The sequence below is a fragment of the Cebus imitator genome, unplaced genomic scaffold, assembly GCF_001604975.1.
Source record: "Cebus imitator isolate Cc_AM_T3 unplaced genomic scaffold, Cebus_imitator-1.0 Scaffold253, whole genome shotgun sequence".
NCBI lineage: Eukaryota > Metazoa > Chordata > Mammalia > Primates > Cebidae > Cebus > Cebus imitator.
In genome coordinates, this window is record NW_016107568.1 from 1,440,578 (window position 1) to 1,512,151 (window position 71,574).

At 43.7% G+C, this 71,574-nt stretch overlaps 3 protein-coding genes across 14 annotated transcripts in view; 1 reads left to right on the forward strand and 2 right to left on the reverse strand.

Moving 5' to 3' along the window:
- Positions 1–5,685: 5,685 nt before the first annotated feature.
- On the forward strand, positions 5,686–8,600 carry MPEG1 (macrophage expressed 1). Its single transcript, XM_017498892.2, has one exon. It carries the CDS (start codon positions 5,923–5,925, stop codon positions 8,071–8,073), a length of 2,151 nt encoding a protein of 716 aa, XP_017354381.1. The 5' UTR covers positions 5,686–5,922; the 3' UTR covers positions 8,074–8,600.
- Positions 8,601–13,387: 4,787 nt separating this feature from the next.
- Positions 13,388–48,659, reverse strand: DTX4 (deltex E3 ubiquitin ligase 4). 4 transcript variants are annotated; one of them, XM_037727999.1, is made up of 9 exons: positions 48,521–48,659; positions 37,340–38,063; positions 30,728–30,789; positions 30,202–30,363; positions 28,368–28,429; positions 26,928–27,080; positions 23,847–24,008; positions 19,174–19,263; positions 13,388–14,197 (listed from the first exon to the last, which is right to left on the reverse strand). In XM_037727999.1, the coding sequence occupies exons 2-9, from the start codon at positions 37,954–37,956 to the stop codon at positions 13,964–13,966; spliced, it is 1,542 nt and encodes a 513-aa protein (XP_037583927.1). In that variant the 5' UTR covers positions 37,957–38,063; positions 48,521–48,659; the 3' UTR covers positions 13,388–13,963. The 4 variants fall into 4 exon arrangements, with proteins under 4 accessions (XP_037583927.1, XP_017354382.1, XP_037583926.1 ...); XM_017498893.2 differs by lacking the exon at positions 48,521–48,659 and adding an exon at positions 47,385–47,929; XM_037727998.1 differs by lacking the exon at positions 48,521–48,659 and adding an exon at positions 44,251–44,272.
- Positions 48,660–70,031: 21,372 nt separating this feature from the next.
- Positions 70,032–71,574, reverse strand: part of FAM111A (FAM111 trypsin like peptidase A) — a 10,742-nt gene continuing 9,199 nt past the window's right edge. For all 9 annotated transcript variants that reach the window (XM_037728008.1, XM_017498902.2, XM_017498898.2 and 6 more), the window contains one exon: positions 70,032–71,574. This exon is cut by the window's right edge and continues 1,408 nt beyond it. In XM_037728008.1, coding sequence (XP_037583936.1) covers positions 71,231–71,574 — 344 coding nt within the window. In that variant the 3' untranslated portion in view covers positions 70,032–71,230.

Consider the following 71,574-nt stretch of genomic DNA (forward strand, 5'->3'; position numbering starts at 1 on the left):
TCATCTGAATATCCCAGGGTAAAAGAAGAAAAGATTGAACATGAGACTGGTTTTATGTTACTGAATAATGAAACAAATTTAGAGATATGAAGTTTGACAGCAGTTAACCCAGAAAGACCAAATGCAACTCCATCACTGCTTTTATTCAAATCTTCCCTAAGAAAAAGTTACGTGACAGGGAAGAAGTGGAGACTGAGAAATGAGGACATAAGAGAAATTCCACTGTGTTTCCAGTCCTGTGTGTGCAAAGCTCTTCATGCTAAATGGTTTTCAGCTGAAGGATAATGCAAGAAACACTTTTTATGTTAGGCGATGTCATTTGGAAGCCTGAAGGCAGATGGGCAGGGGAAATGAGCTGGTCCTAATGCTTAATCCTTGTAGAGCTTAGCTTGGAGGCCAGATGGAGAGGGAACAATGGCTCTGAGGGCTCACTCTGTCTCCTAGACTCTTCAAATGACCAATAACAGATGCTCAAGGAGTATTTATGTAATGGATTGATAAATTAGGCTTTCTCTTGAATGTCTTGGAAAACTATATTGAGAGTGATGTTGAGGCAACCTCAGGGCTCACTGGAAGTCAACAGTATGAGTGCTTGGTGATATCTGACATGATATGGAATAGGGGTATGGAAGCCTACAGGCTAAAAAGGCTAAGCTTTTGCCATATCAGGGTGTCCTTCTTATTTCTTTTCTTTTCTTTTTCTTTCTTTCTCTTTCTTTCTTTCTTTATTCTTTCTTTCTCTCTTTCTTTCTTTCTCTTTCTTTTTCTTCCTTCCTTCCTTCCTTCCTTCCTTCCTTCCTTCCTTCCTTCCTTTCTTTCTTTCTTTCCTTCTTTCTTTCTTTCTTTCTTTCTTTCTTTCTTTCTTTCTTTCTTTCTTTCTTTCTTTCTTTTTTTGTCTTTCTTTTTTTAGAGACAGTGTCTCACTATGTTTGACAGGCTGGCCTTGAACTCCTGGACTCAAGGGATCTTTCTGCTTCAGCTTCTTGAATAGCTTGGACTACAGGCTCACACCATCAAACCAGCTGCTCTTGAGTCCAGTGGAAGTACCACCTCGTATCACTGACATGTGTCCTCCAAATCTAAATTTACAAATGGCAAAGCGAAAAAAAAAAAAAGAGCAGAAAGCGAATAACTGATGAGAAAATGGATCAAAGGAAGTAGAAGAGAGAGGAAGAAAAAGAGTGATAGAGAACAGAAATGAAATAGCTTAGACCATCAAATTCTGGCCTAGCTTTTAATGGAAATATGCAGAATTTCACATGGGCCTTCCGTTTTCTCCAGATTAAAAGGAGTCATGGAATCACCATGTTCTTAGTTTTGTGGTCAGTACCCAAACGATCCTGGTGGAAAGAACAGCCTCTGAGGGGAAGAAGCTGGCAAGCAACTCCTAAAATGTCACGTTAGATATCAACTGTTCAGAAAGGAAAACACTGCCACTTTGTTCATTTATACCTTCCAGATTTTCCTTAACAAAGTTTATTCCAAAGTCTATAAATCCATAGTTCTCTGATCCTCTTAGTGATTATTTGACTATCAGTTTTCACACTGGTCCCCAAGATTCCTGCTGAAAGGGAATTGTCTTAGCAAATGTAACTGGATTTTCCTCCCCAATTCAGACCACAGGTGAAATGCAGAAGTAGGAAACACCTGGGCTAGTTCCAAGCCCACACAGGACTGAACCTCAGACATGAATCATGGTTTGGCTCTGAATGAAATTGTGTCAGAAGGTTGCACGGGATCAAACTGAGAAAGAAAGCAGATGTGGGACTTCCTTCTTGCCTCTTTTTGGAGGAAGTGAAATCGCCCTTCAGCAATGCAGATGCAAAGTTTTTGTGGACAAGATGCCTCTTTCTTTTAGAGATGAAAGTTCAGTGTTAGTCCACAGGCCATTACTCCTCAAGTGTGGCCATCTGGGGAGGTTATGTGACTGCATATGCATTCTAGTACAAGAAAAAGCAGCGGAAATTGCTGGTGAACAGATAAACAAGAAAAGGTGTAGGTAAAACCCACTGGTCACCACTTCCTCATATGTAACTGTTATGAACAGTTCTGCTTCTGGTATGCTAAATTAAGTTAAGCCAAATTTCTCATCATTTTCACTTCTCCTTTCACTATCTCCCAGTGAATTGGAAAGAGAATTTCCTTGAGCACAGCAGTCACAGAATCCATGGGCTTTGGGTCATTTCAGGCATATAAAAATTTTAGATATAATTTTTTTGTTCTTTTTGACAGTCTTACTCTGCTCCCCAGGCTGGAGTGCAGTGGCATGATCTCAGCTCACTGCAACCTCTGCCTCTTAGGCTCAAGCAATTCCCCTGCCTCGGCCTCCTGAGTAGCTGGGATTACAGGTGTGTGTCACCACCACAACTGGCTAATTTTTTGTATTTTTAGTAGAGATGTGATTTCTCCATGTTGGCCAGGCTGGTCTTGAGCTCCTGGCCTCAAGTGATCCATCTACCTTGGACTCCCAAAGTGCTGGGATTACAGGCACGAGCCACCACACCTGCCCTGTTTCTTTGGTTTTTTAAATTGGTGTGCATTGGTTATTTTCCTGAGCACAGAAGTAATGATTACCCAATACTCATCACTGTTGGCACTTAGTAGGTTCTGAATACAAATTTCTCAGGTTAATAAATACATGCTCATTGTTGAAAACTCAAAAAACACAGAGAAGAGGAAGAAATTAATTTAGAAAAATGTCCCAACCGGATGTAATTACTGTCTATGTATTGGCATACATCCCTCTAGTTATGCACATAGTTGGGGTCATGCTGAATGTTTCGCATTCTGTTTTTCATAACATTCTTGTCAGAGGCATTTGAGCCAGAGCAACTGTATCTTGAATAGGGGCTGGGTAAAAGAAGGCTGAGACTTGCTCAGCTTTATTCCCAGTAGGTTGGGTATTCTAAGTCACAGGATGACATAGGAGGTTGGTATAAGACACAGGTCATAAAGATCTTGCTGATAAAACAGCATGCAGTAAAGAAGGCAGCCAAAACCCACCAAACCCAAGATGGCGACAAGACTGACCTCTGGTCATCTTCATTGTTCATTATAGTCTAATTATAGTGCATTAGCATGCTAAGAGATATTTCCACCAATGCCTTGACTGCCCATGTCCAGAAGTTACCCTCTATAGTTTTAAAAGGGGAGGAACCCTCATTTCTGAGAATTGCCCAACTCTTTCCCAAGAAACTCATGAATAATCCACCCCTGGTTTACCATATGATCAAGAAATAACACGAAGTATCCTTAGTCAAGCAGCACATGCTTCTGCTCTGCCTGTGGAGTAGCCATTCTTTTGTTTTTTTTTACTTCTCTAATAAACTTGCTTTCACTTTACTCAATGGACTTACCCTGAATTCCTTCTTTCACAAAGTTCAAGAACTCTCTCTTGGGGTCTGGATTGGGAATTCTTTCCAGTAACATTATGGCATAAGAATTTCTCATGTTATTAAAATTGTTTGAAGTAATTGTGATGACTGTAAAATATTTTGTCTTATGGATATAATGTAATTGCTCTTTCATCTATTTTCCTTTTTTTTTTCCTATGATAAAAAGAAGACAAAGGCTGTAGAAGAAATAAAAAACACAGTGAATGGTCATCTGGAGACATAGGAAAACCTGAATATAGAATTGTCTGTATTAACCTTGCTTGTATTCTCATTTCAGGAGAGTGAGCTCTCAACAGGATGTACTAAAGGGAAAGCAGAGGGTAACAAATTGTCAGCTTGTCTCCAAAGCAGTATAAGTGAGAGAGTATTCTAATTTTGACGAACCATCTCAGAAATAGTTTGAAGAGAAGTATGTAGATATTTCAACAGACTTATTGGAAGTACTCAAGGGCATTCAACTCTCATTTTTCTAATTCTGTGATCATGCTGCTGAGGTATAAATTTATAACTAACTGATTTATAAATTAACTAGAACACCCTGTGCAAAGGTTTGATTCTCTATCAAAATATAGACTGGATATTAGTTTATAAATTAATTCCTCTTGGGTGGCTGCTGTCAGTTCCCAGAAGCATGATAAATGTGGCACAAACAGACCCAGAATGTCCAGGTGTGGTGGTGCATGCCTGCAGTCCCAGATTCTTGAGAGGCTGAAGTGGAAGGATTGCTTGAGTGCAGGAGTTCTGGGCTGTAGTGTGCTGTCCAATCTGGTGTCCACACTAAGTTCAGCATCACTATGGTGACCTCCTTGGAGCAGACCACCAGGTTGCCTAAGGAGGAATAAAAGGACCCAGGTTGGAAATGGAGCAGGTCAAAACTCCCATGCTGTTCAGTAGTGGGACCACAGGTGTGAATAGCTACTGCACCCCAGCCTAGGCAATAAGCAAGGCCCTGTTTCGGAAAAAGAAATAGATTCAGAATACAGTATTTCTAGATTTACAGAACACCATCATGGTTTTGATAATAACTGGTAAAGCCCAGCCTGGGAAGCTAGGCAACTAGCCTCATTCTTTCTAAAAATATGTCTTAGCTGCATCAATGACCAATAGAGGAATTCAGTTCCTTGGAAGCTTCTTTCCAGAATGCATACAGGTAATGATGTAGTGATACCTGTGAATTGCAATGTGACTTTTTCCGTCTCAGCACTGTATCTGGTTCATGGTATGATTTGGGGGATGTTAAGGATGACATTAGGAGCTTCATTAACTCCTCTGGATTCTCTGGTTACCACTAAGTATACTAAGACACAGCCTAATTGTCCCAAAGAATTAACAGAGCTGAGATTCAATCAATCTTGGCACCAGATCAACGGGCCAGGAAACATTGTTTTAAATTATGGGGTCTAATAGAGCTGGCATTGGTACTTGAAAAGAAATTCATGTAATTATATTTTTCTATGATATAGCAAATGAATTGTTGCTTTAAAAAAAATATTGGGTAATGAAGACCCACATTCTTTTTTATGCAACTGATTACACACTAGCAATGGAATGAAAAATTAAAGGTATAACAGGAAGAACTTCATGCAAAATGCACACACACAGAGCATATATAAATGTGTGAACACATACACATATGTTCCTTGGCCCCTGTCTGCCATTGATAAAATCTAGATTATAGTGTGGCTTTGTCTTGAATGTTTCTATCTGAATAAAAACAACACAGTACAGGGATTCCTTGCCCTCACTCAGAATGCTTAGGACAATGCAAATTGGGGTTTCCCAGTATATTGCATCAAATTCTCTTCAGGCCCCATCAGCTCTGCTCCAGACAATGCTATCCCCAAGGACAGAACTGTTATGACTCATAACAATGAACCCCATGGGACAAGTGTCCAAGAGTTTCACTCCTTTCTTTCTGGAAACAGCTTCCACTCTCAGGCAAATAGGAAACCCAGAACTGGCCTTGACTGACAGCTTGCATGGGTATGGTGGAGGCAGGGTGTTTCAGTAAGGGTGATGTGGTCATTTGCCTCTGCATTTCCAGTAAAAGGAAACTGGTGGTATTGGAAGCCCAAGAGAGAGCAGTCAGGGAAAATGTGAAACATCAAGTCCAAGAGAGTGAGCAAAAAGCAAAGCCAAACTTTCTAGTGGAGGAAGCAGTAGGGTGTGGGGTCACGTTTTTGGTTTTTTTTTTCTGTTTTTTTTTTTTTTTTTTTAAGTGCCCACCCCTGCAGCAGAGTAACCAGCCTGGGCTGGGGGAAAATTAGAATAGTTAACTGTTAGGCATGTAGGGCTGTGTTTGGATGTTTAATATGGCATAAATTCTTCAAAGTCCTGATGGTCTTTAATATTCCAACCAACTCTCGTTTCCCATTTTGCAATTAAATTAGCTTAAAGAGGAACTTGTAGCTTTCAGAGAACTGTTGAATTTTCTGCTTCATTGCCTACTTTTTTTTTCCCCATTTAGTTTGCCTGAAGCTTGTTGGCGGCTGTGTAGGGCTGGTGTGTGGCTGGGGCTGTGTGAGCCATGAACAGCTTCAGGGCTGCCATCCTCTTCTGTGCAGTGGCAGCATGGGCTAAATCAGGCAAGCCTCCAGGAGAGACAGATAAAGTTGGAGTTCAAAAATGCAAGAATGCCTTGAAACTACCTGTCCTGGAAGTCCTACCTGGAGGGGGTTGGGACAATCTGAGGAATGTGGACATGGGACGGGTGATGGACTTGACTTACACCAACTGCAGGACAACTGAGGATGGACAGTATATTATCCCTGATGAAATCTTCACCATTCCCCAGAAACAGAGCAACCTGGAGATGAACTCAGAAATCCTGGAATCATGGACAAATTACCAGAGCAGCACATCCTACTCCATCAACACAGAACTCTCTCTTTTTTCCAAAGTCAATGGCAAGTTCTCCACCGAGTTCCAAAGAATGAAGACCCTTCAAGTGAAGGACAAGGCTGTTACTACCCGAGTTCAGGTGAGAAACCTGATTTACACAGTCAAAATCAACCCAGCCTTAGAGCTAACCTGGGGTTTTAGGAAGGAGCTCCTGGACATCTCTGACCGTCTAGAGAACAACCAGACAAGGATGGCCACCTACTTGGCAGAACTTTTGGTTCTCAACTATGGCACCCATGTCATCACCAGTGTGGATGCTGGGGCTGCTCTTATTCAGGAGGACCACATCAGGGCCTCCTTTCTCCGAGACAGCCAGAGCAGTCATAGTGCCGTGACCGCATCTGCTGGAGTTGCCTTCCAAAACATTGTGAACTTCAAATTTGAAGAGGACTATACCTCACAGAATGTCCTCACCAAGAGCTACCTCTCAAACAGAACCAACTCCAGGGTGCAGAGCATCGGAGGGGTTCCTTTTTACCCAGGCATCACCCTCCAGGCTTGGCAGCAGGGCATCGCCAACCACCTGGTGGCCATCGACCGCACTGGACTGCCTCTGCATTTCTTCATCAACCCCAACATGCTGCCTGACTTGCCAGGCCCCCTGGTGAAGAAGGTGTCACAAACAGTGGAAACTGCTATTAAGCGCTATTATGCGTTCAACACTTACCCTGGCTGCACAGATCTCAATTCTCCCAACTTCAATTTTCAGGCCAACACAGATGATGGCTCCTGCGAAGGAAAAATGAGCAATTTCTCTTTTGGTGGGGTTTATCAGGAATGCACTCAGCTCTCAGGGAATGGGAATGTCCTCCTCTGCCAAAAGTTGGAGCAGAAGAATCCACTCACTGGTGCTTTCTCCTGCCCCTCTGGCTACTCCCCAGTGCACCTGCTATCCCAGATCCACGAAGAGGGTTACAACCACCTGGAGTGTCGTAAGAAGTGCACCTTCCTCGTCTTCTGCAAGACAGTGTGTGAAGATGTGTTCCAGGTGGCAAAGGCTGAATTTAGGGCTTTTTGGTGTGCAGCTAGTAGCCAAGTACCGGAAAACTCAGGAATGCTTTTTGGGGGCCTCTTCAGTAGCAAGAGCATAAACCCCATGACAAATGCACAGTCATGCCCAGCCGGCTACTTTCCACTGAGACTCTTTGAAAACCTCAAGGTATGTGCCTCTCAGGACTATGAGTTGGGAAGCAGGTTTGCGGTTCCCTTTGGTGGGTTCTTCAGCTGCACAGTTGGGAACCCCTTGGTGGATCCTGCTATATCCAAAGACTTAGGGGCACCATCTCTGAAAAAGTGCCCAGGGGGGTTCAGCCAGCACCTAGCCCTCATCAGTGATGGATGCCAAGTGTCTTACTGTGTAAAGTCCGGGCTCTTTACAGGAAGGTCCCTGCCCCCTGCCAGGCTCCCACCTTTCACTCGGCCACCCCTCATGAGTCAGGCTGCCACCAATACTGTCATAGTGACCAATTCTGAGAATGCAAGATCCTGGATTAAAGACTCCCAGACCCACCAGTGGAGGCTGGGAGAGCCGACAGAGCTGCGGAGGGCCATGAATGTCATTCATGGGGATGGTGGTGGTCTGTCAGGAGGGGCTGCAGCTGGGGTCACAGTGGGGGTCACCACCATTCTGGCTGTTGTCATCACCCTGGCCGTCTACGGCACCCGGAAGTTCAAGAAGAAAGCATATCAGGCAATTGAAGAGAGGCAGAGTTTGGTTCCAGGCACTTCAGCAACTGGAGACACCCCGGACCAAGCGCAGGTGCAGAGTCCAGCTTAAATCTCTTCCCGAAAATGGCTTCTCTCATCTCCTACCAGTGTGGTCATTTCTGATCACTCTGTTTTCCTAAGTATTGAAATGGCAAGTGCAACCAAAAGTAGGTGTAACTTTGTGACTTCTTGTTTAGGTCTCTGGGTCAGGAAATTCATATTGTTACATGGGTAAGAGGGGTTGGGGAGAAGGAACAGCTGAGACTAGAAGCAAAAGCCATTCTGGGACTAAAATAGGAAGCAGGTGTCCTTTCCCAATGTGTGTTGCTATCTTCACCTGAATGCATTTGTGTAAATATAGAGGAGAGTGTTAATGTTTGGATTTGGAAGCTCTGAATTTACTCTGAAGTTTGCCACTGCTTTCAATTTGTGAGCTCTAAGAATTTCTGCCTGTAAGAACTACCCTCCTTCTATTTTGATTGATTATTATTTTTTGAGACAGTCTCGCTCTATCGCCAGGTCCCAGGCTGGAGTGCAGTGGCGTGATCTCGGCTCACTGCAATCTCCGTCTCCCGGATTCAATCAATTCTCCTGCTTCAGCCTCCCGAGTAGCGCGCACCACCATGCCCAGCTAATTTTTGTATTTTTAGTAGAGACGGGGTTTCATCATGTTGGCCAGGATAGTCTCGATCTCTTGACCTCGTGATCCACCTGCCTCGGCCTCCCAAAGTGCTGGGATTACAGGCGTGAGCCACCACGCCCGGCTCTATTCTGATTTTTAAACAGCTGTCTGAATTTCACAGTCTTAGAGCCTGGAAGAGCCCTGAAAAGACATAAGTCTTGCTTGGCTACTGCTTTTTAACTTTGAGGGCTCCTGTTGACAGTGTTATCTCCTTGGGGTCACCTCAAAAACATCTGAAAAGAATGATGTTGCCTATGCCAATTCCACTTTTTCCAGCTGGCCCATGATGAAGACTCCCTTAGACCAGACCACTCTTGGACTTCTGACTAGTGTCATCAAGTCCTCAGAAAATATTTTAATTTATAAACTTCTATTAGTGGGTTAAAGAGGAAGGGATGATTTGGAGACAAGGAATAAGGAAAGATAGGTAAAAACTGAAAAAGATTTGAGGGTAAAAAAGGCAAGAAGCTAAAGTAAGCCCACAACTAAGTTTTACTTACTCTGTAGAATCAAAACAGAGTAGATAACACCAATTACGCACCCTGCTTTTTTTATTCCAGCAGAGAGGGAGCTAACATGATCAAATCCATGTTTTCAAGTGAACTGAAAAAGGCATCTAGCACCACTTTGTGTTATCTCCTTGGGGTCACCTCAAGTTTATTTCAGTTCCAGACTGAGTGCCCTGGAGCATCTAGCAGGATGCATGACCTTCAGCTGGCAATAGTTGGGACTGTGTTCAATTTTAATACCAATCACTCCTGATTGTAATTACCTTTACTACTTTTATGATCCCCCTACAATATTTGTTTAATGATACTATTTATTCACTGAATCATATGTCATTAAGGAGTTATATTTTGTGGAGGATGACTGTTCTCTTCATTAATGTTCACAATCAAGATCTTGGGCTGAGAAGAGGCCCTTCCCCAGAGTTTGAAGCATCACAGCATGTTGGGAAGGTGAGAACCAGGTTACGCATTCATTTCCAACTGAGACACAGAGAACTGAGTCACAGAATTTGAGCCATGCTCTCTTGACTGCCCAGCCAGGAACACTGATTCCTGTAACCCCTTCACTTAACCCTGCCCCTTAAGCATTAAAACATTCTCCTAAACCTCTGAGTGTTTTGTGGGTTCTGGGTGTTTTGTACATTTTAGCCAAGCTAATCACTTATCTGCAAATACTGATTTTCCTATGAATTCTTTGAAGATTATTGAGTCAGAAAGGCAAAATATAGCACCCAATTCCCAGGCTTTTAATGCACTAACTGCCTATTGAAATGAAAAGTTCTTTATAAATGTATATTCCTACTAACAAGATTGCACATAAATATGCATTAAAATATGTACTAAGGAACTCTGTGCCCATGGCTCATGCATATGAAGTCAAATCATGGGAGTTTGCCGTTTGCATTCATCAAGCCATTTGGCGGAGTCAGATCCCTGATGGACAAGTTGACAAACTCTACCTTCTAAATCCTGGGTTCCTAACTGGCGGTCTTAGGCTGGGGTCAGTGGGGAGAGCAAGCCTGGCTTCCAAGAAAACCACATTCCACATACTACCAGAAATAGACACAGATTTGGGTGACAAGGGTGGCTCTTCATTTGCATTTTATTTTTGTGTTCTTGTCAGTTTTGAGATGATTAATATTAAACATTTATTTGAGAAACAGCTTGGAAACAATTTAAACATACACTATATTGTAGTCAGGCGAAGGGACCTTTAAAAGTGAATATTCGTGATTTTAAAGGTGGTTTAACTCCCACATGTTCTCTTATTCATTTTCCCAGCCATGTGGTCTGTTCCTTTAGGTGAACAAAGAGTCTAGCCAGATCAAATGTGTGGGTGGATAATATGTTGAAAATGTTTTTTTAGGTGGTGCGGGGGAGGACTTCCCCCACCCAGTGGAAGGGCTTGTGATTGCTTACAGACTCAGGGAGGTAACCCAAATCCCTCACAGATAGGTGCACTTATATACAAAAAGCAGAAGGTCAACAACAGCAACAATTTTGTGGTTGTTCATTTGCCATTTATTGTTCTGCACAGACACCTCATGAGCACCAGGTGGCGATGTCCTCTCACAGAGCAACACCAAGGACTTCAAAACACTCCAGTTACAAACAGAACAATTCACTTAGGACATTCACCTGCCTCTCCCAGAAGCCCCCAATCTAATGTTGGGGACCACAGACAAGGAAAGGGGTTGGGGTCCTTTCTTGTACCACACAAGCCTTCCCCCAATTTTCTCACGCACACAACAGTGCAATACCAAGATGAGGACTTTCGACCAAGTATAAAACCACAGAGAAGACCAAATTTTACAAAAAGGGGAAGAGAATGAAAACACAAAAGGCACACACAGCCACATATACACAATGAACCTTTTAGGTGATGAACATCTGACAAGGTTTGTCTCCAATCCAATTCCTCATCCCTGGAGACTCAGGAAGGGAGAAACTAGGCTGCTGGTGCTAAGACCATGAAAGGGAAGGCATGGAATCCCCTACCTTGGCCAGGAGAGCACAGCAGGGCTTCTGGTGGGAAAACGCCCTGTGTCAAGGTAGTGGATGCACAGGGCTCGGCTGGCAGGGTTTTCACTGAAATCCAGACCCTACCTTTCCATTTTGGCACAAGAGAAAGGGCAGAGGAATGCACCCTGCTTTGCCTGGCACAGTGTTAGAAAGGAAATTCAACATCCCTACAGCCCAGAAAGCTATACAAGAACAGCACGAGGATGAGGTAGCCCCTACTGGGCATCAGCAGAGGACAAGAAATGGGGCATAGACACAATCAAATCCTAGGGGCAAAGGCTTGAAGGTATGAAGACTACCTCTCCAAGTGGTATTGCCATGGGCATAGTGGCTCCCTTTCCATCTTGAGTCCTCTTCCTTCTGCTCCTGGCCACCCCCTTCCCCACCTAAACCTTCTTCTGCCTGATGTGGGGAAACTGGTCTCTCCCCACTGCCTTCTTCCATTGTGAAAATCTAACTTCTCTTCTTCTTCACCTCCTACTGCGTCATTGTGTCTTTCTTCCCATGGACCCTCGGCCTATTTCTGCACCCTTGTGGCCAATAAGCTCAGCAGATACTTGACCAGTGTGCTGAAGGCAGAGATGGCATGAGGCTCTCCAGGTAATCTCTGGTACATGATAACCTGACAAAGGGCATGGGTGTGACATTAAACACCGCAGGGATATCCCTTCCATTTAGTTCAGGTGTTTCCCTAACTGTGGCAAGAAATTGCCGTGTGGTGCAGTAAGCTGGGGACCAGTCTCCTGATTGGCTGGTGAGATACAATGGCTGCCTGCTGACAGGAGATACAGGGACAAGGATGGCAGAATGATTCCTCCCATCAGAGCTCCTTCTGGTGGAGCTGATCAATGTCCCTGTAGCCATTTGGAAAGGGAGCAAAAGCTCAGCACCAGCACATCCATAGGACTGGGTGACAGGCAGGTGAATCCACTGTCCACACCAACATCAAAATGGCTGGAGGCCTAACAGCAAGCAGCTATGGGGCTTGCTGGCTTTTATAAAAGCTCGGCCTCCTGTTCCCATCTAAGTACCATTTTTGAAGGTTCTTTTGTTTCCATTTTTCTAGCATCAAAAACCTTCCAAAAATTATGAAATATATATGCATATATATACGTCAAACCCCCAAAACTTGAGGTATATAAATTCAAATTATTATCCAGAGGAACTTCCCCCAAACACATAGTTCAAAGAACCCACTTTCAAAGGGGGAATTGGGTTTCCCTTCTTGATCTCCCCTTTTCTCCTCCCTGGCCCCCAATTCATCCCTTACTGGGAGCCAAAGGCAATAGGAATGTTGGGGAGGAGATAGGGTCTTGGGACACAACCAAGGTGCAGATTAGACCAGACCATATTGTGGTCCCAACCCCATTAGAAATGAACTAAAGAGGCTCCCTCCCTGCTCTAAAAATGAACTAAAGAGGCTCCCTCCCTGCTCTAAGTCAATCTATAATAGATGAGGGAGATGAGAAGCCCAGCAGCTCTGGGCTCTGATTAGCAAATTTGCATGGAAACAGATTGAAGCCTTCATAGAAACAAGACTGGATGGAGATGACCTCTGATCCAATCTTGAAAAGAAATATAAAAGGATGAGTCCAGCCCTCACCTCATGGCATCTCCCCAAGCACAGTTCTGTCTCCACTGGGGTTTCAGTTCACTATGGGATAGGTTAGCAACAGGTGAGGAACGTCGAAGGACCACAGCCTCACTATTGGATCCCCATCAGAACTGGGGTTTGGCATCTTGCAAAACAGAGTGCAGGGACATGACGGGCCTTCCCATCAAGCTGGCCCAGCGATGCACACACGCCCACACACACACACACGCATGCACAGACACAGAGGGCACAGAGCCCAGCATGGGCTCCACTCACAGTGACTTGATGAAACTCATGGAATCTTTGAGCTGGTCTAGAATGAGTTGGGAAGAAGGCTGTGGGCTCCTCTCCCTGAGGACAGTTCAGATACTCAGTGGGACTCAGGCTCTGGTTTGATCAGAGAGGGGATAGAAAGAGCATCATGGGATGCCACCCCCAAGGAAGAATGCCAGAGTCCGTTCATCCACATGAGAGAACCGGATGCCTCTTTGGACAGGTCAGACCTGTGTGGAGGAGAGGAGGGCCTGGAGAAGCCAAGGGCTGTGATGAGAGCAGAATGTGCTCCCCGAGGCTTTTCCTTCTCTGACCCTCTTGGGAAGTCGTGCTTCCTCACTCTACACCAAGGCATCAGTTTCTGATGTCACAGCAGTTTAGTGGTTTACCCCTTTGTCCCCCAACCTTGCACAGTGAGAGCTCCCTGCCTCCAGCGGAGGAGAGAATAGCAAAAACTCCACTCTCAAAGCAGAGTGGAAGTAGCAAGAAGCCGGCTGAGGCAAGAAACCCCAGCTTCCAAATGCCCAGGCACTGTCCATGGGCATTTGCGTCCACGGTCCCAGGTGTGCTGACCATGCCCCTACTTTGGAGGTGGGGTAGGGAGGGGATTCTTGCCTACCCAGCACCAAAAACTCCATGGGAACAGACCCAGGATGGACCTCATCCCATCTCCCTTTGTGTGGATGAGGTTTATGAATGATGTTGCTTTATTCAGTCTGGCTCCCCCTGTGGTTGGGAGGGACGAGGGATGGACACAGGACAGGAGGGGAGGTGAGAAAGTTGGGAGGGCACGACACCAACTTCTTCTACATTGACTCACTCTCCCCACTTCCTGTCCTGCAGTCCCCACAGCCCCTCCCACCTCAAAGCTTTTCTCGCCTCAGTCCTTCTCCTGGGCAGTGCTGTCCTCAGAGATGCCTTGGGCAGCCAGTTCAGCCAGCACATTATCCAGGTAATTGGCATCTGGGTAGCCGTGGCCAGTGAGATTAGAGCCAAACTCTGTCTTGTGGTGGACCTCATTCCAGATGACGGTATCTGACTCGCCCGTGGTGCTGGAGGTGCCAATGGCAAAAATGAGGCGGCGATCCCAGGCCACGAGCAGCAGCTTCAGAACCTAGAGGGACAAAGGTGGGACATGAAAGGCAGGCATTCATGGGCGATCAAGCACTAATCCTTTGGTAGAGAGTAAGCCCAAGGGTCCCATCCCTTCCTGCATCATGATGCTCTCAGTAGCCCAAGGGAAAGAAAGAGATTTGGATTTGGAGTTTGGGAGCTAGAGGCTGAGCTCTGGCGCTGTCACTGAATAACTGTGTGACCTTGGAGAAGTTATAGCATGTCTCTGAACTTTAACTTTCTTATTTATGAAATGGCAATGGTACAATTTGCCTCTGAAGGTTGTGAACATCTTACTGGGTACTACATGAAAAGTATTTTCACACCAGTGCCTACAACGCACTACTTGATAAATGTTATCTGCTAACATAATGGCTGCATTTTGAAAGATAGAATCTAGGAGGTGAAGGCGCTTATGATCTGAGATTCATTACCATACCACTACCTCAATGTAGTATTAATTTATCCAAAGCTGACGTTGTGCAATATTTCTCTAGTGACATCTTGGAGCACTTTGATTTTCTGTAGGTGAGAAAACTGAGGCTCAAAGAAAGTTTTGGGGCCTGTAGAATGTTCTAAATCAGTTAAATTTTAAAAATGTTTGTTGAGCAAGACTAATGCCTAATGCCCTGTTCCAGGCCTTGGTCAGAGTAGTGTCCAGCATGAAGAAAAAGCATCCAATAAAAATGTCTTGGGTTCAAAACTGAACTACTATAAACATGGTATGGGCTGGAGGAGAGGAAACCATCATAGTATTAGTAATAATAAAAGCAGACATTAGAAATATGAGCTGCTATTTCCTGAGTGTGTACTTTCTAAGTGCTGGGCAATGAGACATGTAATCGTTACAGTAATAAGATGATATAGGTATGGCCATGTGCCACGTAGTGACATTTTGGTCAATGACTAAACACATATGCGATAGTGATCTCATTAGATTACAATAGAGCTGAGAAATTCCTATTGCTCTACCACTTAACTATGCTGTACTTTTAATCATTATTGTAGAGTGCATGCCTACTTATTGAGAAAACGTTAACTGTAAAACAGCCTCAGGGAATTTCTTCAGGAGGTATTCTAGAAGAAGGCATTGTTATCATAAGAGATGACAGCTCCATTCCTGTTATTCGTCCCAAGGCCTTCCAGCGGGATAAGATTTGGAGGTGAGAGACAGTGATGCTGATGATTCTGCCCGGAGTAGGTCAAGGCTAATGTATATGTTCATGTGTTAATTTTAAATAAAAAGTTTCAAAAGTAAAAATAAAAAAAAATAAAGTTTTAAAAATAAAATAGCTTATAGAATAAGAATTAAAGAAAATATTTTTCTATGGCTGAACAATATGTTTCTGTTTTAAGCTGTGTTGTTACAAACAAGTCAAAAGTTAAAAAAAATTAAAAGGTTTATAAATGGGGAAGTCACAATAAGCTAAGCTTAGTTTATTATTGAAGAAAGAAAAGTAGTTTTATGTAAATTTAGTGTAGTTTAAGAGTACAGTGTTCACAAAGTCTTTAGTAATGTACGGCAATGTCCTAGGCCTTCACACTCACTCACTAATTCACCCAAAACAATTTCCAGTCCTGCAAGTACCATTCATGGTAAGTGCCCTATACAGATATACCACTTTTATCTTTTATACTGCATTTTTACTATACCTTTTCAATGTTTAGGTATGTTTAGATTCACAAATACTTACCATTATACAACTACCTATAGTATTCAGTACAATAACATGGTGTACAAGCTTGTAGTCTAGAAGCAATTTGCTATACCATATTGCCTAGGTGTGTAATAGGCTATACCATCTAGTTTTGTGTAAGTACACTCTGTGATGTTTGTATGATGATGAAGCTGTCTAATGATAATTATATCCCTGTCATTAAATGACAAATAACTGTACTCTCATTATCCCCCTCAAGGAAATAGAGGCTCAAAAGATAAAGACTTGCTTTGGTCTCATAGCTAGTAAGTGGATGGGGTTGTGGGGTTAGGGGACTGATTTCAGGACTGCCTGACTCCATAGCTCATGGTCTGAATCACCACTCTGTTGACTCCCAGATAGGAATCAGTATAGAATTCATGGAGGAGGCTGCTTCTGAGCTGAGTAGTAAAGGAAGGGAAGGGAAGGATTTGAGGTATGTCAATAGAGAAGAATGCGTAGACATAGTAAACAAATATAAACTCAAGGCATGGATAAATTACAATTGCTGTCTCTATGCTGTGCATTTTACAAAAGATATTTTCATTTCATTTTTCCAACATCTTGTCCATACAGATGGAAATTATCACCACTATTTTACAGATTAGGAAACAGACTTCAAGACATGAAGTTTCATGCCAGTTCCCACAGCTAGTAAATGACAGAAATGGGACTTGAACCCAGGCTGGTCTGGCTCCAAAGCCTATCCTCCAATCATACCTCAATCTACAATGAAGCCCAAGGTTAGCGTACTGGAACAGCAGATGTGAAGGATAAGGATGGGAAATTAGTGTGAGGAGAAAGTTTAACCCACACTGCAGTCGGTTTTATATGTCAATGTAAGAAGACTGCACTTTGTTATCTCTTTGTTTTATTTCTTTTACACACAAAAACCTTGATTCTAAAAACTCTTTGAGATACCTAATCTGGCAGCAGATAAAAGATGAAGAAGTCTTATATACTTTGGTGGTGGCAGGGTTAGAAGAGGAGTCTAGTGGTTTGGAAGGCAGTGAGTGTGTGGGGAGGAATGAGCTAAACGGATGCAATGGGTAAGAACAGGAGTCCAAGAAGGTTAGTGTGCCCATCTAGGTACCAGGGATGCTGAGTATGTCATTAATATAAAGAGGGAGGCCTGGAAGAAAAGCAGCTCTTGACAACAGGATTCTAGTTGTAACTGCAGGACTTTGCAGCGGAGACATTTTGCCAACAGTTGGGATATAGCTCCAGGGCTCAAGCACAGAAATCTGGCCCTTCAAGGCAAACAGTATCAAGAATTGTCCCAACTTTTAATCTGGAAACACTGCACTGGCACATCTCGATGTGGTTGATTCTCTATTTCCTCCAAAACACCTGCTTCCCACCTGTAGGGAGACCAGATCCATACCCTTTGACATGAAACCCAAACTGCCTCCTTGTAGGCAGGTCACTGCCCCACCCCTTGTCTGGCTTGCCTAGGACTTTTTGGGGCCTGTGAAGGATGAGTGAAAGTAACAAGCAACCAGGAACTTTTAGATGGCATGATATACTTCCAATTGGGTTCTCTGTTTGTCCTCCGCCTCCTTCCATGGGAAGGGCATGGAGCAGAGAAGGGCTGCTCCTTCCACCTGGGCTCTAGAACAGGAAGACACATAGAGCCAACTGAAGCTGTAGAACAGGAAGACACATAGAGCCAACTGAAGCTGCTGCTATGGTCTGAATATGTGTCCTCACCAAATTCCTATGTTGGAATCCTCACCCCGAAGGTGACAGTATTAGAAGGTGAGGCCTTGGAGAGGTGATTAGGTCAGAACAGCAGAACCCTAATGGATGACATTAGTGCCCTTATAAAAGAGGGCCCGAGAAACCCCTTGCCCCATGTGGGGACACAGTGAGCAGGCACCATCTATGAACCAGGATGGGTTCATATAAACAAGTCCTAGCCAGACACCAAATCTGCCAGCACCTTGATCTTGGACTTCCCAGGCTCCAGAATTGTGAGAAATAAGTGTCTGTTGTTTATAAGCCACCTTGTCTACAGCGCTGTGTTACAGCAGCTAGAACAGACTAAGACACTGACCCATAGCAACAACATAGCCATAGCTACTGACATGCAAAGTACATGACAAATAAATACTTGTCGGAGTAAGCTGCTGAAATTTGGAGAGGAAGCTCTCTAAAATACATCTTGTCCAATATTCCCCCCAGCACTCCCTTAGATCAATGATTCCTACTCCTTTTGAGATCAGGAAAGATTTTGAAAATCCAATGATTTTCTGGCCTCATCCATAGAAATACAAACATAAACTTTTTATTCCAATTTTAGAGTTCATAGAATCATGGAAGCCTGATCATGAATCACTAGGAATCCAGAAACCCAATGATTGTTTTCTCTGTCCTTTTGAGAAAAGAGCAGAAACTTTTCCCAAAAGGGAAAAAGTCAAATAATATGAAAGTACATAAAAAGAAAATAATCTACATATTAAGATCCCTGCCCCAGACCAGTGGTTCTAAAGCTTTAATGTGTTGTCAGATCAGCTATGCATCTCATTAAGATGACGTAGCTTCTGATTCTTCATTTCTATCAAGCTCCTATGTGGTACTACTGGTGCTGGTCCCAGGACCAGCCTTTAAGCAGCAGGGCTCTAGACACAGGATCTTAAAATAGATGAATTATTGCCAGTAATACCCTAGAGAGGAAACAAACAAACTGATATGGTTTGGCTGTGTCCCCACCAAAACCTCATCTCGAATTGTAGCTCCCATAATTCCCACACGCTGTGGGAGGGACTCAGTGGGAGATAACTGAATCATGGGGGTGGTTTCCCCCATACTGTTCTCTTGGTGGTGAATAAGTGTCACAAGATCTGATGGTTTTATAATGGGTTTCCCCTTTCACTTGGCTCTCAATCTCTCTTGACTGTTGCCATGTAAGACTTGCCTTTCATCTTCTGCCATGATTGTGAGGACTTCCCAGCCATGTGGAACTGTGAGTCAGTTAAACCTCTTTCCTTCATAAATTACCCAGTTTCATTTATGTCTTTATTAGCAGACTAATACACAAACTAAATGTCCCACTCCCACCCCAACTGCCAAAAAAAAAAAAAAAAATTCTAGTCATAGCCACCCCCTGCCTATGGTTGACTCAAATTTGACCTTGTTACTGTGTACATCTAGTGTTAAAAGAAACACAGTTCTCTTTGGTCTGTGCACTGTAAGAAGCAAAACTTTGAACCTTGACGTAGAAGTCAACTGTCCGGATCTATTCTAAAACCTAGTTCTATGTGGAAATCCCCAGACTTACTTTTCTCCCTTTCTCGCTGTCTGGAAGGTAACAGTGTCGTGGGAAGCCTCGGGCGCTAAAACTCTTCCCAGGATTCGGGTGTTCTGGTCCCTGAAAGCAGAAAGCAAGCAAGCAAATGGCATTTTTCAAAATATTTCTGATAAAAGGGGGGTTAGGCTGTGACTAATTTCAATAATGATGACAATAATGCTCCTAGAACCTCAACAGAGAATAGACCCAAAAAGCAGTGTGAGTGGTCATTTAACACATTTCTGCATCCTTAGATGTGGGTTTAGATGCAGAGCTGTTACCTTGCACTGCATTATCTGGAGCCCTCTCTTGGGGTTTTTGTTCTCCATCTCTTTAAGGGGAATGACGCAAAGTCCTTCCCTCATGGGGTTGTTATAAATGTTAAGTGAGCGGTGCCTGATGTGTAGTAAGAGCTCAGTAAATGTTAAAATCATTGGCCATCATCTTCATCATCTACTGTCTTACAGAAGAAAAAGGCTGCAGTGCAGAGAAGATAAGTGGCTTCTGTAATATTAGTGGTTTTGCTAAAATTGAATCCCAGGTTTCCTGAGGCACACTCCACATTTTTAACTACTCAGAATAAAGAAAGTGCCTCCAGGCTATGAGCCATGCCATCAGAATTTTCTGAACTATTCTTGTGGATTTTCTCCTTCGTCCTCATGGGGTTTTGTTTGTTTTCCTTTTTAACGATAGGAATTGGGATAGTCAAGACTAAAAATCTTCTAACAGCATTTCAACTATTGCCACTCAATACCCTATTAATAGGCAGGCTCTGGCCACTGGGTGAGAAAAAAACTGAAGCACAATTGAGTGAGAACAGGCTTCCTAATCAATGCCCAGAGTGGGTCCACAGGTGTCTTTGAGAAGCTCATGAAAAGTGACAAATTTTCTCCTGGTAACAATGACCATATCCCCTCTTCCCCATGCTAAGGTTTGTCTCTAATTTCTGAGCATCCCTGACCTCCTCAGGACTGGAACCCTCTTAAAAGACCCCTTCCAGATTCAACCAGTATAATATTGATAATTGCATGCAGCTCTTGACACAAGCTCTCATGTAGGTGATCAGCAAATATGTCCTGGCTGATTAAATGAATGAGTGTGGAAGAACAAATGAATGAGAAAACTGTAAGAAAAAAACAGATTTTTCTTTTTCTCTTATTAGGGACCATGGTTCCAAAATGATAAGAAATTTTGTGGTTTTCAATTTTTTAAAATAGCTAACATGATTCAAGATCACGTGTGGTTTGGCACGGTAAATGCGGTGGGGTCTCTCTCAGAAGGGAGAGGCCACTGCGAGCTGAAAGAAGCAACAATGCCTTCTCGGAGATGCAGAATCCAACAGTTATGAATTTCACATTCACAGGAAATCACTGCAAATTTACAGCCTTCCCATGGCTGCGGCTGTTTCTAAATCAAGCTGCCTGACTGAAAGGCCAATTCTAACCATGGCTCTGACTGCTCCTGATCTGCCTGGGATTGCCGCTTGTGTGGCCAACTCAGATGCCTGCCTGGCACTGACCCAACATGGCTGTACCCTCCCAGCTCGTTGCTAAGTGGAGCAGTCACGACTCTGCCTCAGCCCAGCCCAGAGTTTCTCCCCAAGGGAATGGTTCTCTGCAGCGAATGCAGAGCTTGAAGGTCTCGACTCCTTACAGAAGCCCATGCCTGTGTGGTCCCTGGAAACTTGAGTAACATGGCGCTGAGTATCCTGCCACTTACACTCAGGGATGAATGCATATCCTAACTGTAGAGACCTACACTTCCCGTGATACGAGCTTGGGTTTTTCAGGAAGAGCCACCAGGGCACCCATCAAGGCAGCATGCACCACCTCTATCCCCTAGTGTAGGCTCTCTGCTCTTTAATCCTGGAGGAAATGGTAGCCCCACCCTTGTCTTTGCATGTTTTGGTCTGTTCTACTGCTCACCAGACCATCAGCTGCTTCTCCCAAGTTCTGTTTTTTCATTCATGTCTCTATCACCTTGGCTCACTGCCTCCAAGACACTCCAGAAGTCTCACCTGACCCCATATCCAACCACATCTCTCTCTTCCTTATCCTGGCCTTCCCTTGTTCAGGCCCCATTCCTAGGGCCTGGACCATGGCAGTGGTCTTTTAATTGGTCTTCTTCCCTCTGGCCATCCCCCACTCTTTTGCCTGACTAGCCTTCCTAGAGCATAATTCAAATCACACAATGGTCCATATTCTTAACCTCACACTCAATAACTGATGAGTAAAATCCACGGCCCCTGCCCTGGTATTCAAGGCCTTCTGTGATCTGGCTGCAACCTCCCTCACAGCCTAGTCTTCTCCCTCCACCTCCTTCATGCTCCCTCCCTCTACTTCCTTGCAAGTCTTGAGACCCAAATTAAACCCTTCCTTCATGCCCTTCAATACTCGATTATTTTCCTCTACAACTGTGTTACCTCCTCCCACTAAAAATGTTGTCCCCCATTTCTTTATGTCTTTCTAGACTCAACTAGAGAATTCCCTGCACTTGAAAGTCCCCTCTGACCTTCCCAGACAGACAGACAGACAGACATAAGCCCCCCCTCCTTCCCATGACAAGCAGGACCTCAAATAATGTTGACAACCAGGTATTGAGCACCTTGGTACTGTGTCCTTCCTTCACTATGCATAGAAAAACGTTATCTCCCATCCTCACCAAACCTCTGCCGTTTGGGCTCCTGGCTGCACAGGTCAAGAAACCAAACTCAGAAATGTCAAGGGACTATTGCCTAAAACAGCTGTCTCCAACCATTTTGGCACCAGGGACTGGTTTTGTGGAAGACAACTTCCCCATGAACCAGGGGAGTGGGGTATGGTTTTTGGATGATGCAAGAGCATTACATTTATTGTGCCCTTTCTTTTTATTATTACATTGTAATATATAATAAGATAATAATAATTATTATTTTTTGAGACAGAGTCTCACTCTTTCACCCAGGCTGAAGTGCAGTGGTGCAATCTTGGTTTATTGCAACCTCCACCTCCCAGGTTCAAGCGATTCTCCTGCCTCAGCCTCCCAAGTAGCTGGGACTACAGGCACACCACCATGCTTGGCTAATTTTTTTTTGTATTTTTAGTAGAGATGGGGTCTTACCATGTTGGTCAGGCTGGTCTCGATCTCCTGACCTTGTGATTCACCTGCCTTGGCTCCCAAAGTGCTGGGATTACAGGCGTGAGCCACCACATCTAGTCTAAAATAATTATTCTTAATGAAGACCAGTGGGAGCCTTGAGCTTGTTTTCCTGCAACTAGATGGTCCTATCTGGGGGTGATGGGAGACAGTGACAGATCATCAGGCATTAGATTCTCACAAGGAGCATGCCTAGATCTCTAGCATGCACAGTTCACAATAGAGTTTGTGCTCCTATGAGAATTTAATGCCCCACTTACCTGGCAGAAGGCAGAGCTCAGCTGGCCCACCACTCACCTCCTGCTGTGTGGCCCCTTCGGTGGCCTGAGGGTTGGGGACTCTTGGGCTGAAGGCACCAGCTAATAAAGACTCGGCCAGGAAGTGAAACTCAGGTCCATCAGACTTTGAAGGCCTTATTTTCTCACTTTGTCTACATTGCATCTCATAGGTTTTGTTAGCAATATGCATTTATCTTCCCCTGACTGGTTAGTAAGTCCCTCCAGGAAGAACCATGATTTATTCACTGCTTTTTAAAGGCTACCAAAGCTTCCTGTTTTATTTCCTCCTCACCAATTATCACTATCTGGAAGTATCTTGTTTATTCATTTGTTTCCTTTATGGCCTTCCTGGTCCCACTAGAATAAGGGCTTCAGGGAGCAAGGACTGCGTCTATTTTGCTCATTGCTTCTCCAGCATCTAGAACACGTCTGGACCGTAATCCACACTCATATATTTGTTAAATAAAAGACAAAATGGAAGAAGAAAACTAGGAAGAAGGAAAAGAGGCTAGATGAATTAATATTTGCTAAAGAAATGCATACAGTCAATGCCCTAGAACACTCAGAAAAAGCTTCATTGTGTGAAGGAAAGTGCCACATTTGTATTTAGCCAGGAATAGTGTTCAAATGTGTTCTTCAGGACTTTCAAAGAATCAAAAGAGGAAAGAAATGCCCTCCAAAATCAAAGTCAAGTATAGCTATCAAATTACAAATGCAAATACCATTTGAAAAATTCCACTTTTGGAAAATTATTCTACAGACACATTCACATGTGTACAAGGTGATTCATTCCAGCATTATTTGTTGTAGACAAAGATTGGCAACAATCCACATGCCCACCAAATGGAGACTGCTGAATGCAAATAGTGGTACATTTATACAATGGATGATTACACAGACACAAGAACGAGGAAGCTCTCTCTATACTGATGTGGAGAGATCTATAGACTATATTGTTAATTGAAAAATGCAGGGTGCTGAACAAGGTGCCTAAATGTCACTGTTCGTGAAAAAAATGGGAGGGGTGGATACAGTTCTCTGTTGCATATGCACAAAGAATCCTGGAAGGACCCATAGGAAAGTCAGAACAGTGGTGGTGAAGTTGAGGGATGTGGTGTCAGTGGGTGAGGCTGGGTAGATGGGGGACAAGTGTGGGAAGGAGACTCTTCATGTGTAACATTTTACCTACAAACACCTAAAACAATAGAATCCGAGGGCTGAGAGAAAGGTCCACCTAAGAGAAAGGCTCACCTGAATGCCAGGGGGGATGCTGTAGATGATCCGGATGGTTTTGCAGTCCGGGTGGCCAGGCAAGGAGTGGGGGATGAGGTGGTACTCCATCTTCCCCGGAGGCTGGGTGCCTGTCTTCACCCCATAAATGGTCTTGCAAGTTGGACACTGCAAACTCCCATCCTGAGAGGCCAAGGCCAGAAGAGCCAGACTGAGAAACAGTTCTGCTAATAACTTCTTCACCCAGTCCCAAAAGGTACCAGAGATAAAGGTGCACCCTGATGAGTGATAGATCTTAGTTTTTCCCTTCCAGCCCAGTCACCTAGGCTATTTCTGCTTTCTCCAAAGTAACGGGAGGTAAATTCCACAACTGGTACCATGCTCCAAGCTGAGGGATATGTAAGAGAAGCCCCTGTCCCTGATGAGGGGACCATATCACTAGGGCAGGAGCATACACTGAGAGGAGCATACATAGGAAGTCATTATTCAGCCACCCACTACCAAATGGATGGAACAGACAGCAAGACCAGGAGAGCAGCAACTGCCCAGTTCCTGAGCATCAGAATCACCCACAGAGCTTGTTAAGCCTGGCCGCATCAGGTCCACTGAATCAGAACTGGGAAGCTACGGAGTGTAGTAGTTCAGACCACAAATGCGAAAATCAAACTGCCTAGACGTAATTCTTAACTCTGCTGTCTGCCTGCTGTGTGACCTTGGACAAATTAACTTCTTTGAGTCTCAGTTTCCCTTACAGAAGAAAGATAAAAAATATCTGTCTCATTGGGTTGTTGGGAGAATTAAATGAGATAATCCATAGGAAGCTTTTAGCTTGTGGTGTATCTAAATGTTATTAGCATTTTTATAATTTCTGTGGAAAGACTGATGCTCATCCAGGTTTGGAAACTACTGCTCTGAAAAAAGAAATCGGCCACTAAGAGCTAGAGTAAATGAGGATAACTTTAAGAAAATGGTCCTTGACGAATAGCTATGAATTTGCTTAGAAGGATAGAGGATAACGTCTGCACAGATACCTAGAAGAAAGAATGATGCCATTCATTAAAGTGCTTCAAATCATACTATAAAGAGAGTTTAACATTTCTTGTTTCATTTAGGCCACAGCTTCTGACACTGGCCTGGAAGAAATTATTAGCCCCTTTTTAGAGAGAGGGGAATTGAGGCACAGCAAGATTAAAGGACTTGCTGCTTGTCAGGGTGTGAGGTCTGTTTAACCCCCCCGCTTTGCATTGCAACTCAGTGGCTCCATTAGCGGGAAGAGGCAGTTCTGGATGCAGGGATGGACAGGGTTATGGTTTCATTGCAGGGCCTGGTGAGGTGCTGCCTGGAGGAGGACCTGGGCACCAAATCCTATTCCCAGGCTAGCAGAAAGGAGGGGTGAAGAGAAGGAAGGCACATGGGCTGGGAGTGCTGTGTGTGAAATGTGCTGCTGCGCAGCTGGGATGAAAGCTTGCCAGGACATCCCCATCTCCTCAGGAAGACAGGGATCCTCTGCTGAGCTATTTAGGGACTTCTCCACTCTACTCACTTAAAGCAATAGCTCGTATTCAGGCAACTATTCTCTGAAACCACGCTCCTGCTCTCTGCTTTGGCCTTGACTTGCTTCATGACCTAGGGCGAATCACTCCCTTCTTCCTGGGCCCTTTTCTCTCATGTGTTTGATAAAGTTAAAACTCAGGCTTCAAAGTATTCATGCAAAAGAGAATAAAGCATAGAGTGTTGAGAAACATTTTTGAAAGCCCCACGGAAATAAAAGCAGGGTTACTGTACTCTTCTTGGATATAGACATCAAATAGGGAACAAATGTGCTAAGAAACCCCTTTAAGCCCAAAATAACCTCTTGAAATGCAAGATGCCAATGAAAGCTTTTAGCCCAGGGTTGGGAAAGTGAGCAAGTGATCCAGATTTGCATCCCCCATCAGTAACTGACCACCACTATGAGCTTGTCTCTCAAGGACAACAAGAAAGTACTTTGGGAACTTCAATCAAATAGGCTACATGAAGATGAAGGAAAAAATTATAGCCTTTAATACAAAGGACATATCAATTTGAATAATAATAACCTAACACCCCATAAAGCAGGTATGGTTTTCATCTCCATTTTCCAGATGGAAAGTGAAATCTCAAAGAGATTGGAAAACCTTGCCCAAGGTCATTCAGCTAATAAGCCGGGATTCAAGCTCAGGTCTCCCACCTCTCTTGCCTCTCCTTCTTTCCCACCGTAAGAGACGTACAGAGCAGACCCTGAAATCCAGACATGCTTCTTGCTTAGTGAGAGGTTGGGAGCTATAGTTATATCTCAGACTCTAAGGTAATCCAAGCTTAGCCTGGGGAAATAAGTAGTATTCAAATTCATGGAAATGGGGAGTGAAAGTTATCTCAGGTACAGGAAAGAGCATGAGTCAATGACATACGAAATGCTCAGACATTTAAGGAGATAATTGTCACCTATGGAGACTTCCAGATTCCAAAGAACTGGCTCTAATGAGGGGATATCACTGCATTGTCAGATAATAGACAAGCATCCCAAACAGCCTTCCCCTCTTCCAACATTCTAGGGCAGATATTACCAGGTGTACTGTGGCAACAGTCTTTAATATCTTTGAAAGGCCAGTCAAGGGTGTTTTGAAATTGTCCAAAGAAAATTATAGTTGAAAATCACTATCCCTGGAGAAGAAAAAGTGATTGCAAAACCCATTTACAATGCTGTGAATGAATACTCACCATGGGTCTAGCGCTGTGATAAGAACTTCCATCTCTCTCACTGATGGGGACACACTTCACCTAGCAATGGGCCATGACAATGGGCCACTCCCCTCAGAATCCCCATGGACAAAAACCCACCCCCCTCTTAGACCTGACATCAAACATAGAGAATTAGATAGCACAGCCCAAAAGGGAAGGTAAAGATGGGTTTTACCAGCACCATAATTGAGTGAAGAACTGATCCTGCTGAGAATAGCCAAGATCATCACTCTTGCCTAGGGGTACCTCTAGGACTCCCCAGAGCCCTTTAGGGCCTTCACGATCTTGCTACTCCATAGCCCAGTATGAAGGGTGGCAGGAGCTCCAGAGGCTGGCACTGACCTTGTTCCCATTGTTGTACATAGCGACCAAGCAGTAGATGTGGTAGATGTGGCCGCACCTGGACAGCTTCCCCACTAGGTCAGGCTTGACCGTAGGCTGCAGGCCCTTGTAGCCTGAGGGGGCCGTGAGGCGTTCCATACAGATGGTGCAGTCCTGGGGACGGGGAGACACAGCAGAGAGGCTGTCAGCTCTCACCCAGCCTGGGACATTCCCACACAATCTCAGAAGTCGGATGAGCTGTTGCCACTTCTCTTCTAAAAAGCCCACAAATCAGGGTGTATGTGCTTTCTGGAATCTAAATATCATTTTGTCTTACTTTATACAACATCCTGAAATAATTCCTGGTGCTGATGAACTTGGACTCATCATCTAAATTATCACAATCTTGAGGGCTGTGACAATGCACTGTCCTGTTTTGTCCTCCAACGGCTGGTGGAGGAAACAAATGCTGTCGACAGACCCACTGACAAGCTTTACTTAAGGTGAACTTGTAAAGGAATGTCAAGGAATTGTATTTTAACTGTACCAGAGAGATCGCTGTTTAAATAAATGTCCCACGGGGTTTCTAAACCTCAGAACTATTTACATTTTGGGAAGGATGATTCTTTGCTGTGAGGACTGTCCTGGGCATTGTAGGGTGGTTAGTGCCATCCCTGGCCTCTGCTCTACTCACAAGACCCCGGTGACATCTCCTCTCCCGTGAATCATGACAACCAAAAATGTCTCTGAACATGGCCAAATCTTCCCTCAGGGACCAAACTGCCTCTGGTTGAGAACCACTGTTCTGTTATAAATCCATTTTAAGGTGACTTCTTACAGCTTTTCACTGTTTTCCCTTTTTCTTTCTTTCTTTCTTTTTTTTTTTTTTTTTTTTTTTTTTTTTTTTTTTTTTTTTTGGATAAGGAGTCTCGCTCTGTTGCCCAGGCTGGAGAGCAATGGAACAGTCTCAGCTCACTGCAACCTTTGCCTTCTAGGCTCAAGCGATTCTCCTGCCTCAGCCTGCCAAGTAACTGGGATTATAGGCACCCGCCACCACACCTGGCTAATGTTTGTATTTTTATTAGAGACAGAGTTTTACCATGCTGTCCACACTGGTCTCGAACTCCTGATCTCTGGTGATCTGTCTGCCTCAGCCTCACAAAGTGCTGGGATTACAGGCGTGAGCCCCTGCACCTGGCCTATAATGTTTTTCTTAAACAGAGACTGCCATGTGAAGATAGCCTAAAATCAATCAGCACTATGCTGAAGGGGGAGGCGGGAGAGGTGCAGCTGCAGCTCTAGACCATGGACCTTGCAGCCTCAGTGTCAGCTCTGACCAGTCCTGTATCCATCAGAGCTTGGAAAGCAACCCCTGCCATATCCCGTAGAAACTGACAATGGCAGAGGGAATGCTTGTGGGTGATGGAGAAGGTGAATCCCGCTCTCCTAACCTGAACTCACCTCATCTGGTGGGTGCCGGACTTTCTGCAGATATTTTTTTAGCACTTCCTCTGGGGTTTTACCTGTAGAGACAGGAGGTTCAGTGGGCCACCAAGGCAGAGGTAAGAGATCATACAGCTTGCCACGTCAGGTATGGCAGACGGGGAACTTATAAGGCAAGTCAAAAGCAAAAAAGGGAGGAATTCCTTCTGCAATTGAAGTTAAGAATGTGGAAGAGAGTATGGATTGTAGAAAGCAATGAGATGGTTTGACGAGAAGGTTTTACTCCTTGCAGTCCCTTTTCTGAAATCTCTCTGCCTATTTTCAGCAGACCCACATTTTAAATGAGATGAGTTGGGTGGGTTTTTCTTCCTTGCAATCAAATGATTCAATAACAGAAATGAAAGCATTTTGTAAACCTGTTACAGGTTAAATAAACATCGCCTTCATTTTACAGCTTGCTAAGTATAGTCTCAATTTATAATGTGGTGTCAAAGTGAGATTATTTTTATGGGAAACAAGGAAGTTATGATCCACGGCTCCAGAACAGTCTTTCCTGGCTGTGGACGGCACTGTCACTGCCAGCAGGCATAGCCCGGCTGCAGGGGGAGGGTGATCCTCTGGGAAGCACCCTGATGGGCTGCAATGATTTAGGGATTTTTTGGGGGACTGGACTTGTAAAAGACAGCCCAACCTGAAGGTACAGGGTGGGACGATACTGCCTGAAAAATGTTCAGTGCCACCTTGGGCCACTCCCTTTAATTTCTCTAAGCTTCTGTTTCCTCACCTATGAAACGAGGATGAGCAATAGCACCTACCTCAAAGGGTTGCTTTGACAATTGAATGAGCAAATGGATGTACTGCCCTTTAGCTCTCTGCCAGATAAGGGCCTGATATGCACTATTAATAATAACAGGAAGAGTGGGAAAGTGTAAAATGCTGTTATTTCTGATAAGACCATGAGCAAGGCAATTGAGTTCATTTACGCAGAGAAATCTTGATAGACTGGAAAGTAGGACAAGGGTTTGAGGAAGTGGATCATGCAACAGCCTGAAGCTTCGATGCAGGCCCTTTCCTCCTGTTGCCCTGCTTCTCTTGTAAGAATTAAGCTTCTACTAATTAAGAGCCTATTTCTTGCCAGGCCCTGGGCTAAGGGCAACACACACATGATCCAATTTAAACTTCACAAGCTTGCAAGGTTGCGGCTTAGAGAGATGGGTCAACTTTAACAACTAATGCAAGGGACCAGAAAGACCCACAGAGCTAAGCTGGGGTCCTGCAGTGCTAGAAAGATACAGATATTGACCTCTTACTTGTTGGATTGTGTGCAGGTAGGAGGGGGTTCCTAAAGGAGGATTCGAGTGACCAGAGCATCTGTAGGTTCTAGGGTGATACAGGTTAGTGACTGATTCCTGTCACTGATGCATTCCAGGATATCCCTCCTGGATACCAGTTGTGACCATTTTTACTTCATTATAAAGATCAGAAAATAGGGGCTCCGTGTGGCCACACAACTTGCAAGAAACGAAGGTATGATTTGAATCCAGTATGTTTTGGTTCCAATGTCAAAGTCATCTTTCTCTTCTAACACATTTTCTTTGTACCACATCTTATATTTTTAGTCTTCTATACTTTTGCACTGAATATTTTTATTTCTCAAGGTGTTTCCATCTGATCCATATGCCATCAGCTTTTGTACAATCGTCAACATTTACTGGTTAGGCCCACTTAGAAGATACAGAAATTGAGGCACAGAGGGTTAAGCTGTGGCTATGACCCTTGGAGGTGGAGGCAGAGTCAGGGCTGAGAGCCAAGTCTGCGACTCTCAGTATCCCATAAGACAAGAGGCTAGTACCTTTCTTGGCTTGTTTTTTGGTGGTCTTGCGGCTTGTGTTGGAAACTCCTGGGATGGATTTTATTTCACTCTTGCTGACGGGGGGTGGGTGTAGGACCAGCTTTGGTGGCCTGGTGAGACACACAGGCAGCCCCGCTGCACTCATGAGGATCCCAGTGATTCCTGGAAGGGGCAGGGCATGGGTGAGGAAGGACTGGAGACTTAGCTGTCAACACTCCCCAAATTCCTCTTTCCCCATTAACCTACTCTCTTCCTTTTCAGCAGAAAGTTCTCAGAATTCCTGGATTCTCTACCCTGTACTTTCCCCAGAAAGTTATTCATTCACTTATCTTCAATTGCATGCTTTGCTTTTAGTGATCAGTTCTCTTCCAAACTCTTCATAGCCTTCCCACGCAATTCCTAAAATCACCATTTGCTTTCATTAATATCTGATTCTCTCCTTTTATTCCCCACAAATGCTCACGACCTGGTTTCTCTACCTTAACCCAGAGCATCCTACCTTAACCCAGGTAAGAGTTTCTCTCACCTGCCAAGGCAGGGTTGACAGGACTGGAGCCATTTAGGTTCTTCACTGGGACTGTGGGGACCCTGTGGAAGGAAAGAGCAGATACAATGTCATTTGGACTAGTATTTAATTCTAACAAAATGCAGTAAGTGCTTAACACAGCAGCAGGCAGGAGGTGGCATCTTCAAAACCTAAGTCAGACCATGTCACTCTGCCACCCAGAACCTCAGAATTATGATTCCTCAGTTCACTCAGAGTCAAAGTTAAAGTCCTGGCAAGGCCTACACAGCCTGGATCTGCCTACACTGCCACCAAGGTTCCCTTGTGCCCCTTGCCTCTTCTCATGTTATTTAGCTGTCTGTTCAGCTCTTGCTGCTCCTCCTACATGCCAGGTGCACTCCTACCTCAGAGCCTTTGCATATGCTGTTCCCTGTACCTGAATTGCTCTTCTATCAGACAACTGCTTAGCTTCCTCCTACAACTCCTTCAGTCCTGGCTTCACTCAGACCTACCAGGTGAGGTTCCTGAGACCCTCAGATTTAGTATTGCTATCCACCCCTCCATCCCACGCCAGGACTCCTGCTCTACTTAGGATCCTTTAAAAGAAATGGTTGCTTATTTTGTCCCCTTCTAAAATCTAGGCTCTATAAAAGCAAATATCTTTCTCTGTTTTGTTCAGAGCCAGGCACTAGTAGGCATTCAATTGATATTTATTGAAGAAATGAAAAAATAAAAAAGCAAGTTCAAACCAGGGTGTACAAAAGAGTCACCTAAGATGCTTTTAGAAGGACGGAGTCCCAGATCTAGGCCAGAATCTCCACCTGCGGAGCACAAGAAGCTGTATTTCCCAAAGCTCCTGAGAGGATGCAGATGTAGCAATCCCCAAACATTTGGAACCACTGCTGGAACAGCTGTCACTTCCCCTTTTCCCTGAGACATATATAAATATTAGGCAAAGCCTCCTCCACTTTCTGTCCTTCTCTCCAGAAACTCCAGCCAGGCTGGAGAGGAGATGGCACAGCTGCTTGGGAAAGGCACGGCCCTCCCACAGCGCTGACTTGGAAAATATGGGACACATGGGGCTGGGTCTTGCACCATCCCCTCTGCCACCCACGCTCCTGCAGCTGGGCTTGGAGAGGCTAACCCGGTCACAGATGACTCCAGGACATAGACAGCCTGCGAAACCAGCAGCTGTGCTATGGGGGTAGGTTGGTGCTGGGAAAGCAAGAGGAAGAAAAAAATAATATTTATTTATTGATTTATCCATCCAGAAAGTGTTTATTGAGCCCTATTTTGTGTTGTTCGCTATTCCTGATGTTGGGGGTCAGCAGCGAACACACAGCTCATGGCCCTTCTTCACCCACGTTATAATTGCCAACACACACAAAGCTCACTTCTTCCCAAGAGTGGCTCCAACTGGTCTCAGTATATAAACCTGTCTAATACCTCCAACATCCTGTGCAAGAGGTATACTTATTAACCCCATGTTAAAGACAACTACATTGAGGCACAGAGAGGTTAAGGAAACCTGGTAAGATCATACAGCTAAGCCAGGAAATCTGGCACCAGAGCCCATTTACTATGGCGTGCTCATGTGTTTATGCAATCCTTGTACATCCCACACTGCAGACACAGACCAGAAACTCGGACAGCGTCATGATGAAACCCACCACTAGGAATGGGGAAGCTGCAACAGGACCTCCACGCCAGCAGTGGGTCCATCTCTGCCCCTCATGCCTATAAGGGAGGTGCTTCCCCAGCTCCAAGCTACTTTGAGGCTGCCTGGGCCTCTGTGCCTCCCCAGTGATGACGACATGTACACCAATGCTGGGAAATGGATGTGGAAGAACAGATGTGGGAATGGGAATGTCTGTGTCTCCCTGGGACACCTGAAGCCACTTTTCTTTGAAATTGTCCCCGGGATAAATCAAACCAGGATGGGAGGATGGAGGCGAAAGCTGAACATGAAACAACGGCCACTGGGCCAAGAAAAGAAGAATGGACTTGATTCTGGACTCTAGAATTAGAGTCCAGAGAAGAATTAGACAGGTTTATATGCTGTGAGCAGTTGAAGCCATTCTTGGGAGAAGGTGAACTCTGTACATGCTGGCAATTATAATGTGTGCATGAAGAAAGGCCATGAGCTGTGTGGTCACTGCTGACCCCCGGCATCAGGAATAGCAGACAACACAAAGGTGAACACCCAAGTCCTAAGTCCCCCACTTACCACGGATTCTCCTCACCCAGCTCTTTCTGGAAAGGCTTGGGAAGACTTGGCTTCCTGTGTCCTGCTCCCAGCTCCCCAGCAGGGGGCGGCACATAGGGCCAGCCCTGCACCTGCCTTCTCCGTCACCATCTACAGACGCCCCACTCCAGCTGATAAATCGCTGTGATCTGGGTGACAAAAGCTACCTTTGTTCCCATAAACTGGACTGGCAGGTTTCACACCCAATCTGGTCAACCAGGAAATAATCCAATCCCCAGAACACCACACATCTCAGGCAGCTCAAGAACTCCCGGGCAAGGTCTGGAGAGAGGGAGGGAAGGGCCTGCATGTGGACCTGGGACACAAAAGAAGACTGCTGGGCCAACAGGTGGGAGAGATGCCATGTCCCTGCCACTTGAGGAGAGGAATGACATGGCGGGTGGGCTTGTCACTGGGATCTGGGAAGGAGGGGCCTGGGGAGAAGGGGGATACTTGCTTGTGAAATCCAGAATGGTGTAATGGAAGGGGCTCTGCACTGGTGTCAGGGAGTCTCTGTTTTAGCCCCACTCAGCGCGGACCTGCTTTGCCTTTGGGAGAGCCACAAAGCCTTTCTGTGTTTTGTTGACTATGTCTGAGTTACCACAGCTGTGAACAGGGCATCCTAAATGTGTGCCCTATGGGGTCCCTATGAGGATTTAGGAACTAGATCAAATAACTGTGCAAACAGCTGAGCCCTGTGCAAGTTGGGGTGACTGTTTCTGCTTTTATCTCCCAAGTATAAAAGGGGCATTGGGCTGAATAAAGACTTTTTCTGCGCAAATATTGCAATTTTCTGATTCTTGAGCTCATAGGTATCCAGGTATAAAGTTGAGTGCTGGGCAGTATGTGAGACTGTTGAGTTGGCCACACCTGACCACACCTCCCCCACTATTACTGGTTAAGGTGGAAACCTTGGAGAACAGCCCATGAAGTTCCAGCTGGTCACGCCCTGCTGTGGCCCCAGCTACATAAGCCTGAGCTCTCCTAGAAAACAGCAACCCAAGGGCAGGCATGCATTTCACATCCTTCCGGCAATTCCATCAGCCAAAACTGTCTGTCCTAACCACATCTTGGCCAATCAGAAGACACCCCGTGCCCCCATTCAGTTGGGCTGTTCCTCATCATGGAGGGTCCAAGTTTTTGTTTCTGTTGCTAAAACATAAAACTAAGACAAAAGAAGAGAGCTGGCAAGGCAGCAGAGGAAGGGGGTTTGGGGGAGGGAGGATATCTCTGTAGGCACCATGACGAGAAGTGTTTTTCTCGGAGTTATGCACCAGCCAGGGAATCCTCCAGAAGGACAAGGGTCTCGTCTCTACGGCAATTGAGGCCTAGCTGGAGACAGAGAATCCTCAACTCTAGAGGAGGGGGCTACCGGGTGACGCTCGCCTCCACTGCGCAGACCCCTTCTTGCTTCCCTTTAGAAACCCCCTGCTTCTGTCTCTGAATAATTCACAGGATCTTTTGTTCCTGCCCCCAAACCTTTCTCTTCATCCCACTCCTCCCGCCTCCCTGGTCTTCCTTTTTCCGTGGGAAAGTTGCTGGAAGAGGTCATGGGCAGACAGAGGAGGGGGAAGGGGCCCTGAGCGACAGAAGGTCGATGGCAATGCCAGACAAAGGGAATGAACACGCTAATTAAATGGCCAAGAAAGGCTGGAGGAGAAGATGGGAATTGGGGTGAGGGAGGTGGGAAGAGGTGAAAAGCAAAGGGCTGGAAGATCGAGAGGGGTAGGCAGGGCCTCCCTCGTCAGGAAAACAGAGTCGAGAAAAAAAAAAACTACTTGTTTCTATAGCCCTTTTGAAACTGGACTGCCTGGACCTCCACACACTCTCTAGCCCCAGTTCTATGAGAAGGCAGAGGAAATAAAGAAGAGAGATAAAGCTGCTGACTCCACTCCCTCATCGAGATTCAAAGCCACCTGGGTGCCTCTCCCTCAGTGATGGCATGAAGTCACTTGGCATTTGTCAAGGGCACCAGAGACAAGGTGGGATGTCAGACCCTGCTCAGCTTTGACTTCAACTCCACGGACACCTGTTGACAATGATAACAGCAATCACAATGACAGCAGCCAATACTGACTGAACTCACTATGTGTCAAGCATTGTGCTAAGTCTATACACTTAATATGTCATTTGATCCTTATGACAACCATAAAAGGAAGTTACTATTACTATCCCATCTTACAGATGAGGAAACTGAAGACAGGATGCAAATCTTTCCCCAAGGGACACAGCAAGGCACTTGGGTTCAAGCCCCAGACAGTCCTAACTTCTGGAGGGTGTGCTCTTATCCCGCAAAGGAGCCTTCCTCCTCCATGCCAGCAATCACCCTGGAACTCTGTTAGGCACCCCCAGGATGGTTCTGTGTGACAGTGGGGAGAAATTAAGCAGTGGCAAGGCTTAGCTATTTGTGTTAGCAAAGGTTGCAGCCACCATATGGATCTGAGTCACTTTGATTTTATGATTGGGAAGATCCAGAACATAAAAAGCAATACAAACAGGACCTACAGCATCACCAGGTTGTCACAGGAATAACTGAGACAATGTATGGAAAGGACCTGGCAAATAATAAGTCATCACTGAAAACAGGGCGGTATTCCAATCTGGAGTCACCTCTCCAGCTTCCAGAGAGACTAGAGGAAAGAAACTAACTCTTGTCTTGCACCTACTGATAGCTAAGCCTTGCCACGGCTAAGTCATTTCATGACTTCCCCCAGAAGTATTACCCGCTCCCAAATACTTCTGCCATCTCAGGGGAAATCTCATGCATCTCACCAGCATTTTGCCTTTTACAAACTGACTTTGCATACAATGAGGAGCTGGGCTTTAGCCAAAAGAACAGTGAATCGGGAGACCAAAACCTGGGTTCCAACCCCTACTGCATAACACAGAAGCTCTGTTTCCTCCTGGGGAAATGAATTCTGAGCTGAATGTCCGTGCTTAACACTTAGATCACAGGGTAAGGGAATGCAATGCCAAGGGGCCAGCTCCCTGAGTGGAGGTGTTCACGATGACTCCATGGGGTAGGTACGGCCACTGGATCTTGCAAAGATTCTCTGGCTCACCCCAGTGACAGAGGTAGGAGTGGGGGCTGGGCCTCTGGACTTCCAACCCGGCACTCCTCCCACTCTGTGGTGTACCCTTCTTCAACCCTCCTCCCAATGTCAAATCTCTGTGTACAGGGACCCAGCTGAGTATCAAAACTACCTTCTTAGAGGAGCCCGGACTTTCAGACTTAAGTACCCGATGCAATTGAAAACCACCCTGATCATCTGGGCTCAGGGGCCACAGGCAGAGCCAGGCCTCTCTGGAGACAGAAAGGGAAGATTGGGTGGCTGTGAGATGCTAAGAAAGCAGGGGCTGGCATGCAAAGGTTGCAGCCACCACATGGATCTGGGTCACTTCGATTTTATGATCAGGAAGATCAAGAATATAAAAAGCAATACAAACAGGACCTACAGCATCACCAGGTTGTCACAGGAATAACTGAGACAATGTATGGAAAGGACCCGGCAAATAATAAGTCACCACTGAAACAGGCCAGTATTCCAATCTGGAGTCACCTCTCCAGCTTCCAGAGAGACTAGAGGAAAGAAACTAACTCTCGTTTTGCAACTACTGAATGTTGGGCATTGTGGTAGGTACTTGGTGGAAGAGGAGCACAGCAGAGTCAGAATCTGGGGTCTAGCGTCAGATATCCTGAAGTTTGAATCCCACTTTCTGCCAATGATTAGCTAAATATCTTTAAGCAAGTGAACATCTACTTTCTTTATCTGTAAATGGGGTAATGCCTACTTGCTTACTTCATAGAGTTTTTGTAAAAATTAAATGAGATGATAAAGCCCCAAACTACAATATAGTGGGAGTTCAATCAATGTTGCCTATTACCACTTAGTAGGCAGAATCTTTTTTTGGGAGGGACAGTGTCTCATTCTGTCACCCAAGCTGAAGTGTAGTGGTACGATCATAGCTCACTGCAGCCTTGACCTCCTGGGCTCATGCAGTCCTCCAACCTCAGCCTCCCAAAGTGCTAGTATTACAGATGTGAGCCACCACGCCTGACCACAATCTTCTTTAAGCCTTATAGCCCCCCGAACAGGAGCAATACTGCCAGAATTTACAGATGACCAAGTTAGGACTCTGTGATGTTAGGAATCTGGTCCTAAATCATATGGCTAGTAAGGGCAAAGTCTCAACCAGAGTCCAGATCAGAGCCCAAGGATCTAACCCTCCCTGGTCTACCACCCCATGCTGCCTTCACCTGCAGCCAGGGGTCAACGCAAGATGCGGAGAAGCTTAAGTCTTGGCAGCCCCTCCTTCTTCTGATCCAGATCTGCTGTAGCCTATCTCAGCAGTGAGTAAATGCCTGAGGCAGCTGTGGAAGCACCTACCCAGAGGCGATCAGCACCCGGGACTGGGCAATGGCCAGTCGCTGCAGGTTGGTACGATTCAAGGTGGCCAGGGCCACCCTTCCAGTCTTGCCGTTGGGTCCTGGGGGGCTGGCAGGAGAGCCTGCGGTTGTCCCACTAGGCATGCTGGAGGCCTGTCTCCGGATCATCTGGGATGGGGCGGTCTTTATCGGGCCTTGAATGGTGTCTGTGCTGTACAGTGGCTTGGCCCCAGGGCCTGGTGGTGGGGGCAGCTTGACCACTCCAGGAGGAGCCATGTTCTTGCGAGTAACTGGGGGCTGCAGGGGTCCAGTGCTGCCATTGACCATGGCTGCTTTAACACTCATCACCAAGACACACTGGGGACAGGAGCAGGGTGGGGTGGGGGGTGAGGTGGCTGGCCCAGGGCTGACTGGCCAGGACTGAGCCTTAGGCAAGGTCCCCGTAACCATGGGGTAGATGAGGTCAAGGCGCCGGCGGACTCGGCGTTGGCGCTGGGTCTGACGGTTGATCTGGCCCATGGTGTTGAAGTCAATGACGTAGCTAAAGCCGATGGAAGTGAGGTCGATCCAGGGGTGCTGCTTCTCATAGGCATGCTGGATGGTGATGCCCACTTCCATGTCGTAGGGCGTCCAGGAGCCATTGTCGTTCTCCCACTCCCAGACCACGCCCTTCCCAGGGGCCGAGGAGGGGTCGTAGTAGTTGCGGCGAACTGGGCGGAGAGTTCCTGCCAGGGTGGGATAGAGGAGAGGTCAGGGTCAGCATGCAATTATACTGAATGGCATGACATTAGCAAGTCACATGTGTACTGGGCATGACGCTACCTGAAGTACTAGCTTTGAATGAAACTCATTTCTCCCTTTAAGATGTCTACAGTCCAACCACAGTAGAAGCAGATGAGTTACAACATGAAGGATATGGGTGGCAGTGCAGGCTAGCAGAACGACTCCCTCCTGGTTTGTAGTCGGAACACCTCGGTTTGCAGCCAAACTCATTCCATTTACTAGCTGACATAGAACCTCTAAGCCTCCTCTTCCCTCCTGGGAAATAGGATAACTCCTTCCTAGAGTTTTTGTACAAATTAAATATAGCTCACTTGTTAATTCAACAAATATGTATTTGTACATGCCAGGTTCTGGATTTCACGTGAACTCTATAAATGCACTAAGGCATGTAAATCCCTTGTCACACAGTGGTGCTCATAATGATCATATTCCCTCTTGTCCCTCTAAATGCTCTTGCACCAAGAGTCATGAGGAAAAGAATACAAGGCTGTGGAAGCCTAGAGGACTAAGGGAAGATTCTTTCTCCATGTGGGAAGGCTGCCCAGAGGCGGGTGTGAGGAAGCTGGGTCTCTATACATTTATAAATGCTGTCAAAAAAAAAATGCTGTGTTACTATGAGAAGAAGGGAAATCAGGTTAGAACTCTCTCATGTTTCCCAGGATTAAATCTTATATCAGCAGCAAACGTAACATTCTTAATGGTCATGAGAATCATTTTATATTTATCTGATGCCTTTCTTTCAAGAAGCTCAAACCCTCCTAAGGATAGGATTGCCTTAGTTTTGACAGTCTCACTTTGGGGCCGGGAAGAGGTCATGGTTATTACAGAGTAATGGTATGACAGATATGAACTGGCAGGACTGCAAGGGAACTGAGGTTCTAACTGTTGCCTCTTTCTCCCTTTCTCAAAACCCGAATCCTGACCCATCCTCAACCAGGGCTCATTTCATGGTATCAACATCAAGGCTACAGATGCCTGGCTCAGGGCAGGGTGGGGAGGCTGGGGAGGGCCCCTGGAATGCTGGAATCTCTGCATCTGTCAGCTTAAGCTCTATCCATCAAAGTGGTGAGAAAAGACTCCCTTCACCGGCCTCTGACCCACCCCTCCTCCAACCCAGAGGGAGACACCAAGACTGGGGACAGAATCCCATTCAAGGGGGGAAGAAAAGAAACAATGGCTATTCAGGCCTTTGCCAGGGTCATAACCCGCCCCCCATCCCATCTCCAAGCCCCTTAATGGCCCAAAACATCAACATTCAGAGGCACAACGGAGAAGCAGAACAATCCCCTATTCATCACCAGGGCCTCTGCTGGGGGACCTGGGGTATCAGGATGCGGGGGCAGGAGAAGGGGAGGCGATAGTTCCCTGGTTTGCCTCCATTTCCTTCCTAAGTGCCCAGCTTGCTGGGGAACAAAGAATATGGGCTTTGGGGCCAACAGGGGTGGTTCTGTGCTTTTCAGCTGTGTGAGAAAGCCTCAGTTTCCTCATCTGTTCGGGTCCTGGGTAGAGACTTCAAAGGGTGGATTTGAGGATTAAATGAACATAAAACTCAAAAATAGCACCTGTCACCATGGCAAAAGCTCAATGAAAATTGGTGATTATTATTGTAATTTATTTTCTATTATATGTCTAAGCAGGATCGAGAAGCCATGGAAAGGTTTAGTTCAGGGGATGTGTGTGTGTGTTGGGGTGTGTGTATGTAGGATGCTAGGGGGTGTAAGAAAGAGAGACAGAGAGAAAGTTTCTATATAACTGACAAGATTTTCTGCTCAGTCACTTTGCAAGCCGGGGACCTCTGGCCAGCAACACCCTGCCTGGGCCTCACTCGACCAAACTACCTGCTGCAGGAGACGGCCTGCCCACTCAGCCCACCTGGGCCAAGTTTAGCTGTACACCAGTTCCTAAGTTCTTGTCCCATACCCAAGAAGAATGAGGATATGTTGACAATCAAAGAACAAACAAGGTGGGGAGTTTTACTGAGTGATGGAACAGCTTTCAGCAGAGAGGGGACTCAGAGGTGGTCCCCCTATACAAAGTTGGGAAAGTCTCTGCAATGTGGCTGAGTCCGGGGCCTTCATAGGCTCAGAATAGGGGAGGGGCAGGCTGTAGGTGGTACTAGAAAAGGCAACATTTGACTGGTTAAAAGGCATTATTCAGAAAGAATCAACTGGGAAAGGGTGGAGAAACAGGAACAGAAGTTCTCACTCTGGGTTGTGGGTTTCATCCCAGTCCAGCAGTCCAGTCTTTAAGCCTTCAGGCTGGTATGGGCTTGAAGGTGGGGTTTCACTGGGGACCTGCCCCTATCTTTCCAAGCATTTGGCTGCCTTCTCCTGCTCTCATAACTGGTATTTGTACAATATTTATTACTTACAAAGCACCTCACATGTCCCGTGTAATTTCATAGCAATCCTAGAAATACCTTTCACAAATGAGGAAATTAAGTATAGAGAGTTTAAATGGCACTATTTTATATTCTCTCCAGGGTGTCAGGGACAGTGCACTTAACTCCCTCACAGATGTGCCTAAAATATATATGCATATATATTATATAAGTATATATATATGTATAAGTATATACACATATATACTTATACATATATAATATATATATATTTTATATTTTAGGTGCATCTGAGAGGGAGATATATATATATATATATTACACAATAGTGTTATCAGTCCTGGAGATGCCTGAGAGTGGCCCCAGAACTACTTCTGGAAACTATGCTATGGGTCTATAATATACCTTTCCAGGTGTATCTTCCTCAATCTCTGTGTTTTCTTCTATTCCTGCCAAATGGAGGTCCCCTTTATCCTCACACATTCCCTCAGAGTTCCCTGGCTCCCTCCCCCACAATTTGCTATGTTCCCTCTACTGAAATGGCCTTCTTTGCCATTTTTACCTGTTGAAATTCTCCTTACCATTCAGGTCTTACTCCATTTTCCATCCATTTCTTAAAATGTTCTCGCAGCCAAGGCCCCACCCTCAGGAAGCCTGAGGTGTGTAGCTTGACTATGCTGATGTGCACCGATGTTTCAGCAACACTTTTTATACCATCCTGCCTTAAGTGGGGGCAGACATGCTGCCGTGGAGCTCTTTGCATTCTTAGTGCCCAATGCCTGGAAGTTGCGAGGGCTCCAGAAACTGTGCTGTGACTGAAGACTTCTGGCCACTTTAATGTTTAATCATTTATCATGTATCACTGAGAACCCATTAACTGCTATGTGGAATGCAGATTCAAGCATTCCTCAAGTAGCTTTTAGTCTAAAACAGGGTTAGAAGACAAATGTGCAAATGACTCTTTATGAGGCAGAACACATTACAAAGAGGACGCCAACAAAATGCATGTTGGCAGGAAAATTGACCACGTCCCCTCCCTGCGTAAATCCCTTGCATGACTTCTACTTAGGTTGAAATCTAAATGCCCCCGACCCACCAATATACGTGGCCCCCCTCAGAGCCCAACTCTGCCCACATTTCAGCTACGCTGGCATTCAATCTCTGCCCATTGCCAGGCTTCTCTGATTCTGGACCTCTTCACAATGCCGCTTCCTCCCTAAAACTCTCTGACATCTTTTTCACAGATCTTCCTAGAGGAGGGCTCATTTCTTCAAGGAAGAAGGAAGGCAGTCCTGGCCAGGTTAAATTCTTGTTCCTTAAAAAAAAAATTTAATAGCACTCATCTCAATGTGCAGTTACATATGTATTTGTGTGGCTAATTTGATGAATATCTGTCCCTTTCAGTAGACTCCCAATCCCATGAGAGTGGGCATCAAGGTGTGTGCTCACTGCTGTACTCTCCATGCCAGCATGTGCTAGGCACTCAAAAATATTGATTGAATAAATGAAGTAATGATAGTTTGTTTGCAAAACATTTCAAGGTGTGGAGAACATTTTAAGAAATGAATAACAAATGGCATGGACTCGAATAATAAAAAGAATTTCGACAGGTAGAAATGGCAAAGGACAGCGTTTTATAGGAAAGGACCTTAAGACTAGTTGGGGGGTGAAGGGTGTCAGAGAACTCTAAAGGAATGCATGAGGACAGAAGTGGCCTCTGTTTGGCAGATTGGAGGGAAATATAAGGCATAGGAGAAGACAATCCTGGAAAGGTATGTTAGAGCCAGGGAGGGCCTGGAAGGTCTGAAATGCCAAGCCATGATAGATTTAATTTGTAATCAATGAAGAGCTAGTAAAGTTTGTTAAGAAAAGAGGGACAAGACCAGAGCTACTCTGTCCCTTAGTTCCAGGTGAGTGGAAATGTGTTGGCAGGGAAAATGAAAAGAAGGTGACAAACTGGAGAGACCCTACAGAGAAAACCATGGCTAAGACTTGACCATGAGGAGCTGAATGATTTCCAAGTGAGGTGTGAAGATTGCCTCCTTCAGAATCTCCTGGGGTATGAATTGAGTCATCAATGCCCTTGAGACCTACGGGCCAGCATTTCCAGGGCCTGGGCACAGGAATCTGCATGTGAATGACCACCTTGAGTGGTGCACAGGAAGACTCAAGTTTCAGCTGTTGGGCTGCAGGATCTATATGCCTGTACATATTAGGTGCCCAAGTAAGACTCAAAATGACAGAATGAGTCAAAGAATCCTGGGCTTAGACCCTGGGAACACGGTAAAATGGGTCAGAGGGATGTCAAGAGGCAGAGCTAGTTTTAGAGGGGATGTGGTTGAGTCCAACCCTAGAGGACAGTCAGAGAGAATACACAGATCTCAGAACCAAAGTGCTGAGACAACAGACACGGTGGGATTTTATTCTCTGATTATTTTCAAAGACCACCCTATTTTGGATGTGCTACTTCTTAGCTTGTCTAGAATCAGGATTATAAACCAGATAATCTGTGAAGTAACCCAAGGAAATGAACTCCAGTAGGATAGGGACTGAGGATATTCATAATCTAAGGATGAAGAAGGAGAAAGAAAATCAGTTTTTTGCAGATTTTCCACCTGCCTCACAAAGCGCCTAAAATCTTTCAGCTTCTGGGAAGTGGAAGGCAATGCCTTCCAGGCATGCACCGAGGTCTCTAGGGCATGTTACACACATCTATGTAAGTGACTCACTGCTGTTAGAGCATGCACTGTGTCCAAGAAATCCCAGGCCACTCTCACCAGCATCCCCCACGCCCACCAGAATATTTCACGAGGACAAAGAAACATTTGGAGGCTCTATTATTGCTATATCCCACATGTCTGGAACAGTGCCTGCGCTAAATGGTTGCTCCATCAGTATTCACTGAATGAAGAAATAGGACATAGGCCACCTAATTCGGAATCTCAGCCCTGCCATTGACAGCTGTAAACCCTTGGCAACTTAATCTCTTTCAACTTGTTTCCTTACAAAATGGGGATAATAATAGGTTCTTCACAAGATTGTTTAAGGAGGATTAAACAAGATAGTGTGTGCAATGTGCTTGGTGTGACGCAGACGCATGGTGCATCCTGTGCATGGTAAGTATCATGTGGTCACCATGATGCCTGCCTCCTCCACTCCTATGCCAACATAGGGTAGAGGGTGTTGCAGGGGGCTAACACTCGGCTTCTGTCAAATCACTTATTTGTATTTATTTATTTATTTTTTGAGACAGAGTGCCGCTCTATAGCCCAGGCTGGAGTGCAGTGGCATGATCTCGGCTCACTGCAACCTCTGCCTCTTGGTTCAAGCGATTCTCCTGTCTCAGCCTCCCAAGTAGCTGGGTATACAGGCGCACACCACTACACCCGGCTAATTTTTGTATTTTTAGTAGAGATGGGGTTTCATTATGTTGGTCAGTTGACCTCAATCTCCTGACCTTGTGATCCACCTGCCTCAGCCTCCCGAAGTGCTGGGATTACAGGCGTGAGCCACTGCGCCCGGCCTGTCAAATCATTTAATTCAACTCACTCTCTTTCCCTCCATCTGACACTTCTCACCACTTTTAAGACATAAAGAAGGCAAAACTTGCACAGAAAAATCTGAGCTGGAAAGAACTCTCCCTCACCCTGTGCTTATCAGTATCATCACTGGCATGGGGGCCAGCCCATTCACCTGTTGATCCGCTTGACAGGAGGCAAGAAAAAGAGGGAAAGGAGAAATCTTAAGGCTGCTCTTCATTCTACAGAAAAAAATAAATGAGGCCTGACCATTTAGGGACTTGCTCAAGGTCATGGAGTAAGCAGTGAGCCTGGAATGAGAGTCACAGCTGTTTCTCCCCACTCTCAGCCTGGATCTTCCCCATCCTGGCTACGGAAGCCCTGGAGATGGTAGGGTCAGGCATGCTGAAAGGTACAGGGGAAAGCGATGTTGCAGTAAAGCTCTTCAGTTACTGCCCTATAACAGAAAAAGGGCAACCCAGTCAGGGTAAATGACAGCAGGTGGAGAGGACCCCACCAAGGCTTTTGGAAGTGGCCAAGAGCCAGTCCCATCTATCTCACCCCATCTCTTACCTTCTTCCAATTTCTCTAGCCCAAAGTGCCTAGAAGAGACTGGCATAGAATGCAAATAAGCTCAGAACCCTAGGCAGTCTGGGGAAGGAGAAGGACCCAGGGCAAACAGAGGCGGGCAGATGGGTGTCTGCAACCTCCCAGCCATCTCCCTGGAGACAGGCTGGATGAGGTCAGGAGCCCAGGCCAGTGGAGAGACTAAGGACTCTCAAAGCAGCCAGCAAGCAACTTCTAAAAAGACAAAGCTCTCACATCAGGAAATGTCCCCATAGAGAGAAGGCAACAAAAAAGGAGAGGAATCGCCTCTGGGCAGGGGACTTCCAGCTCTCTTTTGTTTATGGGGATGTTTCTGGTTCCCAGCTTTGAATTATGGCTTAAGGATGGTGGGTAATTTAATTAAACATTGCAAGGGCTTGGCTGAGGTTGCCTGGGAGCCACTGGTTGAAAGTTCCTACCCTGTCATGGCCTCATCAATGAGACTGAGAGAAACTATGTGTGCATTGGTGGAGAAGGGAGAGGAGGGGGCTCAGAGCTCAGAAACCCAGAGATTCTTCTATTCTACTTTGACAAGTGCCTGGACAGACCCAGCTTTTCTGGGAATGCAGCCCAGTGCCTCCAGCACCCAGCACAGGGCCTGGCGCACAGGACAGAGGTACTCAGGATGGATGACCGACTGACTGACTCTAGCAATAAGTGGATGAAACCAAAGCAGTCTGATGTAAAACACACCCTCAGGCAGCCTTTAAAATGATCCAGGGCAAGTTCTCTGACTGCGGTTTGAAGTCCAGGGAGTGTCATCCTCTCACTAAACTGCTCACCATCAGGAGGTATTCAACCTGTCCTCAGGTGACAGTGATGAGACCTGGGACACGTGGCTTCTTTCCTTCCGCCCAGTTTTCTCTATAATTTCACTTCAGTAGAAAGGATCATGAATCTTTGTAGAAACCTTGCCCATTCTAAGTACCCCCAAACACAAATTCCACCTTTGCTCTTCCCAAATGTGGGAAAGGGGCTGAGACCTTTCTACCACAAGGGTGGTTCTCCAAATGCTGCAGAGATTTAGTCTGAAATAGAAAAGCTAACACCTGTTTTTTTTTTTTTGTTTTGTTTGTTTTGTTTTTTTTGAGGACTGGAATCCCCTGGCAGATGCTTTAACTGCTGGTCTCTATCTCTGGTCCCACCTCCATGGCTCAGCTCCCCACAACACACATCCCTCTGCTAACCTGCTGCCTCCACCCTCACCTCCACAACAACTACTCAAGTTGCACAATGACATTCTCTCCCTCCCCCTCAGCCACACTTAATCCTCTTTCTCACTCTCCCCACATTCCTCTCTATTCTCTCCTCCTCCCAGTCTCCCCCAGCTCCACCTCTCTCCCTTCCCTGCACGGTTTAAGACCCTGCAAATTCGAACACTTCCAGAAATCCTGTCCCCAGAAAGCTCTCCTCAATTAGTGTCTGCAGAGTACTTGGCAAAGGGGTTGCTCAAGGGAGTTATGACTAAAGATGGGGACATGAGGGTGGAAAGATACCCCTTTCCCATGACAATTTTAATCAGCACACAGGATGTGGGGGCTTTCCAAGGAAGCGGAGAAACCCTGTTCAAACAGCTGTTTGCTGGGGAGGGCCTCTCCCAGTCGTCTTTTCTACTTCCGCCCCAGCACACCGGCCTCTCCAGGCTCCTCGGTTACACTCTAGGGAAAGCTCAGCCAGAATTCCAGAAACAATGGCCCCCTCCCCACCTGTCACTGAAGGAGACAGAAACTCTTCACATTCACTAGTTAAGCAAGGACCGAGCAAAGGGGCAGTTCTGCCGTCCTCCTCCCTCGGGCAGCCTCCCCCACCCCCCCGCCCCCTATGTCCCCATCCTGCAGGCTCCCTTCCCGGCTCTGACCTGGAAAGGCAGGTCAGCTGGGAAGCGGGCTTGTGCTGGCTACAGTGGCAACTTGATTCTCAGGAAAAGACAGGAGCTTGGCGCTCCGGGAGGCTAAGGGTTCCTTACAGGCTACGGTTTCAAGAGGAAGCCTTGGGGACAGTTTCTCCTTAGGAATCTGCCCCCTCCTCCTCAGCAGACAAAGGGAGCGGCTTCCCTGCCAGGCATTCCGAAGCCCCAAACCTCCCCCTCCTCTCTCCATCTGCTCCGGCCTGTTGCTTCCGTGTTTGGAGCGTGTAGCAGAGGCATTCGCCAAAGCCACGGCGTCCAGGGTCCCCCAGCTCCAGTCTCTCCTCACAGGGAGCCCGGCGCTTCCTTACCCAACTGTAGCGACAGCCTCCGGGGAATCCCTTCTTCCTCCCCCAGTTCCCACACCCAGGACCCAGCTGTGGGGAGGAATCCCACACAGGAGACGCAGAGGCAGTGAGATCAGGGTTGAGGGGATGTGTGGCAAGCCCCAGCGTGCCTGAGGCAAAGCAGGGTCAGGTCAGCTACGGTGCCGGCCGTCAGGGGATGAGGGCAGGAAGCCTTTGCGAGGGGCTGCGATTGCCTGTAGGCTGGGGGCGGCCCTAGAATTTCTACACTGAAAGACTTAGGGCCACCAAGCGCCGAAAAGTGGGGGCGTGAAAGAAGATGGGGAGGGGATTCTTAGCGAGTAGGTTGAAGGTGGGTTTGCAACACAGGAACACTGATACTACTTGCATGGATGTTTGGGGGGGAGGGAGGATCCTGCAAGGATCCAGGGGAGTGACAGACGCGCCTGTCACCACCACCTCTCGGTGACACTTCTGCACGGAGGCGCCGACTAGGTGGCCAAGGTGGGTTCCCAGGGCGGGAGGTACCTTGGCAGGTTGGGGAGGTGGTGGGAGCGGACGGGGCGGGGACGGGGCGGCCGGCTCACCCGTGTCTTGGCGGAACTGGTTCATGGACTGCAGGTCGATGATGTAGGGCGCGAGACGGCTGTCCACCTGGCCCAGCACCACGCTGCCCCCCGCGCGGGGGCCAGCGCGGACCACCGCCTCGATGTGGTGGCTCACGGCGGGGCTGTAGGGACGCCAGCGGCCGTGCTCGTTCAGCCATTCCCAGACCACCACGGCCGAGGCCAGGAGCATGGCGAGCCCGGGGCTGCGGCGCTGCGCGGCCCGCCTCCCGGGCCCCGAGCGCCCGACCTCCTCCGCTTCCTCCTGCGCCGCCGCCTCCGGGCCTCGACCGCGCCCCCTGCCCCGCGCCCCGCCGCCCCAGGCAGCCTCAGCTCCGGCCCATGGGCTCCTCCCCAGCCGTGCATCCACCGGGGCCGGGACACCGGGGCCGCCTGGCTCGGACCGCGCGCCGCAGCCGCCGCCGCCGCCGCCGCCGCCGCCGCCGCCTGGGTTCGCCGCTGCTGCCGCTGCTCCGTGGGGTCGAGTCGCTTCATGCAACTGCCCCGCTCTCTGCAATCAGGCCCCCGCCTTGCAAAAGCCACCCGGCGGGCGCGCGGCCCAAGCCCCGGCGGCCGCGAGCTGGGGCTGACGGAGAGGCGAGGACCCAGCCCTAGCACCAGTTGCGCCTCGGGCTCTGCAGACGCCGGGGTGGGATCTCGCCGCACGGCCGCGCTCCGAATGGCACGCTCTGCTCCCCTCCCCTCTCTCCCTCCCTCCCCACCCCTTCGCCGCACGAATTGCAGTCGCCGCCGCGGGCAGAGCTCCCCCTCCCTGCGGCTCTGCTCAGTCCCTTCCAGAATGAACCTCCCCCTCCCAAGCGGGGCGCTAAGGCAAACCCGCGCCCGCGTGGGTTTCCCTGGTTGCTTGATGCAGAGAAACGACCCGCCATGACACGGCGCTGGGACCGCTACTGTCGCCCAGCTGCAACTTTGCAGCCTCCTTCCCCAGAATGTAATTCTCTCTCTCTCTCTTTTTTTTTTTTTCTTAATGCAGCATGATCAGTGCCCGCAGCGCGAGCTGGAGACACGCATTGTCTCGGGCCTTGCACACGCACTAGCACACTCACAGTCGCACACACGCGCACACACCCCCACGTCTTTATTGCCCGGGCTATTACCTCATCCTCGCCCGAATCCTCAGCTGTCAGTCAAGGAAACAAGCCACGCCCCCCTGCGGCTCGGGCGGGTGCCCTAGAGCTAACCTGCCCCCTGCTGGCCTAAAGCAACCTGTGCCGGCCAATGGCCACTCCAATATCTGCTAATGAGATCCAGTCCAAAGGGATGCAGCAATTTGGCTAATGATGGATTTATGTTACCTATGTAGAGAGCAGATGTAGTTTTTCTGGCCAGATTCAATGTACTAGAGTCAAGAAGACACATGCTAAATTAATTTAGTCTGGATCGTTTCTATAACTAAAATTATGAAGCACTAGGACAAACAAGCTAGACTTATTTTGATCATAAATAGTTAATATGGAAAATAAAATTAAAGGGGTCGGTTCTGACTAAAAGGGAATACTGAAGTTAGTATTATACATTAATCTTGTCAAAGAACACAAATTTTGTTTTGTTGAGATTGCAAACCACATAAAACAATGAACTGAGTCTGTCAAGATCCAAGATATAGGATGTGGGAAAATAAAAAAAGATTATGTGTTAGAGAATGAGATTGAGAATCTTTTTGAAATAATCAATTTTTTCATAAATATCATATGACCTTTTTATGTTTTAGAACTTACTTCCCCCTCCCTCGCCTTACAGCTGTTCTTTTTCCCATCATTAGAATTTTCCATCCCTCTACCTTTACCTTTCTCCCAACATAGTTGTAAATACAAAGCAAAATTGTAAGATCTGTTCTTCAGGCCTCTAAAAGCACCAGGCCCAAGGGACCTCTGAGCTTTGTTCTTTCAGGTCTCCTTGCACAGCTTGACCTCTGAAATGCCCAGTCAGCCTCTCCCTTAATTGGGGACTGCTACTAATCAACCCAAACAACACCACTTATTAAAATGTCGAGTTTCAGAATTAGAAGAACAAAAAGAAATCGAGTTAAGGATACCTCAATTAAGTCCATCACAGGCCGTTATTATTACCATTTTACAAATGACAGGACTTACGGAATTTAAACTATTTGCCCTAGATTACATATCTAGTTAGAGGGGAAACCAGTATTCAAAATTCAGTTGGGCTGACTCAAAAGAAAATGCCTGTTCCACAACATGTCCTATGTGACATAGAGGTGGCACAATAACAGGCAATGTAAGTGTGTCTCAGTGTGAAAAAAGGGAAGGGAGAAAATGAGGGTAGAATATTCTGGAAGAGAAACAAAAGTCAAATTGAAGAAAAGGTAATTTAAAATTTTATTGGGCTATTTTACTTCTAGTCATAGGAGTGGAAAGTATCAAAACTCAGGAAACTTTCTCATAGTCAGGGTAGGCATGAATCAAAAAGTGAAGAGTAATGCTTTAAAGGGATATTGAAAGTACAGGGAAAATATAGCATCTGACCAGCTAAGCCAGAAATTCCCAGGTGAAAAAATCTAAACTAGATAAGAAAGCTATTAGCAAATGTTAGATGAGCTGTTTGAAAGATGAATCAATAAAAGGCAGAAGGAAACTGACTGCTACCTGCCTATGCCCAGCCTAATTTTGTATCTGGTCTTCTTGTATCTTCCATGTTAAACACAACAGAGTATTACAGAAGAATAAAAATATCTTAAGACATGTAAGAAGGTTTGTATGTAGTCTGATTCATTTGCAAGAAGTGAATACACACACACATATACACACACAAAAGGGGCCTTTAAAAAGTTTGTGGAAAATGCATGTTACGAAAAAAACTAGGCATGTAGTTCAGATATTGTTTTGAACCCACATAAACTCTTACCAACTTGTTATAGCCTGTCTGGACAGAATCTAGTTTGAGACACTAAGATGGATAAGACAATGCCCTAATTGAAGAGGATCAAGGATTAGCCGTCAAAACAATAGCCAACACCATAGATATCTCAACTGGTTCAGCTGACACAATTTTAACCAAGAAACTAAAGTTGAACAAACTTTCCACTACTTGATAGGTGCCAAAACTATTGCCCCCAGGTTGGCTGCAGACAAGAGCAGATCTTTCAATAGAAATTTTAAACGAGTGGGATCAGGATCGTTAAACATTTCTTTGAAGAATTGTAACAGGAGATGAAACGAGGCCTTACCAGTACAATCCTGAAGACAAGGAACAACAAAAGAAATGGTTATCAAGAGATCAAGTGGTCCAGACAAAGCAAAAGTGCACTGGTCAAAAGCAGAGAACCATGGCAACAGTTTTTTGGAGATGCTCAAGGCATTTTACTTATGGACTTTCTGGAGGGCCAGAGAACAATAACATCTGCTTAATATGAGCGTATTTTGAGAAAGTTAGCAATAGCTTCAGGAGAAAATACCTGGGAAATCTTCACCAGAGAGTCTTTCTCCAGGTAGTGTTCCTGCTCATTCCTCTCATCAAACAAAGGCACTCTTGTGAGCATTTTGACGGAAAATCTTTAGGCGTCTGCTGTACAGTCCTGATTTGGCTCCTCTGACTTCTTTTTGTTTCCTGATCTTAAAAAATTTTTAAAGAGCACCTGTTTTTATTTATTAAAGAAAGACTGCATTGATATGATTAGGGTCCCAGGACACTCAGTTCTTTAGGAATGAACTTAATGACTGTATCATCACCTACAAAAGTATCTTGAACTTGATGGTGTTTATGTTAGGATATGAAGTGTACATTTTTATTTTGCCTTTTAATTTTATTTTTCACAAACTTTTTGAAGTCCCGTCATGGTTTTTTTTAGATGGAATCTTGCTCTGTCGCCTGGCTGGGGTGTAGTGGCACAATCTCAGCTCACTGCAACCTCTACCTCCTGGGTTCAAGCGATTCTTCCGCCTCAGCCTCCCAAGTAGCTGGGACCACAGGCGCGTGCCACCATGCCCGGCTAATTTTTGTATTTTTAGTAGAGACAGAGTTCACCATGTTGGCCAGGATGGTCTTGATCTCTTGACCTCATGATCTGCCTGCCTCAGGCTCCCAAAGTGCTGGGATTACAGGCGTGAGCCACCACATCTGGCCCCCCTCATGTTTTTGTGTGTGTACGACTTGACATTAGGAATCAATTATAGTTGTAAAATATCTTTATTTTAATAATCCATGATCATTTATAGTTCATCACACCTAGAAAGATAACATCTAGTCTTTCATCATTAACTATGATATTAGCTATAGGAGTTTATTTTAGATGCTCTTTATCAAACTGAGGAAGTTTTATTCTATTCCTATTTTTCTGAGAGTCTTTTTTTTTTTGTCATGAACAGATATTGAGTTTTATTAAATGCTTTTTTGTTATCAATGATATGATCATAAGTGTTTTCTCTTTAGACTGCTAATATGGTAGATTCCATTGATTGATTTTCAAAATATTGAATGAGATTTGCATTCCTGAAATAAACCCCACTTAGTCATAGTGTATAATTATTTTAAAATATTGCTATATTTTGTTAAAGGTTTTGGGGGCCTGGGCATGGTGATGCCTACCTGTAGTCCTACTTATTTGAGAGGCTAAGGGAAAAGGGTAACTTGAGCTCAAGATTTCAAAGTTACAGTGAGCTGTGATGAGCCACCGCACTCCAGCCTGGGTGACAGGGGAAGATCCTGTCTAAAAAAGTTTTAAAAAATTGGGGGTGGTCTATCTTTACAAAGAACCTTGGTGTATAGTTTTATTTTTCTCTTTCTTTTGTTAAATTAATCTTTTGTTAAAATAATCTAGCCTAAAGCTACCTCCTTATATACTTTTAAGTTTGACCTAAATGTTTTTCAATACCTAGTGAACTATATAACCTAACTGAAAGTGGAAACAGATAGCCTGCTTTTGTAACAGGTATCTGAGTCTCAGCCAATCACAGAAGCAAAACTTCAACCACTCGCAGGCGGCCAGCTGTTCCAACGGTATTCAAACAAGGTGAGTGTTGAGCTGTAGCCAAGGCAGCTATTTCTTTTCTTTTTTCTTCTTTTTAAACCCTTTTAATTTTCAAAATATTTTTTAAAATTGCATTTTAAAATTAACACATAATTGTATAATATTTATGGGGTACATAGGGATGTTTTGATACATATAATATATAGTGATCAGATCAGGGTAACTAGCATATCTGTCTTCTTCAAACATTTATCATTTCTTTGTGTTGAGAACACTCAATATCCTTCTAGCTATTTGAGTCTCTCCCTTATTGTGAACTACAGCCAAGGAAGCTGTTTCTATACCTCACTTCTGTTTTCGCTAAGCTGCTTTCCTTTCTCTGTTCATAAATTATCTTCAGCTAAGTGGCAGCGTTGGAGTGTCCCCAAATCTATTCTAGTTCTGGGGAGCTGCCTGATTCTCGAATTGTTCTTTGCTCTGTGAAACTCCATTGAATTAAATTTGTCTAAAGTTTGTCTTTTAATACTTTCTTTCATTTTGAGAGGGATGGTGTAGGAATAATACTAGCTTTATAAAATGAATTGGGAAGTTTTCCACCCTCTTCTATTTTCTGGAACAGACTGTATAGAATTGGTGTTAATTCTTCTTTAAGGGTTTGATAGACTTGTCCAGTAAAAGCATCTGGCCCTGGAGATTTCGTTTTCAGAAGATTTTAAATTACAAATTCAATTTCCTTAATAGTTATAGCACTATTCAAATTATCTGTGTCATATCAGATGAGTTGTGGCCATTTGTATTTTTTAAGGACTTGGTCAATTTTATACAAGTTGTCAAATTTATGTGTGGAGTTGTTGATAACATGCACTTTTTATACTTCTGATATCTTTAAGGGCTGTTCTGATAACACTGCTTCATTCTTGATCTTATTGGCAATTTGGTTTTCTCCCCCACCCCTCCCTTTCTGTTTTCCTACCTCCCAGCCAAGTCTTTCTAAGCAGTATGTCAATTTTATTGTTGTTTTTTTCTCCTTACCAGATTGTTAGAAACAAGATGTCTGTTCTTTGGTACTGCAAGGAAAAATTAGCATTTATACAAAAAGTTTTCTCAGCAAGGGAGTTTTACTTTCTGCAGAAAGGGTGCTGCCTGTCAGCAATCTTGCCATGAGAGCACAATGAACAAAGAAAGGCAGAAATATTTATCTTTTTCGTATTGGGTCTTTACTGCTGTGTTTTATTTCTGTTGGTTGGAGTTGGACTTCACAGTCTAAGCTAAACTTGATTGGCTAACAGCTTAAAACTTTCATAAATAGGTAAAGGCAATGGAGAACAAAAGGAAAAGAGGAAGTTGCTTGCAAAAGGACTTAGAAAATTAATAATATTTCTAAATAAGGAAGGGGCATAGGCTGTGAGCTGGGACATGCCTGAGCATGTCTAGACAAGCATCTTGGTTAAAGTACAAGGACATACTGTGCACTTTTTCATTTATATCTAATAGCTACTTAGGATAGAGCTTAACAAAGAGTTATTAGAAAACAAAACAAAACAAAACAAAACCAAGAAGTCTTTGGAGGAAGTTAGTATTTAAAATAAACTATTATTTTTAACATTTCTTATTTTATAGTTCTTCTTCTTCAAACTTTTTTTTAGCATGTCTTGGCTTAGTTGTTCTGCTTGAGTCTCTCAAAAAGAAAAAAGCTTCTCTGAATAAGATGGAAGAAAGTTAAGAGAGGCTTTGTAAAAGCTGTTTTTATTAACTTTTGCACTAACTCTTGAATGCATGGTATAACATAACACTTACGAAGAAGGAGCATCCTTATTACAGTTGCTAAAGAGGTAAGAATTGAGACTATGGTTCTTTCTATTGAACTACTTTTCTAGCCAATTTGAAACAGGGTTATTAATTCTAAAATTTTTAGCTAGTTCTTTAGATAAAGTGTGGGTAACACCCCCCAGGGGCACTGCGAAAGGAGAACTGTGCAGACCCCAGGCACAGTTAATACCTGAAATATAACTCACTGCTTACTATATCTAGCTTATATATATGTGTGTGTGTATATATATATATATATATATATATATATATACTCATACTTAGTCCCATATAATCTTTCTATGTAATCATATAGGTATTGTAGTCGGAGCTGTAGTGACACATTTAGTGCTGATTTATATAATCCTTCCATATAACCATAGTAGTTTGTAGTAGGAGGAATGCCTATAGCAGTCACAGAACAGAAGCAGTACATGGGAAAACAGCCAGACCAGGACAAGAACCAAAGACCCAGGCAGTGGTGTCCCTGCCTGAAAGAGCATACGCTTATGGTAGGCTTGGAGCAAGAGCATCTCCTCCTGATAAAGGAGTTGTAGTACCTTGCATCCAGTTCCTGTGGAAAGTAGGCCGCAGGCCTGAGATCCTGGAAATAACTGAGGGAGAAGAGCCCCTCTGGTATGACTAGATACTGCAGCTGTATACCCTGTCAGTCTTTTCTCGCTTCTATGCTACCTCAAATCATCCTCCCATAAATATCTTAAGAGAAGAGCACAAGTCTGTCAGCTCCCACTGCACTGGCTTACAGTATCCTTCTATTATAAATCCTTTGAAGTCTCCAGCCCCCAGATAAGAAGTGTTGCACACGACACCTGCTGCACACAGCCCACCTCCTTGCCTCGGTGGCCTAATGGGGGTGGACCTCTTTTCTGTACACGACCCTCTACTACTGTGCACAGCACGGTCCCCTGCTGCACACGGCCCACTTCTCTGCCCAGGTGACATAATGGGGTGGTCCCCTCGCTTGTGACTCATGTGATTATGTATGCCCTATTACTAAGCCTATAGATGATGACCTCACTCATGACCCTGCCCCCTGCTTGTACCTAATAAATACAGTTGCTTCTAGGCATGTGGGGCTCTCGCTGATCTCCACTCATAGGTTGAGTGGCCCCCTGGGTCCAGATGCTCTTCACCAGTTCTTCAGTATCCTGTCTCTTTACTTCCTGGATCCTACACCTCAGCACAGCATAAGGGACACCCCACGATCCTGTGGGGCCCTCCAGCCCTACATAAAGTATTAAGGCTTTATAGAGCTTTCGTTATGCTTCCATTAGGAGAAGTGTTGTTTGGGATGAAAGTACAACATCGGATTTTAGTCATAACATAACACTACTTTTTTCAATATTATATTTAAAACTATTCTGTTTTTCTAGGCTATTTGGCTAGTGGACTTTAACTGTTCTGCTCTTCTTTTGACAGCATCTTTAGTGTAATAAATCATGGTTGACTGTAATAAATATAGCTTATCTAATCTATATTTTTATTAACTGTTATCTATGGGAGGATAGATTTAATTCTTGTAGCTATTTGGTCTTTAACTTTAAATTCATTTGGTACACTTTGTAGAATGCTGATTGCATCTAAACAGACATGGAGGTTGAGAGGCTTGTGAGAGGTTTCTCTTGTTTTACGATGTCATGTTTTTTTTTTGTTTTTTTCTGATTGATGAAATGGTAGGGTAAAAGAAATAGCTAATTTAACTAGAACACAAGTACTGCTCTAATTATTTAGCAGAGTGTCTAGTGAAGGTCTTCTACAATACTACTATACATCTTCTCAGGGATGAATAAGGGTGGACTGATGGGTCAGCTCTTACGAGTGCTTGACTTCACTGCATTCTGTTACTTAGTTAAGGAATGCTATTTTTTTTTTTTTTTTGGTCATTGGAGGCACAAGATAAAGTTGGTCTTGGAAGATAGAGGCTGGATGGCCTTCAGGGGCTGACTTGCAGGGTGCTATACTTCAGGAAATAGCAGGGAGTTTGGCACAGTTCATTATCTTAGACTGTGGGATTTTGAAAAAGAGCTTTTATGCAGTCTATGTCTTACTGATTAGAGGATTATCTAAGTGGCAAGGGGACAACTTGGGCTTCTGGCTTATTGTGCACACAAGCATAATGATCACTTTTATTTAGAGTGTGGATGGAATATTTAATCCATTCTAGCCAAGCATTTACATCTTGATATTTTGTCTTAATTGCTATGGTTTGCTTTAGGTTTTTTACTTCTACTACAGAGACTTTGGTTTTGTCATTGTGTCTGGGAGAAGTGATTGATAGGCTGAAGGAGCAATAAAGCATATTTTAAAAAATCTTCTAAGATCTTTCCCTGAAATGTCGGTTCTTATACTATAAACACAGCTTAATGAAAAGGAAGAGTTTTTAGATGTTGCAGTAGTAATAGTAAGCTGTATAGGGTTACATTGGTCATATTAACAGCTAATTGGAGTAATTATTTTGGTGAAATGGATATGTGGTTTTAAGGACTGACGAAGACTTGTGGAAGCAGTCTATCTCAAACGTTTAGTGCTCCATAGGACATTAGACTTAGCAGAACATAGAGATTTTGTTTTAGGGGGCAAGATTCTGATCTTTACTAATTAATACAGCTACTATTCTCTAGATTACTAGTATCTTTACAGGAACTTATAATGTCTTCTTAATCTGAGGAAGTTTAAGAGGGACAGAGATATTTTTCTGAAGTCGTAAGCTGTCTTTGGTTGTGTAAATCTCCGCAAGACATAAGTAAACTGGCATCAAAAATAATAACTAGAGGTGAGTTAGGTCTAATTACATTAATAATAAGATGGGGAGTGGTTAAAGGTAAGAACAGAAAAAGAAAAAATAGACTAAGCTTTTCTGAACTTTAATTTGGTAGGGCTTTATCTTGGTACAATGGTCTATGATTCTGATGGTGATGATGCTTTCTTGACTTGGGTGTTATGTGTATCTTTTTTCTGCTGTGCAAATGGCAGTCTTGGTGGGTAGAAGCATGAGGTAGGGTCTTTCTTAGGCTGGCTCAAGTTTTTTTCTTTCTATCCTTTGATTAGGACATAGTCCTTAGGCTGGTGCTGGTGTACTGGAAATTCTAGGGGTGCTCCCTGTGCTAAAAGACCTCTGGTTTTAAGAGAAGAAAGGGTAGAGGAGATACTAAGTACATAATTTCTGGGAAACTCATCTTTTGTTTCAAATGTGGGGAAATCAGCAGTGGAATGTAAGTTAGGCAACTGGTAAAACATTTTATAAGGGGATAGGCCAACATCTTTCTGAGGGGTGGTTCTAATCTTTAATAAAGCAATAGGAAGACATTTAGACTATGGCAACTGGATCTCCAGGACTAATTTAGTTAGGTGGCTTTTAAGGGTTTGGCTTATTTTTCCTACTCTTTTTGAGGAGTATGGAAGCTAAAGAATGTGATATTCCTACTTTATGTCTAGTACTTGCTCTAACCTTTTAACGATATGTGGATTAAAATGGGTTCTTTTGTCTGAGTCAATGTTTTCTATTAGTCTGAACTTGGGTATAATATATTCAGTTAATGATTTAACTACATTACTAGTGGTTACACTTGAAAAAGAAATAGCCTCTACTTAATGGGTGAAATGATCTACTATTGCTAATAAATACTTCCACTGACTAATTGGGGGCATTTCAGTGTAATCAACTTGGACACTTTGAAATGGTCTGAGTCTTGGATTTCTTTTTCTAAGGGGTAATTTTCTTTTCTTTCTTTCTTTTTTTTTTTTTTTGTAGAAAGTGATTTATTTAGAGAGAGAAAAAGGAGAAGGAGAGAGAAACAGCTAACTTTCACACTGAGTGAGAGAAAGAAAAGCCACTCTCACATTGAGTGAGAAGGATTCCCAGAGGGTAAAACCAGAGAAGGAAAGCTTTTCTCACACTAAGTGAGAGAATCCAGAAAGAAGGAATCCAGGAGAGGAAAGCAGCTTCCACACTGAGTAGAAGGGAATAGAGAGAGAGATGGAGTTTAGGAGAGGGAAAGCAGCTTCCATGAGAGAGAGGGTGTTCGTGGAGGGGGACCCAAACATGGAGTCCCAAGGGGTAATTTTCTTAGGGCTTGTTTATTTGTTTTCTTACCAATTAGACAACTGTCTTCAACTTGTTTTGCTAAAGTAAAAATTTTAATGCACTTATAAATTTTGAGAGCTGCATCACACATAGCTTGGGGCCTTTAATTGGTCTTTTGAGGCAATTAGAACAAGAATTTCTTCTTAAGGGGTTTGGATAACATTTTTTTTTCTGGTCTGGCAGTATCTGAATTTCTGAATTCTCAGTAGCACTTATTTTTATTAGTTTTTAGACTAATGAAAGCTAAACACTATTTTATATTTGACAATGCTTCCTGTATGATTTCATACTAGACAAGCTAAATTTCACCTTTATAATAGTGTGCTATTAATGTTAAACTTAATTTTAATAATGTTTTGTAGACATATTTATTTAATTTTAATGTCTGACTATAAGGTAAGATTTTTATAGACTCTTTTTAACTTTTATAATTTTTGTTAAAGAACAGGTTAGTGCTTTAAGAAAAACTTATGCTTTTATTTTAATGTCTAGTGTATAGAAAAACTTGACGACACTCTTTAACTTTAGCTAATATGTTTACAAACAGAATTTCTTTTACAATTAATGTTTTAACACTTGCTTAAACTTTCAAAACAATTTTTAAAAACTTTTTAATGTAGGTAAAAATCTACATTCTTATGCTTCTTTATAATCTTTTTACTAAAAGTAAAATTTACTTTCTTTACACACTTTGCACATAAACTGTTTCTTTAATAGTTTTGCATTTAAGAGGCTTAATTACTTTTAAATTATACAACAATTCTTGCATAAATTCTCTTTTATAACATTTTCTATGAATTTCACAGACAATCTTTGACATGCTTCAACCTTCTAACTTGTAAACATCTTTTTCTTTAAACAACTAGTTAATTTACTTTAGGACAAGAATTTACTATATGAGATTTTTTACATAAATTTCCCCTTTTTAATGTCAGAGATGATAACCATTTTTTCTAAGGCAAACTTCCTTTATGTCTGTGGACTAGGCTGCTTAAGGCCACAAAATTGGAAGTTAGGATGGTACATGTTATGTTAACTTTCAGCAAACTTCACTTTCATTGAAAACCTTGTAAGTTTGGGATTTTGATTGTGGGCTAGATGTAGAGCCTCTGATTTAGACAGAAGTGCAGATAACGTCTGGCTTATTCTAGCATTTAGCTCTATGTGTCCTAGCTTTTATTTAGCTGTAAAGCAGGCCAGTTGTACAGCTAAGAAACAGTAGCCTGTTTGGCTGTCTGATCAATAGTTTTAAGGTCTTGCACTAACTCATATGACCTGTCTGGCTTCTTTACAGGCAGTATTGGAGTGTTATAGCAAGATATGCAGAGTTCAAGAAGCCTGTCATGGAGAAGACTTTTAATTATTAATTATAGGTTTTAAATTTATTTCAGCTTTTAAAGGAATAGGGTATTGTTTTCTTTTTATTATTTTCCTAGGGGTTTTTAATTTAATATTAATCAGAGAATCTGTAATTTCTTCAATTCCTGTCTTTTGATCATACTTTGGGATGGATGTGTTCTTTGTTTGCGGTGGTGAGCAAGTTTAGGGAGGAGAGGAATTTTCCTTGATTAATATAGAGGCTTAAGCTAAATTTTAGCATTAAATCTCTAATAGGTTTGTTCTTGCCTTCGGAATTAACAGAATTTTAATATTAGGTGATTTTCTTTTAGATATGACTTTTGTTTTTTTTCCTATTTGGGACATTCTCTTTTGAAGTGACTTATTTTTAATTTGAAATATTTGTTTTGTCCTCTTTCTCTCCACTTGTCTCTGTCTTTCTGTGTTTCTATCCCTCTCTCTCTTTATTTGCCTCTCCTTCTCTCTTTGCCTCCTTGTCTCTTTCTCTCTCTCTCTCATTCTGCCTCTCTCTTTGACTCTCTCTCTCTCTTTCTCTCTCTGCCTGTCTCTCTCTCTCTCTCCTCTCTCTCTCTCTCTCTACTTCTCTGGTTTCTAGGCTGTGTCTCGTGTGTCTTTATGCTCTTGCTGTTCTCTGCTATCTGTATGTCAGAGCCACCTTTGTAAGTGTTTTCATTAACTTCTACTTGAGTAATAGGAATTTCTTAGCAGAGGAGTGGTTCCCTTCACACTCTTTGTGCAGCTTTGGCAGGCCTGGCATAAGGCATAATTTATTTCTTCCTGAGAGATGGGACTCTTGTTATTAACATACTCTATAAAAGCTGACAGATCCAATCCTCATTTGACTTAAATTTTTTGGCCAGAAAATGGAGGGTTTGAGGATTGGGTTTTGAGTCAGCATAAAACAATACTTTTTTATTTGTTGCTTCTTTTTATTCTTGCTGTTTTCATTATCTTTCTGATATTTTAATAATAGGCCTAGGGGACTATCAGGAGGAATATTATTGTTTTGCTAGCTTTATTATTTTCACTTCTTACTTTACTTGGAATATTTCCTATCTTGATGGTTTTGGGGGAGACTCAATTTCTTTTATTGAAAATTTCTCATCTTTTGGGGTGAGGCTTAATTTCTTCTATTAAAAATTTCTCACCCCTTTAACTTATAAGACACCTTGACTAAGGACTACTTCCCCAGCATTGCAGCTTTTTCTTGCTTTGTTATGTTCTGACTAAGGAATACTTTACTGCCTCTGTGGCTTTTCTTTCCTAGGTTTTGACTACTAAGGAAACACTTTACCACTCTTGTGGCTTTTCTTTCTGTGGTCCTGACTAACAAGCAAATGCTTTGCTGCTTTTGCAACTTTTTTTTTACCTTTGTCTGTGCACAGAGTTACCTGGTTGCCATGGTATGGGAGGATTCTTTTTCTTAGGTTGTTGGGCAGTTTCTTTCCATTGTTGAGAGTCCAGGTTTACTCCTCACACTGGGTGGGTCCTGATTCCTCACCTTGAGGCTGCAGCAACAATGCAGCAGGGTGTGCCTCCTCACAAGAGAGGACCAGAGACTGCCCCCACTGGACAAGAATGTCTCCCTGTACAGGCCACCAGATTGTTAGAAACAAAATGTCTGTTCCTTGGTGCCACAAAGAAAATTTAGCATTTAGATAAAAAGTTTTCTCAGCAAAGCAATTTTACTTTCTGCAGAAAGGGTGCTACCCATCAGAAATCTTGCCACAAAAGCACAATGAACAAAGAAAGGTAGGAATATTTATCCTTTTCGCTGTGTCATATATCTGTCAGTTGGAGCTGGATCTCACAGTCTAAGCTAAACTTGATTGGCTAACAACTTAAAAATTTCTTAAATAGGTAAAGGCAATGGAGAAAAAAACGAAAATAGGAAGTTGCTTGTGAAAGGACTTAGAAAAGTAATAACATTTCTAATTAAGGAAGGGGTATAGGCTGTGAGCTGGGACATGCCTGAGCATGTCTACAAGTATCTTGGTTAAAGTACAAGGACATAGAATGTACTTATTCCTTTATATCTAGTAGCTACATAGGATAGGGCCTAACAAATGTTTATTAGCAAAAATAAAAATAAAATAAAATAAAATATAAAAAACAAGAAGGTTTTAAAGGAAGTCTTTAAAAGAAACTATTATTTTTAACATTTATTATTTATTCTTTAACAAGAAAAGAAACTTTAAAGAAAAACTTTTTACTTTCCACAAAAAGAACCAACTCTTTGTTTATTGTGGCTCTTATCTTTATTATTGTCTTCATTCAGCTACCTATTTTGCTCTTTTTTTAGGTTATTGTAGTAAAAGTTAATATTATTGATTTGAGACTTTTCCTCTTTCCTAACATAAGCATTTAGTGCTATTGATTTTCCTCTCAGCATGGCTTTAGCTGTGTTCTACAAATTTTGATATGCTTTATTTTCACCTTTATTCAGTTCAGTGTCTTTTTAAATTTCCCTTGAGACTTCTTCTTTAACCTATGCACTATTTAGAAATGTGCTGTTTAGATTCCAAATGTTTGGAGGTTTTTCTGTTATTGTTCTCTTATCGATCCCTAGTTTGATTCCATTGTAGCCCAGAGGATGCACTCAGTATGATTTCAACTCTTTCAAATTTGTTGAGGTTTGTGTCATGGCCTAGGATATGATCTATCTTTGTATTTTTTTTGTGGGTTCTTGAAAAGAATGTGTGCTCTACAGTTGGATGGAGTGTTCTATAAATAGCCATTAGATCCTGTTGGTCTATCACATTGTTTAGTTTTTCTATACCCAGGCTGATTTTCTGTATAGTTGTTCTATAAGTTGTTGAGAGAGGAAAGTGTTGAGTTCTTCAACTATAATTGTGGATTTGTCAATATCTCCTTTTAGTTATATTAAGATTTGTTTAACATATTTTGTCACTTTGTTGTTTTGTGCTTGCATATCTATAATTGCTATGTCTTCTGGGTGATTGATCCTTTTATTATTATATGATAGCACTCTCTGTCTCTGGTAATTTTCTCTGATCTGAAGTCCATTGTATTTATATTTATGGTGGTGGCCTTGGGCCACACATTATCAGCACCACCTCTGGAGGATCTGGAAACTAAGATCAGCCATGTCTACATAACTAGCTCCTAGTAAAAACCCTGACACTGAAGCTTAGGTGAGCTTCCCTGGTTGACAGTACTTCTTGTATATTGTCACACATTATGGCTGGGAGAAATAGCACTAGCCAGACAACTCCACTGGGAAAGGACAGCTAGGGCATAAATACAAAAAGACTGAACAAGCTGTATATGAAGAAAACTACAAAATTTTGATGAATGAAATCAAAGAATGACTAAATAAATGGAGAGATATTCCATGTACATTTATAGAGATACTCAATATTGGGAAGTTATCAGTTCTTCCCAACTTGTTCTATAGATTCATTGCAACTGCAATCAGAATTGCTGCAAGTTAGTTTGGGTGGGAAGGAGGGGGCTTGCTCAAATAGATGGTATTGCTTTTAATTTCAGATTCCAGTTGGTACAATTCACAGCTGGAATTTGAGAGAGAATTCACTCAAATAAATAAAATAATAAAAAAAGGGATAATTTATTTTATTCAGAATTTCAGAGAAAATTCTCCCTTTTCTCACAGCAATTGATTTAGGGGATGTAACTGATTTTTACTGTTTCCATTCTCTGGTGTCCATTCTTTATTACCCTCAGCCTCAGGTAATGCTTCTCCTAGTATTGGTGTCTTCTCTGGTGACATGACCCAAATCTTCATTTCTGAGGGGTCTGAGGCCCTGGCTGCCATGCTATTTTCAAGCTAGCGTGGTACTATTGTCTGTTTTCTATCAAATGTGAGTGAGAAGTATCCAAATGGATTATTTGGGTGGGTAAAGACATTTCTTCCTGTCCTTACTGGGTCACAAAAGCACTTCCTCCTCCTGAAGAACTGGGTTAATTTCCTGAGCCCAGATAGTGACTCTTCTTCTCGCATAATGGTCTCTGGATGCAAAGTCTTTGCAGTGACAGACAGAAGCTGCAGCTTAGAGCTCAGCAGGACTCTTTCCATGTCCCCTGGCAGAAGTATTCTCCCATAGGAAATCAGGACCTCTCATCCTACAGAGCCCTGAACTGGGGGCTGGCAGGGGCAAGGATGGCAAAGGGAGAGCCAAGAAGCACAAATTCCCTAGGTGTGTTATTGGGAATACAGATAAAGGTAAGCAGGGCCCTTCCTGCTGCTACCTTTTGTTTCCCAGGCCCATGCATAGGCTTATCTAAATAGGTCAGATATCTGACATGGGTCTTGCTGTCAGACTCAAATCAAGGTATCATCATGGCTGAGTTCTCTCCTGGATGATTTAGAAGAGAGTCTGTTTCCTTGTCTTTTCCAGCTCCTAGAGTTTGCTCACATTTCTTGGTTCATGGCTCCTTCCTCCATCTTCAAAGCCAGCAGTGTTGCATCTCTTTGTATCTCTTTCATGGTCACATTTCCTTCTGAATCTCTGATTCCTCCTTTTCTCACTTTTATGAATCATTGTGATTACATTGAGCCATCCAGACATCCAAGATAACCTTGCTATATTAAACTTAGATGATTAAGCAGTCTTTTTTTCTTTCTTTCTATTCTTTCTTTCTTTGTAGAAAGTGATTTATTTAGAGAGAGAGAGAGACAGAAACAGAAGGAGAGAGAAAGAAACAGCTAACTCTCATGCTGAGTGAGAGAATCCAGAAAGATGGAATCCAGGAAAGAAAAGCAGCTTCCACATCAAGTGGAAGGGAATAGAGAGAGAGAGATGGAGTTTAGGAGGGGAAGACAGGCTTCCATGAGAGAGTGTGGAAGGGGACCCCAGAGGGGAAATCCAGTAAGGGAAAGAGAGCTCCCACTATGTGGGAGGGGATGATTATCAGTCTTAATTCTCTCTGTAACGTTAATTCCCTTTCCCTCATAACCAAACTTAGTCATATTCCAGGGATTAGGGTGTGCATGTCTTTGGGAGCCTGCTCCCCACATTTCTCATACAACTCACTTGTGGTCTCCTTTCCTGCTCGTGGTGCTCAATGTTTGGCATTCCAACTCCATCATATGAGAGACTGGTTTTTTTTGGCCACATTTGACATTATGACTTGATAAATCTGATAGAACTCACTACAAAATGGGGAGATTTGGATGCAGAGTCACTTAATGTCTCATGGTTAGGTGCTCCATACCAGGGCCCAGAAGGTATCTTCAAATAGTATGTAATTCAAGAGGATTTGTTATTCAAAAGATATATAATTCTCCACTGCAAAAAACATGGCCTTTTTCCAGAACCCCAAAAGTTTGCCTTGTAATTTTCCCACTTGGGCTTGCTATCAACTCCACATGATATCTTTTCCCACATCTGATACTTCTGATACCAGAAGGTCAGCCAGAACACATGGTCCGAGTAGCCGTACTGTTTTCACTATAGCTTGGATCTTCTGAAACCCTTTCCTAATCCAGACCCCACTCAAAGCTGGCAGCCTATAGTGTCTCTTGTAAATTGGCTGAAACAGAATACCCATGTGTATAATGTGCTACTTTCAGAACCCAAAGAGGTTTATCAGGCAGTGTACTTTCTTTTTCTTCATGGGAAATGTAAGATTCAATAATTTATCCTTTTCTTTAGATGGGTTGTTTTAGCATGCCCTGGTTTAGAGGGCCTCTGATTACTCACAGAGCTTATTTCCTGTCACCTGAAATGCCTATGTACCAGGACCTTCAAAGTGTTCATTACTTCTTACCATCTAGCCTAATTAGCATGTTAACATTGATATAGTAGACAGGTGCGATGGTCTGAAGGAAGTACAAATAGTCCAGACGTTTTATATCTATGTTATAACAAAAGGAAGACTATATTTAATATAGTCATGGGGCAAAAATACACATGTATACTATTGTCTATTCCATGTCAGTGGAATGATGTATGATACCCTTTTCTGATAGAGATAGAAGAGAATACATTAATTCAATTGATGGCCATATACCATGTACCTGAGTCAATGTGCATTTGCACTAGCAAAGATTCCACCTCTGGTACAGTGGATGCAATTGGCCCACCAATTGGTTGACTTTGTGATAGAGAACTGTCATTCTCTACAACTGATGAACTAAATGCATACAGGGCAGGGAACATCATTTCTGTATCCTTTAGATCCTTAAGGATGGCATTAAGTTTTGTGTCTTGTGCCCATTGGAGTAATCCAATGAAAAGTGGAGCAGAATGCCCTAAAGACTTATAGTGCTGAGGAGATAAAATTCGGAGTTCTGAATTTGAAAAGGCAGGAAGTGGGAGTACATTAGTAAACATCTCAAGGCCTCAGCTGGGGCCCTTCCAGGCTACACTCCAGAAGTGAAGCCAACCAGAGGTAGACAGAATCTTGACATTGTGCAACTCAGCCTCAAGTCGGTTTTGTCCATGACTGAAATATGATCATTAAGAGGTTTGATTATCAATCATATATTAATGATCTGATTTCACTCGGTATCAGGAGAATATAGTAAACCCTCCTTGGAGGAAAATAACAAAATTCAGGTGACAAAGTAAGAGATAATATTTCACCCAGAAAGTGCCTGACTTATTTTTTTCTTGTAAAACCAATATGATGCCAAGACCACCTAGGCTGAGCTCTTGAATATACCGTTTTCATCTAACTGCTTTTTTGGCCTTTTGGATTCTTCCTTTGTTGATCAATAAGTCTTAGTTGACCCATCCCCAAAAAGGGATGCCAGATAGAAGAAACCTCCTTGAGTTAGGCAGTGGATCTGCAGGGGTTAGCAGTAGGTTAATTGATGGCTGCATTTGTCGATGTGTACGTGGTGGCTGCCTCCAGTAGGTGGCAATGTTGTCCTAGGAAATGGCCTCTGAGTGATCCTGTATTTAAGCAGAGCTGGGATTTCCCATTCTTTTGAGAGTCTATATTGCTGTTGCTAGACTACTGTGAGGGGACAGGGAAACAGATTGAGAGGATGATCTACAGGTCCCACAGGAAGCAGTTGCAGAACAGGGTAATCCTCTCTGACACGAGTTGAGGAAGTAAAGGCACAAAACATCATTCCACAACTGTACCTTGAATCCGCCCAAGGAGCCCCATCCATGTTACATTAACTTTCTTTCTCCCACCGCAAATCATGCCTAAACCCCGTCAGTTGAATTCCTTCACTTTCCCCCAAGGGAGTACAATGAAAATCAGGCTCCAACAATTGCACCTGTACAGGAGCCCAGGGAAGTTCAGGGTGACCAAGAAAGGACAGCTAGGGTGGCAAATGGAAGACAGTAGAGAGACAGGGAAGAAAACTTCATTGCTAGCCTTTTCCCTCCTTTAGCTCTTTGCTCCAGGGTCAGCATCCAAGCACAAGTGTCAATTCCTTTCCATGTACCTCTCAGTATTTGGTGAAAACCCAGGCTCAGAAATCCCTTTCTACCTTTACACACAACTGCCTCAGCTCCATCCATTAGTCCTTGGTGCCTTTATCCATGCCTGTGCTCAACATCTTGTTCTTTTACAGGACAGGGTAGGATGGTGACTTGGGCACCTGAAGCCAACAGAGCCATAAGCTTGAGCCCTTCACTCCCCGAAGTTCCCTGGCATATGCACACGGGTGTGCATGGCCCTGTCCCATTTAAGGACAAAAAGATCTCAGTTGCATCTCTAATTATCTTTCTCCAAAAGCAGCTGAGGTTGAGGCAGAAGGAAAGGGATGGGCTAGAGAGGGGCAAAAGGAAAAGAAATTGGCTACATCCATTTTTAGTTTTGAACAACTGGTTTGGATTCAATCAAATGTTTTTGTTTACCTGAAGCGATATATCAAATATCAAGGTTCTTATTGCTGACACCATGTATTTTAATTTTAGGGATTCTTTACTCAGTGGCCACAACCACATTGCTTTTCTGTTGGGTTGTAGGGCTTGCCGCTACATTGTCATGAGAACATCCCTTCTTGTTCCTGTCCAGAGGAGACTAAGTCACATGAGTAACAACCACAGAATCATTTGGGTGGTTTATTTCAATTATACCTCTGGCCACTCAGACTCATTAACAGGTAGGTCAGTGGGAAATCCTTAATTCCCTCAGCCTCACCCACTGCACCTTGTGGAGAAAGCACAGCCCTGACAACATCTTGATATCAGTTATACATTTCTGTCCCTTCATGACTGTGAGAGGATAAATTGTTTTAAGCCACCAAGTTCATAACAAATTACCCCAAACTTGGTGACTTTAAACTACAGAAATCTACTCTCTTACAGCACAGTTCTGGAGACCAGAAGTCTGAAATCAAGATGTTACCAGAGTTGGTTCCTTCTGGAGGTTTTGAGGAGAACCTATTCCATGCCACTCTCCCAGCTTCTGGTGGCCTCTGGCAATCCCTGGCAACCCCTGGTTGTAGATGTATCTCACAAATCTCTGCCTCCACCTTCACACAGGTCTTTCTTTCTGGGTCTTTCCTCTGTGTTTCTTCTTTACTTATAAAGACACTCATTACTGGATTTAGAGCTCACCCAGTTAGTGTAGGATGATCTTCTCTCCTGAATCTTAATTTAATTACACCTGCAGAGCATCTTTGTCCAAATAAAGCCACATTTACAGGTATACAGGCTGAGGATGTGCTTGCACTTAGGGTCAGGCACAGTTAAATCCATTACAACCTTGTTCAGATCATTATCCCATTTCAGAGAGAGAGATCTGGAGTAGAATGGGATATTGGATTCGCTCTGTAACTGGGAATTGGAGGAGCGAGTGGTGATAAATCCAGGCCTAAGTTGAATTTTCTAGCTACAAGCTTTAAAAGTCTTTAGAGCTAGGACAAGAGAAAATCAGAAAAAGGTATTTGCTACATTCTGAAATGCTTATAATATTTCTTAAGTGGTCAAAGCTGGGTGTACTTTAGATGCAGGAATGGCCATAGTGGTGTCTGGTTCCGATGAACCAGCTCATTTAGGAGAAAGAACAATCAGCTATATTTCAAGACATAAGTCCCAGTCTTTCCAAGGTATCAGCAATTTTGGCAAAAATTCAGCGATACTTCCTTCTCACACAGGAAACAGGTATAATAATATCTGCTGTATATAATATGTATTAAGATAAAATGTCATAAATTGTTTAATAAACAGTAAAGCCACAAAAGTTTAAGTCTCTGTGATGATTAGACAGGCATTAGACTTGAAGCCATATTTGAAATGATACAGTCAAATCTCATTACTTGTGGTAGTTGAGGTCTATACAGATCTACAAATACTGAAGCATTGCCTGTAGGAGTAACACAGTGTTGAATTCCTATTATCTTCTGGTCACAACATTTTCATCAAAGTTAGTAAATAAACTTGCTTTATGTGTGTTTCTGTTGAAAAGACATCTTATTAATATGTATTGTTGATTCCATAATATTAAACTCACAGTCAAATATGCTATAACTCACGTCTCAAAAGCTTAGCTAGCTTATCTAATACAAACATTTCCTTTGTAAGGCATACCACAGCCACCTTTTTCTTGGCAACACTGGACCGAACTTAAGTTTTATGCATGGGGGCCATTTAAGCAGAAAAATCACCACCATCAACAAAAAAATGTGGAAAGTGTACTGAATATATAAACAGAATTTGATTATATAGCATTCTAGAAGATGCAAAAGCAATATTAAGACAGTAAAAAGATCAGTGATTTCTTTTTTTACTGGAGTTCAGGGGAGAGGGGAAGGTTACATAGGTAAAGCACAGATTTCTAAGGTGATGTAATTATTCTGTATGATAAAACTCAGAACTTTACAGCACAGAGTGAATCAACGTATACACATTAAAGTATCATTTAGGAGGTCAAAGGGTCAAAGGAAAGAATTCACCCTGTGACAAGGGAATCTAACTATTATATGTATATATAACTGTATTATAAGCATGTAAAATGACCTCACTGAAGGAGGTGAGAAACAAGATGGTGACTGAAATAACTTTGGGAATGAATGGAGTAAGACTACAAGCACAGAAATTGCACATAGGCACTGTATTTTAGTTGATAAAGTTATTTCCCATTGAGGTAGAAGTTAACAATCCTGACACTGCTATATACGTTTACGTGGATTAAGCAATTAAGTGAATGTATGAGAGACAGCAGGCGTCATGCTTCTCAGTGTTTGGAGTTGGGATTTACAGATAAGAAAGGCATATACACATATGTGTACATATACATATATGAGTAAATACATTCACATATATTTCTTTGCCCTGTCAGCTCAGGGGGCTAAAAAAACAACACCCCAGTAGCAATGAGCATACCTAGTACCTAGATATTGGTTTCTAATACCATTTTTCAATAAAAATCTCCAAGTGTTCCATGGTGAGCAAGTCTGTGCAAACCTACCGCCAAAGGCCAAAGAAGCCGAGAGGCCAAAGAAAGAGGCTGACAAATACAGTTTCTCAGAAAGAAACATTTAATAGGAACTTACAAACAGAAGCAATGTTTCCAGCAACCACTAAATTGCAGCACTCACCCTCCCCAAAATATCCTTTATATAGCAAGCCTTTTTGGCAAAACGTGTAGCTGGTCACATCTCAGACTTTCTTGTGAAACACTTGACCACTGCGGAGGTTAGCTAAGCATCTTTATGAGGGGTTATCTGTACTACCGGCATTGTTTAAAGACATAGTTGCAGAATATCTTGGTATGCAGGAGTCAAGGAGCAGTCACCATGGCAGCTGCACTTCAAGATGACATCACCCTCACAATGCAACAGGCTGTTTTCCTACACTGCACCACTTGAAACCAGCCCTTACAATCTTAAATGTCCACCTCTTCTGTGATAGTCCCTGGACCTAGACGGAGAGTGCTTGATACTGTATGGCTTTAGTAGTATGGCACTGGCAATGGAAAACAGATTGGGTCCAGTGGAATTCCAGATGAGGGAGATTTGCAGGCTTGGCTGAATCATCTATATAGTCTTCACAATACCATGAAGAAGTAAAACAATGAGAAATACATAACATTAATAATTGGAATAGAAGAAATCTAAATAAAGTAATATGATATTTAAGATATCCCTTGCCTTAATAGCCTATAAACATGGGAAGAATGACTATTGTCTTCTGAATTTCAGGACACATGTATTCTGACAATTTCAGTGATGTGAGGATTTTGGAAATTCTAAAAGATTCTGAGATCATTTCTAATCAAGCATTTAGCTCCTAAGTTAGCATTAATGACAACCCCAAGTTTTGCTACTGAGTGACCTTCACATTTTTCTGAGCACTTACTTTCCTTATGTCAGATGTAGAGAATAATGAGATGAACAAATTTTGATTCCTGCACTGTAGCAAATGAATTTACACAAAAATATAAAACATGAAAAAAATAGTGATTACATTACTTTCAGTGTCATGAAACTGATTATTATTTAATCTTGTTATTCTTCACTTCGCTTGACTTTAAAATATTGCAGGTTATAGTCCATCTCAGTGTTGTTAGGACTAATTTCTTCATGTGCTTAGAAAGGTGCCTGACAGATAGGAAATGGTTAATAGTATTATTATTGATAAAACTGATCATTTCAGAATTTAGATGCCTATGAAATAATAACTTCATAAGCCATTCCTTTAAATCTAACAGACTGAATTCTCATAAGTCCTCATCACTCATCATTTCTATATCCTGATGGCTTACAAATACCTCTTCATACCATGGTTTATGTCTTTGCTTAATATCAAGGAGAATGGATTCTATAGTAGAGCCAAACTCAATGATACTACGAATCTCATGTTGGTAGTCATAAGCAAAGCCAGCAGCATGCATGGCCACCAATGAACCTTTTGAATCAAACACTGGGGAGCCAGAAGCCCCAAAGAAAAACTCAGTGTCATAGGTAATCACATCAGGGTTGTGAACTATTTTCTGGAAACTTCTTTGAGTGTACATATGAACATACTCTGGACTTTCTGCTTCTTTAGCCTGAATACGTTCCT

Excerpts from the sequence above, each read along its gene's own strand:
- DTX4 (XM_017498893.2), bottom strand. The coding sequence starts at position 47,595 with ATGCTCCTGGCCTCGGCCGTGGTGGTCTGGGAATGGCTGAACGAGCAC. Across the intron at positions 28,430-30,201 it reads CAAAAAACAAGCCAAGAAAG|GTAAAACCCCAGAGGAAGTG; the intron begins GTACTAGCCTCT and ends CTGTCTCTACAG. Across the intron at positions 14,198-19,173 it reads ACAGCGAGAAAGGGAGAAAA|GTTCTGAAGCTGCTGCTCGT; the intron begins GTAAGTCTGGGG and ends TTGTCCCTCTAG.
- MPEG1 (XM_017498892.2), top strand. The coding sequence starts at position 5,923 with ATGAACAGCTTCAGGGCTGCCATCCTCTTCTGTGCAGTGGCAGCATGG.